This window comes from Artemia franciscana, chromosome 5, assembly GCF_032884065.1.
Source record: "Artemia franciscana chromosome 5, ASM3288406v1, whole genome shotgun sequence".
NCBI classification, from domain to species: Eukaryota; Metazoa; Arthropoda; class Branchiopoda; order Anostraca; family Artemiidae; genus Artemia; species Artemia franciscana.
Window position 1 is genome coordinate 14,035,317 of NC_088867.1, and position 72,089 is coordinate 14,107,405.

Here is a 72,089-nt window from a genome sequence, read left to right on the forward strand (position 1 = left end):
TTACTAATATTTTACCCTATAGGATTATTTTTTAATCAATAAACCAAATTCAATTTTTACTGGCATAATTGGTGAAACTCGAATACTGTTACCTAACCTGGCAGTTCTTTATCCAAGTTCCTTGTTAGTTCTCTTTTATAATAAAAGAATGTAGACTATCGTATTTTAGTCGAGTTTTTGGTTGTCAGACAGAAACCAGCGAGAAAGTTACGTCTGTTGACTAGGGGAACTAGAAAAAAAATGAACTGGTTATATTTTTGGACAGACAGTATACATTTTTGTAATTAAACTAAATCTTCAAAAAATGGCTCTGCTAAAGCTATAAATTATGACAATATTGTTTACATATTTGATTCAGCATAAAAATTTCTACTTGAAAAAATTATATTGACTCTTGAAAACCGAAAATACTTAATTTCTATATAGCACTGTCGCTAATTCTTCCCAACAAAACAAATCTTCCTTCACATCCAAGGTATCAAAAACTTTTTTTCATTTTCCTCTACATCTTTTCCAGCAACTCTGTCTCAATTTAGCACATTCTCAAAATGTTCTGCCCATCTCTCTTTAACTCTTTCCTTATCACTAATTGTGGCTCCGTTCCTGTTTTTAACTGGGAAAAGTCCAGATTGACTACTCCCTCTCAATTTATTAACATGCCACTACAATATTTTACTATTGTGCTGTCTAGCTGCATCTTCCAGATCCCCAGCAATTTTATCCATGGCCTCCACTTCACCAGTCCTTAGTTCATTTTTTAATTCTTTCTCCACTTTCTTTAATTTCTTTTGTTCTCATATGATCTACCACACAGATCATTACCGTACAAGTCCATTTTCCTCTCTGTTAAACATAAAGCTTGTTCACTAATATTGCTAGCTACAGTCCTAACTTTCTTCCCCGGAAGGAAGTTGAGAACTAAATTACCACTGTACAGTTGTATATCTATAAAAAAGAAGCTATTTTCCAAGTCTCATATTTTTTAAACTCTTAGCATATAAAAAGAGTAATCTTTTACGATTTAAATTTTACAAAGATTTTTCTTTGTAAAAAAGAAAGTTAGAATTTCTTTAATTTAATTATAGATAATTTAATTATAAGTTTAATTTCTTTTGTTCTCATATGATCTACCACACTGATCATTACCGTACAAGTCCATTCTCCTCTCTGTTAAACATAAAGCTTGTTCACTAATATTGCTAGCTACAGTCCTAACTTTCTTCCCCGGGACATCATCAGCGACCTCAAAAAATGTTTTTCTACAACTATTCCATCCATCTTTCATATTGTTAAATTTTAAACTCTCAAGTTTAGTATTCAACTGTTCAGGAAAGTTTCTCTCAAATTCCCATCCTGGAGTCTACTAAAATCATAACTTCCTGGGGGGTAGTTTCCCTTCCAATTTTTCAACGTTATATTAACTCTAGACACTACCAAATGGGGATCTTTGCTTTCAACATCAATAACAGCACTCCTATATACCCTAGTATCTTGTATTGATCTTGCTAGCCTTCGGTTTACAATGACAAAATCAATAAGGATTGCTGTCTTACCATCACCTGAATAGCATGTTAAGTTACGGGCCATTTAATGACCAAATACGGTATTGGTTATAACTAGATTGTTATGCCTACAAAATTGCAACAATCTGTAGCCATTGCTGTTTTCTCTTCCTACGCCAAATTTACCTAGGCTAAGATACCATCTATCCGTATTTTTACCGACCCGGTCGTTAAAATCTCCTAATAAAACACCAAATTTCTATCTTGGACCCTGTCTATTTCCTTCTGTAACTGTAAGTAAAATCCATCTTAGTTAAGTCAGTCAGTGTAAAATCCGTCAGTCGGTTTTACAGGGGCATATACTACTATAACTGATACCCTTGATTTATGGGCCATTTTATAACCAAACATCGTATTGGTTATAATCAGATTGTTATACCTACAAAATTGCATTAGTCTGTAGCCATTGCTGTTTTCTTTTCCTGCACCAAATTTACCTAGGCTAGGATACCATCTATCCCTATTTCTACCGACCTGAGGGTTAAAATCTCCTAATAAAAACACCATATTTCTACCGGGGACTCTGTCTATTTGCTTCTGTAACTGTAAGTGAAATCCGTCTGAGTCACTAGTGTCTCCGTCAGTTGGTTTTACAGGGGCATATACTGCTATAACTGATACCCTGAAATTTTTACATAAAATCAACGATTAGTATTCTCTTAATAATGGTTTCCCAGCCTAAGCAAGACTTAGCAGCTTCCTTATTCATCATAAGCCCTACTCCCTGTCAATGTGTCCTATCCTTGCTGCCTAAGTAAACAAATTCTATATCACCTAATTTTATGCTTCCTACCCCTGGGATATGAATTTCTGAAGCCCCTAATAAGTCCAGTTCGAATCGTCTGAACTCATCTGTAAAAATGTCGATACAATAGTTATTTTTTAACGTCGTAACATTCCAAGTTCCAATCTCATTTTTTTTATTAAATTAAAGTTATTTTGTCCTCAGGAAAAGCAACAGTCCCAGAAAAAGTAATAGGCAACAGGACGGGGACCATCACATCTTCTCTAGTCTGCACCGAAGCACTTAAGCTGGTTTAGAAGTGGAAATCAAGCAGTCCCAGGGACCTCAAGCATAAATGGAGGCTTTGTGCAACCCTGGGCCCATCTTAGTCAGAACATGGTTTTCAGCACTTCGTAATGCTCTTCTTTCAACAAGAGTGGGATACTGCACGGATAGTCTCAAGCTTATTATCTCCATATTTTGTAGGCATATATTCATTCCTAAAAAATATTATGCTACTATGGGGAAGCAACCCATAGTAGATAAATTAGCCAGGAAGAGGTTTTTTGTTAGCCCAAAAACGCCTACCAAAATAGATTGAGACCACAAAAATTATCCATTAATCAGAATCCTGTGTAAATACTATGTCGTTTACTAGGCTATAATTTCTTCGAGGGGCGCCACTTCTCAAGTGGGAATAGAGCTGATCTCGAAATTCTCAGTCTTGCTAGTAACCCAAAAGAATCGAAGCAGCCCTTTGCAGAGGCCGTTGTTCATAGATCCGGATCTTACGCCCTGCCGCACTTGTCCTCCTATAGAGGATCCTCCCACGATAGTGTTTTGCATCACCGTGCAATTTAAACCATTACTTGGAGAAGTTTTGTAACTCGCGAGACGTGCGCAAACGCTGGTGGGCCCCATTGAGTGTGCATATGAGGGGTCGTCTTCCTCCTAAAACTGTATTTACGGCCCCAGGCGAGGGTGCCCCAGTTTCTATTATGGACCCCAAAGGATAAGGTCCCCCTTGGTCCATACCCCTATAGAGGTGCCCTTTATATCTGTAGGGTTTCCCCCTGTCGCCACCTGGGGACACGCTGAGGGGCTGCGAAAGGCCCCTACTGTGCAGTATGGGACCACTGTTCTAGATTGTGGGCTTCTTAGAACCAGACATCTGATATCTTTAAGTGGTGGGGAGAAGATTCACTAAAAAAAAGGGTCCTAATCTCATTGAGAATCAAAGGTATTACAGACAGAGCCAAAGCTCGTGATAATCATACCTTTCAACTAGTAAAGTAAATCACTATAAGGAGATAAAAAAAAACTAGTGCCAGGATTTTAACATAGGACAATCCATGATAAACATTTACCTTATACAATACCTTATACATTTGTGAATAACTTCTCGAAATTGTTATTTATGCACAAAGTAGAGGACCAGAGTAAATGACAATGAAAACTGATTTTTTCATTTGCTCATGTGACAATTTGGCTAACCATATATGCTTTAAAAATTAGCAAAAATGAAAAATTTGGATTTGATGAAAAAGATTTCCGTTTTAGTCAAACAGTTCGTGGTAACGAACTGTAGTAAGGAGCGACCCGGCTCAATAGTAACCAAAACTCTAAAAAATTGAATTTTGATATCAATAGCTACATCAAAAGGATCGCATTTTAATGCTGATTTTAAATATATAAGTTTCATCAAGTTTAGTCTTACCCATCAAAAGTTAAGAGCCTGAGAAAATTTGCCTTATTTAGGAAAATAGGGGGAAATACCCCCTAAAAGTCGTAGGATCTTAACAAAAATGACACCATCAGATTCAGCGTATCAGAGAACCCTACTGTAGAAGTTTCAAGCTCCTATCTACAAAAATGTGGAGTTTTGTATTTTTTGCCAGAAGACAAATCACGGGTGCGTGTTTATTTGTTTGTTTTTTTTTTGTTTTTTTTCCCCAGGGGTCATCGTATCGACCAAGTGGTCCTAGAATGTCGCAAGAGGGCTCATTTTGACGGAAATGAAAAGTTCTAGTGCCCTTTTTAAGTGACCAAAAAATTGGAGGGCATCTAGGCCCCCTCCCACGCTCATTTTTTTCTCGAAGTCAACAGATCAAAATTTTGAGATAGCCATTTTGTTCAACATAGTCGAAAACCATAATAACTATGTCTTTGGGGATGACTTACTCCCCCACAATCCCTGGGGGAGGGGCTGCAACTTACAAATTTTGACCAGTGTTTACATATAGTAATGGTTATTGGGAAGTGTACAGACGTTTTCAGGGGGATTTTATTTTGTTTGGGGGTGGGGCTGAGGAGAGGGGGCTATGTTGGAGGATCTTTCCTTGGAGGAATCTGTCATGAGGGAAGAAAAATTCAATGAAAAGGGCGCAGGATTCTCTAGCATTACTATAAGAAAACAATGAAAAATAAACATGAAAACGTTTTTTCAAATGAAAGGAAGAAGTAGCATTGAAACTTAAAACGAACAGAGATTATTACGCATATGAGGGGTTCTAAAAATACTTTAGCATAAAGAGCGAGGTATTTAGGAGGAGATAAATACCTTGCTCTTTATACTAAAGTATTTTTAGTAATTTCATCTATTTATTCTACGGCCTTTCTGATTCAGGGGTCATTCTTAAAGAATTGGGACAAAACTTACGATTTAGTGTAGAGAGCTATTAACGAGGGTACAAACCCCCTCGTATACATAATAAAAATATAAGGCTATGAAAGTTTGTTACGTAAGTTAATTCTTAAGTTACGCATATTTTTTACTAATAAAAACGTTCGTTAAAATTAAAAGTTCTAGTTGCCTTTTTAAGTAACCGAAAAATTACAGGGCAACTAGGCCTCCTTCCTCACCCCTTATTTCTCAAAATCGTCTGATCAAAACTAAGAGAAAGCCATTTAGCCAAAAAAGGAATTAATATGCAAATTTCATTTTAATAATTTATGTGTGGAGAGCCAAAACCAAACATGCATTAATTCAAAAACGTTCAGAAATTAAATAAAAAAAACTAATTTTTTTAGCTGAAAGTAAGGAGCGACATTAAAACTTAAAACGAACAGAAATTACTCCGTATATGAAATGGGTTGTCCCCTCTGCAATCCCTCGCTCTTTACGCTAAAGTTTGACTTTTTGCCACAATTCTACTTTTTAAAACAATTTAAAGCTTTAGCGTAAAGAGCGAGGGATTGCAGAGGGGACAACCCATTTCATATACGGAGTAATTTCTGTTCGTTTTAAGTTTTAATGTCGCTCCTTACTTTCAGCTAAAAAAATTAGTTTTTTTTTATTTAATTAACTTTACAAAGTCAACATCGATTTAATATATTTGTCATTAGCGTTTGAGTTATACCTTTATTCTCGGCTTGGAATAGCATAGTGAACGCTATGTGAATTTGGCAATAGTTTGAACTGATATTACTGTAAGCCTATTTAATACTAAATTAACCAACTGTCAGCTAATATTCAGTTAATTAAATGCTTTTATTACTCTTAAACATTCTTCGACACAAAAAGGTCATTTTTCCTTTTTATAAATGGGACCAATTATCTTTTCAATTTTGTATTTGCTGCTTGAATTTATAATTTCCTCGCCGGTAAAACAACAGATATTTTCTCCAATCATCAAGAGAAGAAAATATGTCAGCATGTTACGTTTTCTGAATCAAACACTAGTCGTGTTGACAAAAATTAAATGACGGCAAAATTCCTTGTCATGTCAACAGACATTCTACTTCTAATGCAGTTGTGCAGTCTTAGGACGTAGCGTGTGCCGAATTCAAAAATAGATACGCGATTAGAAAATCAGCAAAAATAAGTTCAAAACAAATGACAGTAAACATCTTTAAAAAGTCCAATTTTCCTTGACGTCCAACAAAAAACAAAGGAATCAAAAGATAAAAAGAAGCCAAACGATAGCGATTTCCAGCAAGTGAAAGAAAGATATACTAAAAAGTTTTTCGGCTTAGATCTCTAACATGCTGTCCTCGGTCTAAATAAAAAAGAAAGAAGAAAATTTTTTTATATGTAAAAAACCAATATTTTAAAGTGAACTATAAAGAACCAGAGAAGTAATTGTTAAAAAAGAAAAAATCATTTAAAAATTATATTGTGTAGGAATTCATTCCCAAGCAACTATTGCAATCTGTTTAATGATTTGATATGTATTTAATTTGTCCATTTGATCTTGTTTAAAATGAGAAGGAATTTATACTGCCAGTAATACAAAAAAAATTTCCAGTATCTCTTTTTCATGCTGTGTCTTAATGTATGTATTATTGTTATCTAAGCTGACTCTATAAAAGATTATGATAAACGACTTAATATAGATATTTGAGAATATCTCGTCAGAAATACTGCGTGATTTGGATGATCAAAGCTGCGAAGGGCTGAAGCAGGACCACAATCGTCATTTCTATTTTTATAATTTAAAGATTATTCTTTTGTTCGCTTACTCTATTGCTCAACCGTTGACAAGTTAAACCAATTTAAAATTGTTTGCATGAATACAAGAATCTATATATGTTACTTTCAGTAATAAGATCATTTCTATCGTTCTCAGGGTTAGAATTTTTTTTAAGAATAAACTCATTTTTGAAGGAAACAACCACCTAAATAATTATCCGTTTGATCATATTTCTTTGAAACTTTTCCAAGTTTATCGCTGAGCCTGGGGATGTGTGATAATACTGTAATTTTTTTTATTTTCTTTCGTATTATTGATTAGAGAATAAGAGATGGGCTTATTACTTTTTATTAAATTTTCAATCTTACTTATACAATTTGAATAATAAGATTATTGGAATAACCATTACAGAATAAGATTTGCTTTATGTAATTTAGTATAGAGACAAAATGAACATTTGAGCAGATTTTTAGAAACGGAAGAGGACATAATTTTAATTTCAGCCGATTTGAATCTACGTGGCTCATTGGCAAAAATGGTTAGACCTGGCGATGCAGAACATTTAGCAAAAATTATGAAAATAAAAAATAAAGCCAAAATAAGAATTTGAGTGACATCTAATATGACATGAATAGATATGACTTTGTTTTTCTATACATCCTTGTAAGTTCTTCCCTACAAAATAGGTCCAAGATCTAGGCTAGTGATCATAGTATGGAAAAGAAAAAAGACTCTGTAGGCTAAGTGAAGTTCTAGTTAAGGGTCCTTTGGATGTCCTAGAAAGTAACTGAGCCAAGTAAATCAAATTTCAAGAATGAATCCATGGCCCAGGGTACACCTATGACGGTATTTTCAAACTTATATTTCTTTTTTATTCTAAGGTTTAGAAGGGTGACATTCTAGCTTTGAGGCTCCAAAAAAGGCTTGGCTCTCAGTATAGTGATTGGCCACTTGTGAAGGTAGGGAAAGATCTCCAGTCCTTGGCCAGTGCCAAATCATGGTTGAACATTCTGATTTAAAATGTCTTGATAAAATTCTAGTTGATTATTATGACAGCTGTGATTGGCTGATGATTTAGGGTTAGACCAGTTAGAATCAGCTGACTCTGCTATAAACTTGTGAACCATCTGATTTTCTAATATTTGAATTTAAATAAAAGTTACCTCTACATCCTGTCCTATTTAAATATAATTATTCTGCTGCACAATACTTGTCATGGATTAAACCTAACCAAAGTATTTGACAAGATTCAACATGATTGGCTTAGTTCTAAGTTTACAACTACAGGAATCAATCATGAATTTGCCTAGTAGATTGGCTAATGGCCTTCCTGGCTAATAGGTCTAGATCCCAGACAGTACAACTCTTCACAACAGCTGGCAAATGTGTATACTTACAGCCCTGTAAAATCCTAAGTGGTGTTCTCCAGGGAACTATTCTTAGACTCACATTGTTTCTTCTTCATATTAATGATATGATACCCAAAATCAGAAACCACTTCACCCTTTGCACTAATGTTTCTAAACTAGGCTATTAGGTCTAGCCTTCACAACAAATCATCCATTTAATTTGACCTTGATTGCCAAAAGCTGGCTTCTCTCTTTTAATATGTCACCACCAAACATTTTGGTCACAATAATTCTCAGTGCAAAATATACTAAGAATAATAATCAGACATACCCCATTGCTCTCCCAATTTGCACTAGTGGTAAAGACCTGGAAGTCATCATAGATAACCTACTAGAGTTCCACACACACTCTGCACAAACTGTTTTCTAGAGACAGTTTGAGCCTTGGACTTATTAAAGGAACAATTACTAGCAAATCACATGGAATCTTCTTGAAACTATTTAATGCAATTATGAGACCAGTTCTTGACTTTGGTACCTACCTTGCTGTTCCTTTTTTTCAAAAGTGATATACAGCTGATTGAAGATGTGTAAATAATGGCCATTAACTACATCTCTGGACTTGGTGAGAAATCATACAGCAAAAGGCTGTCTACCCTAAAACTCCCTTCTTTGACTTTTCAATACAATCAAAGTGACATGCTACTCATGTACAAATATGTTGAATAACCCCCAAAAAAGTTATTTACTTAAGTACCTGAAGAACAACAAACACAACGTCACTCTAAGAAGCTTTCCAAGCCTTAACTTAATTTTAACCAAAGGGTCATCAATGACTAGAGCTGTATAAGTGAGGAAACCATATCTTTAACATCAGCTAAACTTTAAAAAGGAGACTCAACAAAGATTTGTAAGCCAACCCTTCAAGACATAACTAGAACTACCCATTGTCTGTCCCATAAATAGTGATTAACATATATGCACATATAAAGAAGCTGCTTGTCATGCCTAACCAACTCACATACTGTGTCAAAACTTGAAGTTGTGCAGCAGTATCTACTTTAAACCAAAGAAGAATAATCCTCTTGATCATACCTATTTGTGGTTGCTGTTACCAAGTGGGCTTAAATAACATCTATCCTAATTTTCTCCTAGCTGTAATGTGTTTCACTGGGCTGTAAACACAGCCACAACCCTCCTAATTTTTATATTTTTTTAAACAGACCCAATATTGGAACTCATTTTGTTCTGAGTTGTTAATTAAGATAAGATTGTCTGTGTCTCTGATTCAGATATGTTGTTCTAACTTTAAGACCCTGTGTCAAGGATTAGACACCATTTTCTAGGATTAGGCTCGAGCTTTAAATGTGTGGCCAGGATTAGGCTCCTCTATTGTCTATCAGTATATTTGAATTTGTCAGTATTGTACATGGTTAAAATATTGAAACTAATCACATGTTTTTTAAAGGTTTTGACATATCCAATGATGAAACAATCAGTTTTCTACATGGCATGGTAGAGATTTTATAATGATTTGGGTGTTAAATTGTGGATTAGCAAGCTGACTACTGGGTATCTTACAATAATTTGTTAGGCATCTTAAAATTAAAAGTAGTTACCATGAGATTACTAGTTTTTTGCTCTAAAATTATTAGTAACACTGGAGGAAAGGATACAGTCTAAAAGAGACACTTTAATAAAATCAAATTAGTGCCATTAGATTGCTTGTTTCATGTGCTTCTTCAATGCCTGTTATGGTCCCATATGTCCCATATATACCCTAGCCACAAGAATATATTTCTTTGATGCCTTTTTTCACCACTTGATGCATATAGTGGATGGTTTCTGTCTAGACTCAAAGAAATCTGGTTTTGCCTAAGGGACTGATTACAATATTGAATAAAAACATCACTTAAATGGCATAAAATTGTAGATAACAGGGGACAAAATTTGATAATGTGATTGATAGAAACATGCTGCTTGCTTAAATTCATTATTTCATTGTTTTGGTATTTTCTTTAATTTGGTATATCCATGCCTTAAATTGCATTTACAGCAAGATAAGGTGGACTGCATCCTACTGTAGAACATCTTGCTGTTGAATTGATGAGGTGACACAATTTATAGGAAATAGGACTGTCTGGAGGAGGGGTGCATTGTCAGGATAATGACTTCTTTTTTATATAAAAAAACAACAACATAAAAACAGTAGTCAGATGCTACTACTTTTACTATATTAAGATGTTGTGCAACCCTCCCCCCTTCTAATGGTCCAAGGTATAACCCACTATATATACAACACTAAATGAAAACAATGCTTTATAACGTGCAGCATTTTTCTGTTAATCAGGTATCCACTGTTGTCAACATTTTAAAATCGTTTAAAGCAGTTTTGCATTGTAATCACTTAGACAAAACCAGATTTTGTTGAGTCAAGACAAAAGCTACCTGCTATACATCACATTATGATATGAAAAACAAAAAGAAATATACTATTGGGGCCAGTGCTGTCACTTACTTGAAGTACTACTTAAGTAAAATTTTCCATTACTTGTACTTGTACTTAAGTAAAAACTAGGGTGTACTTATTACTTGATACTTAAGTAAGATTACAAAATACTTATTACTTGACATACTTTTAATGTACTTGTTTTTTAAATACTTTACCTTTGACATGAAAATTTTGTGTGTGTGTTCTTTGGCAATGTACAAGAAAACATCACCTTTATATTTAGAGCAAACTCAGATATAGCTTTTGTGTGTGTGCTTTGGCAATGTACATGAAAATATCACCCTTTAGATTTAGAGTAAACTCAGATATAGCTCCATGCTCTATTTTTGGATATGAAATAAGGTATTTGTTTTTGATGAAAAAAAAATATAGTATGATTAACACTTGGTTCAATTTTTGTTTAAAAGTTACATAACAAAGAAAATTGAAATTATTTCACAGTTCACTGGTCGACAGTGAGCTAAAATCCCTTGTTTTGTGCTAAACGTTGCATACTGTAGTCCATTTGGGCTTATATTTCTGACATTAGTGTTTAAGTTTTGTCATCTTGTCAACTGAACCAGATTTCTACCATTTCATCATCTTCAGGACCATATTATTGGTAAAACTACTGAAGCTATGAATCTTTGCCCATCTAAATTTTGTCTGCAATAAACAAGTCTAGGGAATTCTATCTGGATCCAATGCAGTGGTATTTTGTCAAATTTGTTCCAGCAAATTCAGGTATTCAAAAGAATCTGACTTCAGATTTGTCACTCCATTCATAAGTTATAGGCCCTACTAAATTAAACAAAAACTCAACTTTCTTAAGACTTGAAACCCTATCCCCCTCGCCCTATTTTATATAGGGTTTGTGATACCAAAACTTGAACCAGATCTTAGGCATCTTTGGTCTAGTTTTCATTTGGATCCGTTTCTCCATTTGCCAGTTATACTAAATTAAACAGAAAACTTAAATTTTTCAAGAATTAAAACCAACTCCCCTTTGTTAAATTTGAGCTAGGGTCTTTATCTCAAAACTTGAAATGTGTTATAGTCTTAGGCCTGTTTGGTTCAACTTTCATACAGATCCATTACTTTAGTCGCAAGTTACTCTGAATTAAACTAAAAACTGTTATTAGCAGGTAAAGCCCTCTCCCCCCTGTTTTATTTAAGCTAGGGTCTTCATCTTTCAACTTGATGTGTCTCATGATCCTTTGAACCAAATCTGGTCATCAAAATTTTCATCCAAATCCAACCAGCAGTTCTCCCCCTATACGTGATTACACAGACGGACGGATAGACGGATTTTACAACATCTTAGGTAGCCATGTTGGCTCATTGGATCCAAAAATAGAAAACAATGGCATATCATCATCCAGGCATCATCACCTATTTGGATAATGGACAATATCCACCAAGATAGGTTTTTGAGATCTGTCAGTCTATCCGCCCGTCTGTGCAATCAAGTATAGCAGGAGAACTGCTAGTCAGATTTGTATTAAAATTGAACTATTTCGATTGAAATTAAATAGGGCAATGGGGCTTTAAGTGTTAAATAAATTCGAGTTTTTCATTTAGTTCACTGTAACTTGCAAATGGAGGTACTTGCAAGGGACTGATTACAATATTGAATAAAAACATCACTTAAATGGCTTACTTGAAGTACTAGTTTTTTGTTTGACTCAGTTTAACTTGCAAATGAAGTAATGGATCTCAATGAAAGTCAAGCCAAAGATGCCAAAACCATAAGACACATAATGTTTGGAGTTGAAGACCCTAGCTTAATTGGGGGGAGGGGGCTATAAGTGCTAAAAAAAGTTGAGTTTTTCATTTAATTCAGTGTAACTTGCGAGAGATTGATGGATCTCAGTGAAGAGTGAACCAAAGGTGCCTAAGACCCTGACAGGCATCACGTTTTGAGATGAAAACCCTAGCTCAAATAGAACGAGGGGGAGTGGGTTTTAAGTGCTGAATGCTTTTGGTTTAATTTTGTATAACTTGCAAATGGAGCAACAGATCCAAATGAAAGCTAGACCAAAGATGACTAGGATCAGGGCTCATATCGAGCTCTGATATCACAAGCCCTGTCTAAAATAGGGCGAGGAGAGAGGGTTTCAAGTTTTAAGAAAGTCAAGTTTTCCTTCAGTTTAGTAGGGCCTACAACTACTTCCACCCATGGCTTGCCCAAAGCCTGGAAATAGCCCTTTTCCAAAATAAGTCAAATTGAAGCCAACCATCAACCAAATATTCCATCCCCAGAGAAAAATTATTTTGTATGGCACTTGGTATTTACCAAGTGACATACAGTTATCGCAAATTCTGTCGGTCTGTCAGTCCTGGTCTTGCTAGTTTAGGCACTTCCAGATAAGCTAGGACAGTGAAATTTGGCAGGCGTATCAAGGACCAGACCAGATTAAATTTGAAATACTTGTTTCCCCAATTCGACCATCTGGGGGGGGGGGAGGAGTGGGAGGACAAAAACTAGATCGGATCTTAATTAAATTTGATATTTAGAAGGATATCATGTCTCAGAGCTCTTATTTTAAATTCCTACCGGATCAGGTGACATTGGAGGGGGAAACCTAAAATCTTGGAAAATGCTTAGAGTTGAGGGATTGGGATGAAACTTAGTGGGAAAAATAAGCGCAAGTCCTAGATACATGATTGACATAAACAGAACGAATTCACTCTCTTTTGGGGAGTTGGGGGAAGGGTTAATTCTGAAAAATTGGAAAAAATGAGGTATTTTTAACTTACAAAGGAGTGATCAGATCTTCTTGAATTTCATCGGATGAAATTTTATATTTAGAAGGACCTCGTAACTCAGATCTCATGTTTTAAATGCTGACCGGATCCAATGTCATTTGGGGGGGGGGGACGGAAATCTTGAAAATGCTTAGAGTGGAGTGATCATGATGAAACTTGGTGGGAAGAATAAGCACAAGTCCTAGATACGTGATTGACATAACTGAAATGGATTCGCTCTCTTTGGGGGATTGTAGGGGGAAAAACTATAAAAATTGGGGTATTTTTAATTTAAGAGCTGGTGACCATTTGTGAGGTATTCTTGAATTTGATATTAAGAAGGAGCTCATGTCTCAGATCTCTTATTTTAAAACCCGATCAGTTCTGGTGACATTGGGGGGAGAGTTGGAGGGGAAAACCGGAAATCTTGGAAAACGCTTAGAGTGGAGAGATCGGGATGAAACTTGGTGGGTAGAATAAGCCAATGTCGTAGATACGTGATTGACGAAACCGGACTGGATCCACTCTCTTTGGGGTAGTTAGGGGTTCCAGTGCCTTGGCAAGTTTGCTACTTCTGGACGTGCTAGGACAATGAAAATTGGTAGGCGTGTCAGGGACCTGCACAAATTGACTTGATAAAGTTGATTCCCCGATTCAACCATCTGGGGGAGGGGCTGAAGGGAGAGGAAAAATGAGGTATTTTTAACTTGCGAGTTCAGTGATCGGATCTTAATGAATTTTGATATTTAAAAGGACCTTGTGTCTCAGAACTCTTATTTGAAATGCCGACCGGCATTAAGCCCCTGATTTACCTTTTAAATTAATTTATTGATTCTTATAATTTTACTAGAGCTCATGCCATATGAGCTCTTGGCTCTTCCGACCTCGTCACGTGCCTTAGGAGCTCTTAGCTCTTGTTTTATTCTTTTTTTCTTAGAAGATTTTCGACTTAGTCTCATGGTTTTTGCCACTTCACGATGTGAAAACTGCTGCTAGAAATAGATAGGTTGCAGCTTCTGCCGTATTGTCTTTTAGTATATTTAAATATGTGCTTGCATCGTGCCTGCGTCCCCCTAAAAGTTCTATTTCTTATGGTAATATTGGTTTGTCTTGTGTTGCATATGCAGACGACGTTGTTCTTGCTGCCCGGACTCGCCGTGGATTGCTTTCCAATTTTACTATATTAACCAATGAACAGTCTATAAGTTTGAATTGTCAGTTAATGCGTCTAAATGCGAGTTTATTTGTTTTAATAGCCCTTATGCGGTCGCTCCATTTGTTGTTGGTACTGCAATTCTGCCATGTTCTTCTTTAGTTGGTTGGCTTGGTCTGTGTTTCGGTCCAACACTTTCCACTACCTTTTCATCCCTAGTGAATCAAGCCGTGAAAAACTACGCGCCGCTTACGGAAAAATATCCCCAGACAAAAGCCGTTACTACCGCAATGGTTTGCGCATGATTTATAACGTTTATTACGCCCCTGTGCTTTTGTTTTTATCAGGCATGGCTCATCTGTTTCGTAAGAAAAATCCCCATACTCTACGTGCGACTTATTTCAGATATTGCAAATTCCTCCTCTGGCTTCCTAGATGGCACCAAAACAGAAAAATAATTGCTCGATTTGGTTTAATAAAAATGCCTTCTTGGATTCGGTCTTCCAGTGATGATTTATGTAAAAAGACTATCTACTTTATTCACGCTTACGACCCTCTGCAGCCTTTTTTCTATATTGATATTGCTTAATTAGTCCATGTTGTCTTTTGCTAGTTTGAATTTTTTTCTTGCTGTTTATCGTTTTGTTTTTGCCGTACTTTGTGCTTTTTTTATACTTTTATGGATAATAAAGTTCATTCATTGATTCATTCATTCATTCTGCAGTTTGACCAGCCGTATGGAATGCGTCTGAATCAACAGGCTTGCTGCAGGCCCGTGATTTTATAATGTATGTTTGTAGGGAGTTTTACTGACCATCTGAATTGACTACACAGCATGCGTCTTGCTTGAGTGAAAACCAGCCAAAGGATATAGATGCCATACATTTTCTTAGCATGTCTGAAATTTAACTTGAAAACTTGAGTCAGTTTCATTGTAAAGGTGCCGAGGGCGAGACATGTCATCAAAGTGTGAATCAAGACTTCATTTTCATACTCTTCTTTTTTTTCAGCACGCTGAGAGCCAGCGACCTTCAGCTAGCTGCCAAAAGTGTGGATTTTTGCTGCTCCTTTTTATTGAGCTTTGATTTCTCTTATTAAAAAAGTCAGAATAACCCTGTATTTTGACATGTTTCCGAATAACCCTGTATTTTTTCAAAGGTGTCAGATTTGACAGAACACTAATCGCCAGAAGTTCAACTCTATGTGCCTGACTACTACTGTATTAATCCTGTCATATGATCTGCCTGATCCAATCAGAAGTTTTTTGACTGAACTTAATTGTTTTGAAAGTCTTTTGCTTTCAAGCCGTTGTGTTGAAAATTGGATCAGATTATTTTTTGGACTTCATTGAGTGTGTACCAGCTAAACAATTGTAAATAATACTTTCAATATTTTTTCCATCATTCTCACATGTTTTAGAATAACCCTGTATTTTTTCAAACGTGCCAGATTTGATTGAACACTAATCGCCAGAAGTTCAACTCTACGTGCACTGCGTTAATCCTATCATGTGATATGTCTGATCCAATCAAGAGTTTTTTGACTGCACTTAATTGTTTTGTTAGTCTTTTCCTTTCAATCCGTTTTGTTGAAAATTGGTTAAGATTATTTTCTTGGACTTCATTGGGTGTGTACCAGCCAAACAAGGGAAACGGTTAAAAACGATAAAACGGAAATTCTGGTTCTTGATTAAGATTTCCAAGAGAGGAATGACAGGGGATAATTTATAGGCAAGGGAAGGGGCTAAGAAGCCTTCAGAATGGCTTTAAAAAAGATAGCATATGCTTGATATCAGAAATATATATATACATATATATATATATATATATATATATATATATATATATATATATATATATATATATATATATATATATATATATATATATATATATATACATATAGAATAAATACTTGAAGTAATACTTAAGTACAATTTTGGCAAGTAGTTGATATTTGATACTTATGTAGAATTTGGAAAGTACTTATTACTTGATATTTAAGTAAAGAATTAATGAGTACTTAATACTTGATACTTAAGTAAAAATTCGGAGTACTTGTTGCAGCACTGATTGGGGCTATATATAGGATCGTCAGGGGTATAAAGTGCCTTGAGCCCTGTCAGAAATAAAAGTAGGATGTTTGAAAAGAACAAAATAAGGAATCTAGTGGTATTAATTCTTTTTTTTTTAAAGATGTTTCCTTCCAACTAGAATTGTTCAGGAAGAAAATCTAAAAATAAATGGAAAGCCTATAAGATAGAGGCAATAACTATAGACACAATTTTTGAACTCTCCAATTGCTGAAAGTTGGATTGATATTACAAAAGACATTTTTGCACATAAAACCTTCAAAAATAAAATCTTGTTTTTTTGCATATGCTAGTCAATACTATTTCTTTAGTACATTACAATTCTTTTAAGAAAGCTTCTTTTTTAAAATTTGTATGTACAATCGTTTTTGGAGTACTTTTTAGTATGTTGTTAAACTCAAATCTGTGTTAGCTAGTGCTAATTTTGCCAATTTAAGCTAGAACAGGATATTTCGAAACCCTGAGAGAATTATAAAAAATACTTCTTGTAAACTTACGGATCCCTAATTGAGCACCAACAATATAGTATAGACCAATTTGAGTTCTGATATACTTGATTGCTAAGGAATATACTGTTGCTGATTCGGGCACATTTTCTCCATTTATCAAAATTATTCTGTTTTTAAAATTGGTCCTGTGTCTATATTTATGTTCTGAGTAATATCTTTTTCTTTAAATCATTCTGTATTTCTTTGATTTGTTGAGAGTAATATCTGGTTGTTTTAAGTTTGAAGTATTGGATCTTTTACTGCTTATATTAAGTTTTAATATGGCTCTTTCATTTCTTTAAAGAACTTTTTTTTTAATTTTCTTTAAGATTAATTTATGTTTGTTTTGATTGCTAAAGTTTTATTTTGGGTTGATATTGCTGAAGTCCTGGTTAAACTTCACTGAAGTCCTGATTGAACTTTGCTGAAGTCTTGGTGGAGCTTTTCTAAAGTAAGGATGCTGGGACTGTTTTAAATTTTTCATTTTAGTTTTGAGTTGTGTTTTATTGTAAGTGTCTTTTCTTTTATATATTTATGTTTTGCTGAGGACAGCCCTTGGACACAGGGTTGAAATATTCATTCAAATATAGAATTCTACTGTCTTGCAAAAAAAATTCTCTATTGTTTTTCTTCAGGTTGATATATTGAATTCTCTTGTCTTTATCAGGTTTTCAAGATAAGAATTAAAATATTGGATTCTAATTTAAATTTTTTGTATGCATTATATAACTTGAGTATTTGCTCTTATTCCATTCAATATAATTATTGTTCAAAATGAAATCGAGGTCAATTTGTTCAATTTGAAATCAAGGTCAGTAACTGTTCTTGAACTAAGATTCTATTTTAACAATAATATATGAATAATTTAAAATTCACTTGGAGGAATCCAGGTGACATTCCTGGAGGGATGTCTGCACAAAGCTGAAACATAATTATTCCACAACATGCCTCTCTCCTCCAAAAATTATTGATTATATTAAAATTTCTATTGGAGGCAGCTTTGCCAGGAATGCATTTGTAAAATAATGTATCTTCAGTCATATTACTCTATCAAACATATGCAATTAAATGTGCATCTCTAGCTACATCAGTTTCTTCATATTCTCCTACTTGTAAGGTAAGTTTTATAATACATTGTTAAGTATCTTAAGGTATTTGGCACAACTGCAATAGTTTTAATTTCATTTGATTTTGATCAGCACCTCCCAGGTCAGAAAACATTGGTACAGACAGTTGATATAGACATCCGCTTTAAATCTTCATGTAAGTAAGTTTATTAATTCAAGGGCTGATAAAACTATGTACATCGGTTTATAATTGTGCATAACCCTTTGTCAAGGAGGACTAATGGAAGTTTGTTTAGGTAGGGGGAGTGTGCTTGAAGCATTGAAAAGCATGGTTCTATGCCCAAATTTCATAACTCTCTGTAAGCATTCAGAGAAATATAGAACAAGTTGGGAGAGAGGGAGTAGAAATTAATCTATGATCTCTCTTGGTTCCTGCCAGAATTTCTGGACTACACCTGTTATATTAATACTGGGAGTCTGAGCACCCTTCTTGTTGCACAAAATGTTTTCCTTTGTAACATGAAAGATTAAATTCATATGCCTACTGGCGCAAAGGTAGCCTATCTAATCAAGATCCTCATTAGCAAAAACCTGTATTCCACAACTTGCTGTCTTAGATCCTATATAATCCTGTGCGAATTGTTCAAAATAAGGCTATCAGAGTAATCAGAAAGAGAATCTGTTCAAGAAGTTTATGGGGGTCTTAGGATATTGCTGGCAGTGGGTCTTCATCATTATTTATATTAGTGTTTATGTATAGGTATGATGTGAACCAGCTGCTGTAAAGTTTTAAGCTGGAAATTATACATAACAAAAATACTAGGGAGTAAGAATTATTATTATGCGCCACCTACAGTGTCTGTCAGGTCCATTTTTTTTTTTTTATTATAAAGGGTATAAAATTATAGAATGACTTGGATAATGATATGAAGAAGATAGAAAATTTTAGTGATTTTATAGGAAAATTGAAAGAAAAATTATTAAGCAAGTATGAATTTTAGCTTTGTTTGTTTTGGAGGAGATATGATTATCAATAGGAGTTTCAAAACGCAATTTGTTTGTTGACAGATCGGTTGATTCTAAGCTTTTAGAGAATGACATTCTCATTCAATAGTTGTGTAGTGACTATGGATTCTTAATTGCTTTGGAATACTTGCTATGCATTGCAGCTGAAAAATTACTCTAACAAATTTTAGGGGACTGAGCTTGGCTCTGTGATTGTTGTTTACTTGTTTTCCAATGTGAAATAATGATCTAGATAGGTCATGACTTTGGGAAATTTGTGTAGGTCTTTAACTAAATTTGGAAAAAGAAAAAATATTTTTCATTTGAATAACATCACAAATACTCAGACATCCAATACCCTAATGGTTTTACTTTCTAAAGCAGATAAAATGAAATTATGGCCGTTTTGTGAAAGAGATTAAGAAATGGTTGTTATCTTCACCAAGTGAAGCTTGTTCCTCTTTTGCACATCAATAAGAGTGTCAGACTGTCAGTCTGAAAGGGTAGTATCCTTGGAGCTACTATGTTACCTTGTAATTGCCTGAAGTACAGGAGCTAGTAAAGCCAAAATGAAAATATACATGGAAGAACCAATGGTCCAAACTACTTCCCTATGCCTGTGGTATAAGCTCCAGCCTAAATGTCAACTCTCCAAAAAGAGTTTTGTCTTGATGGAAATTATGCAACAAAATTTGATATTTACAAGTGCACTAATGCCACTATCTATCACTGAATATCAACTTCTGTGATATCTAAAGCCTGAATGTCAAGGAGAGTCACTGCATTTTTTTACATAGTTAGGAGAGTGGCAGGATGAGGATATTTTCCACTAGAGTTGTAAACACAACCTTGTACAATTATAGGCCATTTTCCTTATATGTGTAGGTATGGATACTACCATTTCTGTCTAAGCCTATTTTTGTATCAAAGGTTTTTTATGGTGACTATCCTATTTAGAAAGTTTAAGACCTAAAATGCAATTGCACATGAAATAGTCCATTGCCTGAGAGTAAATATTTAAGTACCTTCTTCATTCAACTTCAATCGGAAAATTTTGACTTCGGATAAATAGGCCTGCATGGGAAGATATAGGGCTGATACCCAAGATTGATCTAAAAGATCTACTCCTCCCTACTAGTAAAATTGAAAAGAATCACTACAAAAATGTAACCTTTCGGTTTTTCACACCCCTCCCCCTTAAGAAATACTCTCCCGCCCTATTCACAGCAGAAGCTTTTGTGCAAATATTGCATTAAAGAAAAATTATATAGGTCCTTACAATTAGTTTAAATATAATGAATAATTTGGTATTCACCTATTACTTTCTATTCTAACATTGCTATCATGAATTATAAATAACTCTGTTTAATTTCAGATTGTCTGTCATTTGACCGGTTTGGAAGCTAAGAGAAAGCTGAACAGAATACAGTGTCAGAGACCAAAGGTAAGTTCTCTAATATATCAATTCTAAAAGACAAAAAAACAAAAAACAATTCATTGTCTGTGCTAAAGAATACATTACATTAAAGTTCAGTCACTTTTTAGCTTCTGTTAAGGTCATTGCTGAAGGCTAGTTTTGTCTTTTAAAACATATATTTATGTATTTTACTTTTTGGCATTGAGGACAGCTTAGAAGTGGTCTTGGCCGACATATCTGCTTTGAACAAAAAACAATTCATTGTATGTGTTAAAGAATACATTGCATTAAAGTTCAGTCACTTTTTAGCTTCTGTTAAGGTCATTGCTGAAGGCTAGTTATGTCCTTTGAAACATGTATTTATGTATTTTACTTTTTGGCATTGAGGATGACTTAGCAGTGATCTTTGCTGAAATATCTGCTTTGAAAAAAAAACAAAAACAATTCAATGTCTGTGCTAAAGAATACATTGCATTAAAGTTCAGTCACTTTTTAGCTTCTGTTAAGGTCAATGCTGAAGGCTAGTTTTGTCTTTTAAAACATATATTTATGTATTTTACTTTTTGGCATTGAGGACGACTTAGCAGTGGTCTTTGCCAAAATATCTGCTTTGTTTTTCATTTATTCATTGACTGAAAATTATCCGTGTTTGGTTTTGTCTTTTTGTTTTCTCTATTTCTTTCATATTTTTTTTTGTTAGTCATCTAGAGGCGTTATTATTATTATTATTTTTCACCATGCATTGCAATAGTATAAAAAAATGACAAGGAGATACAAAAAGGAACAAAAAATAACTCACAACTCCAAAAGCCTGATAAGGCGGTAAAGGTAAAAAGAAAAGAATATAGCAGTAGACTACACAGTTCCTACCCATGGGGCTGATCTCTGTTTCATGGCCCTTCAGCCAGGAAGTGCAATGGGGGGCTGGGGGCCAGCCATCATGTGCTTATGGACACTTCCTGTTAACCTTCCCCAGATTTCCCCAAGTAACCATTTAGAGCTGGGTCAACTCCAACTGATAAGGTGGTGATGCAGAGAAATATAGACACCTATTGTGTTTGAGAGCTTTCTGTGCAGTACTTTCAGTTTTACTGTAACATTAGAAACTGGAAAATACACTGGTTTTTTGTCCAAGGTGGAAGAAACAACAGAAATTCACGAAATCTAAGTTCCACCTTTGTGGTCTCATTTTAGAGTAAACAGTGAGTAGGCAAATATCTTCGGGGACACCGTCAAACCTTGATATTTCCGGGGAGGAGTATGATGGCTCGAAGGCTAGTATCTGTGTGTGTCTGCTTCACATGAGTAGTACCCAACTAATATCTTTTCTATGATTTGAAAGGAGGTAATCTTCCCATTTTCAGTAGCCTAAATTAGGTAATTGATGTCTTCTGCATTGGCCTTAGATTTATAAATTGTGTTTATTGCTGCTAATTTTTAGTTTCTTTTAACTTTTTTCTATTTGAGTTCTACTGGAAATCAATATTGGTTAGCCTATTATTTACAGTTTATTTATAAATGTAATTGGTTTGCTTAACCTATTCTCGTAATGCTGAGACAATGTAATACGTATTGCTTTGTTTGCTTGTCCTTCTAACATTTGAAACAGTAGCGGAAGATCTGTCTAAAAAATGACCTACAAAAAAGTAAAGCAGGGGGGACACCTTACTGTATAATTTTCAGTGCTTTCTCTATAATTTTATGCAATTCTTGTTTAAATTCCATGTTCTTCACAGTTTTGTGAATTCAACTCGCCTGATTTTATTTTTGAACAACATATTGTTTTTTATGCAAGATATTTGGTCCGTAACCCCTCCCTGCTTCACAAAAAAAAAAAATATCTGCAGATGCTGATGGTTTAGGAGCATCTCTGATTCTCAATAATGCGACTTTATGTGTTTCAGTGATATATTAGTTCTTTTTCTCTCTTTTCTATCTCAACATTCAAATACTCCTTTTTACAAAAAATAAATACAAACTAAGAAAATAAAAAAATTTTGAGCAACTAATGCACAGATTAAAATTCTACCCTAAAATTACAGCTAGGTAAAAAGTTAGAGGTAAATAACATTGTTTCTATTCAACTGGAGAAATAGCGAAAATCGGAATGTTGTATCTTAGATGGCAAACCTAGTCCTCATTAAGTATGGCTTGTGCTCTTTAAATTTGAGTCCATAATTCCAATTGATTTGACGTGTCATTTCTAGCTCTTTGATCTAGGCATATATGCTTGGCTAAAACTGTAAAATGACGAGATCATTACAATTCATCCTTTAATACCAAATATCCGAAAAAATCATCCTATTTGTGTGCGATTTCTGGCCACAGTCTTCAAAAATCAACTCCTATATACATACTTAGACATGTCAACTTTCATTTATTTATTATTGAATTGAATTTATTTATAACCCCTTGTAAATACAACAACGAACGAAGTATAAGAGGAAAAAAGAAGAAAAAGGCTAAAGAAAAAGACAGAAAATGACAAATAAAACAAAATTAAAATTCATAGAGTAAGCACACAAGCATAGTAATTAACCAAATAATCACAGAGTATACATAACAAGCACAAGAAGACATAGTACAAGCACGTAGGCAAGCACAAATAAAACAAAATTAAAATCCATAGAATGAGCACACAAGCACAATAATTAAACAAATAATCACACAGTATACATAACAAACACAGAAACAATAAACGTGATACATTTATTGCTCTAAAAGGGAACACCATGGGTGTCCATTAATTCCGTTATTGGAAGTTTCAATGCATCTGATGATGGCAGCATTAGGGTTAATGATACCATATCTCCTATTGATCTAAGAATTACTTGCCCAGGGGGAGGCCTAGAAGGTATTTAACATACCGGTAATGAACTCGTCGGAGTTGCTTTAATTCCGTTGGCGAAAAGGTATGCCAAAAGGGTGCAAGGGGTAAAAAGTTTGGGAGCGCATACGAGTTATATAATTTAGCTTGTAGCTGATGATTCAAACGAAGTTTATTAGAAACTATGCTACCATAGGCACTGGACGTCCATCGCTGGAAATGGCGAATGAGGAGCTTTTTAGTTGCTTTAAGGGAGTCACCAATTGGGAGGCCAAGATATCTCATTTCGTATTTAGGAGCAATCGATACTCCATTAAGATAAACTTTAAATCCATCAGGAACGGGGCCCCATTTGAATAGTACCGCTTCTGACTTTTCAACGTTAAGCTTAAGATTTATTTTTGAATGCTCTCAACTCAGAATGGAATTTTTTTTTTTGAAACGCCAGTACCTTTCGGCTGGGGTTGAAGACATCGTCCGCATAAGCAAGAAGACATAAATCTATCCCTTCTAAAATACAGAAGAAAACAACTTAGGACTGTGCGTCCAGAATACAGTTGTTAAACCCGATTGGGGATGTAAGGGCGCCTTGCCTTACTCCGCGACGAACAGGTATGATTATTCGCAGAAGGACGCCGAGGAGCTACACTCTCTGTAGCTTCTTTTTTTTTACAACTAGTACCAACAGACACATATGCTATTGTAAACTTTTAACCTTTTTTTTCTTTTCGGAACATTTATCCAAAGCCATCAAAAGAAATTACCATTAGAACAAAACTACTGCCGCGGAAAATTTACTGAGTGATAAAATCAATAGAATTGTTATTTATAATAACAATAAAAACAAAAAACAAAAAGTCCTTTTAGGATAACATCATGATTCTAGCCCTCTTACTTCTTAGGTATCAGTTTGACGGGTTCAAGTTGATTTTGGATAACTAAATAGTCTAAGTCTCTGGAAAGTGATAACTTTATAAGCAAAGTCAGGGACCTATTTGAGGGGACCAATGAGTCAAGTTCCTACCTGGGCAAAGCAAGGGCACATTTTCTAGGGCGAAATAAGAGCTATACAAGCAAGGGACAAAAGAAAGCAAGGCACCATGACTGGCAAGGCAGGACAGTCTCCAAAAGCCTATAATGCATGGTAGACTTACTGCTGCCAAAGCCAGTTCTTTTGCTAGTGTTTAATAAGAAATATAATAGGAAAAAATTGCATGCTCCATATCTTATTCTTCCTAGTGTGTCTAATGATAAGGGAAGAAAAAAAATTGGGTTGAAAAAAAAATTTCAGGAAGGAAGAAAAAAATTGGGTTGAAAATATAAACATTTTAGAACATGATTTTTTAGAAAAGAACATACCGTTCTCCCTGGTATGCTGCCCAGCAAGTTTCATAGCTTTTTTTTCTCACAAGGCTGGTTCTACTTCGTCCTTTTTATGGAAGACAAGAACACAACCTCCGTCATACTTTTTTGGTACCATTCATGTGCCTTATACAAGGGTTTGGGACTTCATACCAGAAGCTGCAAAGGAAGCATTTCATCTGTCAGATGCTGTCTATTTTGAGCTGGATTTGACTGACCCTTACACTGTTGCAGCGTTGACGAAGTGTCAGCTGCTACCCAAAGGGAAAACACTTAGTGATGTTTTACCAGAACGGATCTATGAAAGACTTAAGAGGCATCTATTGAAAATAAAGGTAAGAAAAACCTATAATAGAGAGTTCCTAGAAAACTATTTTTAATTTCAGTAACAAATTTGCATTAAGAAATTATTGCCAAAAACATGAAAATATTTAATTTAGACTGCTGGTATTCTTTTGTTGGCAATTTTGTTGTTTTATCGTGGAATTTAGTTAGTAAAAGCAAGATCAATGGTTGGGTTCTGTTTCTAGTCGCTCATAGATAATGCAGATAATTAGACAAAGAGGGAGCTAGGGAGTTGTTTATAATTTGAAGGAAATTAAGGACCAATTGTTATGGGGGAAAGAAAGAAAATAAATAATTGGAAAAACTAAGTCAGGGAACAGAACAAAATCTTAACCAATCAATTAGGAAATATAGATTAACATTTTCGTTACATTTCCTTTATTGAATAGAGATATATGGTTGAAAGAAAGAAAATAAAAAGGAAAAGGTCTGAATACAAGTTTAGAAGGAGCTAATAACTATAGTTACAAACCAACTTTAATATATATGTTCAATTAGCTCAAATAATGTTTGTATGCTTATCAAGCACAAAAATGTAGTTGGAATAGAAATAAGAAACAGAGACCGTCTTCCTGGACCTACTGCTTGTTGTGGGATGTTGCCCTGTTTGCAAATAATGAAAATTGAAAAACACTGTGAAGAAGAAAAGTAACAATATGAGTTAAATTTACACTATATTTCAGATTTAACTCAAGTTTAGTGGTTTAATGTTTTTTCACGAATTTTTTTTATCCGAGATGGGGCAAACATTTCGCTGTCACTGCGAAAAGGTGACTGACATTCTTTTTACTAGCTTAATTTGTAATATGGTAGATTTTGAATATTTCTATGCCTCAAGTGTTCTGTTGCTACTTCACATGTTGAACAATGACTTTACCGAATTCTATAATTTTTTGTCCTATTCATATGTGATCTGCTGGTAATACTAGATTATTGTGCTTTTTCTACCCAGATTTTTGTCAAGTTTTTATATCTTTTTAAAAATTTAGTTTTTGCTATGTCAAAACCATTAAAAGTTGCTACTGTAAGTAAATTCGGATAGTTTTAAAATAGTGGTGCTTTCACACTACGTCGTAGAACCTTTAACACTAGAATAATTTAAGGTTTTATATTACTTTGCGTTACAGAGCGTCCATTACGTTACGTTTCGTCCATAATGTAGGCAGTTCCGTGTAAACTTGAGTTTTACATAAATTTATGTTATATTGTGGAAATATGTGCGTAGTAGCAAAAAAATAAAAAAAAATGGAATTATGAATTTCTAGATGAACTTGATTTTGAAAACAAATTAATAAACTTTCTTAGAAAGCCGTTAATGCTTGATCAGAGCTTGACTCTCCATCTCCATTCCTTAGTGCAATTTCCGAATGGTTTACTATTGTGATGATTATAGACGATGATTGTGATGAAGGTTAGCTTTGTGTGAAAGGACTTGTTTAAGTGTGAAAGGTAATGCTTAACGTAACTTAACCACTTAGCAAATAAAATTTTGAAAATTGCGTGTTCTAGTTCTCTTTCTAAGAACTGAAAGTAATCCGAGGGCTGCTAGCCCTCGCTAAGGCCCTTTACGACCAAACGTGGTGTCACGTTAAAATTTCAAGGTTGTTATTTTGATTATAAGGACAAAATATGAAAAAAAAACGTCTATGAGACAGTAGTACTATTCATGTGTCCTTACCCAGTGTAAGGGGCAAAAGTTGTGAGAAGCAATTCATTTTATAGATAAGTGCAAATTAACAAATCTTTCGAGAAAAATATAATTTTTTATACAGTGTTTAACTTGGGATCTTGCGCATATTTTGATCAAGGGTATTTAGGAAAAACACCCCAACTTTTGTGACTAACTATAAATGAAAACTTTCACCATATAAAGGTGAGAATGTTTGAAGGTTGTATCTTGTGTGAATTTGAATTGAATAATAATTTTATCTAAGGAATTTAAGGATTCTAACCTAATTGAAAAATTTCAGGAGAGACATGAGCATATTGTACTATGGTGAATTAAGTATTGAGATTAGATGTAGTCCTTCATGTTTGATGTGCTCTATGCCGTCGATTTCTCTATATCTGGATCGAAGCGACAGTAGCTGGAAATTTGAAGATGGAATATTTGAGTTCTATCGCCATTGAAAGAAAATTCTGAGTTCTAACGCTCTTTATATGAGTACGAAATGATTGTGGGGCAGCAAGGCCCTTTCCGTGCTTTTTTCACTATAGAACCCATTATCGCTAAATATGATATGTGATTGCAAGTCAAAATAGTTATTTCAATGAAAAAGAATGAAACTTATAAAATTATATTTCTGGAGGCAAACCCCCTGAAAAACCCACAATATTAAAAAAAAAACAAACTTAAATATATTTTTCTCTAAGTAAAGAGCGACTTACAAACTCAAAATTAACTTTAATCATTCTGTATATTAGGAGAGCTGTCAACCCTCACTATCCTCTATTTTTATCCTAAAGTTTCACTTTTTCCCACCTATGCTTCAAGAACCAGTTGTCTTATAGAAGAGCTAATAGAAGTTTCGCAACTTTGTCACACCTTCAAATCGTGTCTTTGTCATTTTAAACTAGAATACTCGCGCTTTGATAATTCTGCACCCTGAAATAGGTTGCGACAACATGTCCTGAAAGCTTTAACTTAATGTTCTTATAAAAAAGTACCAGTTTTTTAAATTATGCTATCTGTAGTAAAAAGTACTGTAAATGTACTACTGTTTTGGATGGACTGACGAGTCACTAGTTTTGATAAAATCTGCTCAAAATACCGCAAATGTACTGTAGGTGGTAACATGACTTTAGTGGTTTTCTTTTATCCTAAGGCTGCATAAGAAGCACGCTTCAAGAATAATCTTCCTATGTAGGCCTAACAAGGTAAGATAAGGGTTCAATTGCCCAGGATAAGGTGGATTAAACGAAGGAAAGACAATATGTTTCTGCCTTTTTTTGGGAGCTTGGCAAAGTAGACGTTTCCAACAGTCTGGGATGGAAAAGGGGTTTTCGCTACTGCACTGCCCACAAGTGGCCTACCCCTGTAAGAAATAAAGAGCAATAATAATAGTTCCTATTAATGTTTTATTTAAAGTAAGCTTGTAATTGTCTCTCTTTTCAAGACAGTTATGTCTGACTGGTTGTCAGATACACCACGGGCAGCCGAAAGTCGAGCACAGCAGGCTGACCTTCTCTTCCGCCAAATAACACTTGACTGGGAACGTAAACGACCCGTTTGGGTCCTACTAATGTTGAACTCCCTCACTGAGAGTGATGTTAAAACAAGAGGAATTCCTGTCCTGGACCTATATTTGGCCCAAGAAGCAGAAAGAAAGAACAAGTATACAGGAGCTGTAGAAAGTGTGAATGAACAATGTGCACCGCTAAATAGGCTCAATCTGAACCAGGTAAGTTTGTTGGGTACTGAAAGTTGATGATTTGTTTTTTATATTTTTTATTTGATGTTAAATTACTTAAGAAAAATGTGGAATCAATCAAATGTGTTTTACCTTGAACGAAAAGGAAACAGTTTAGATTTTCTTAAATCAGGTTTATATTGCAATAGCTACATACTAAAATGATTGCATTGCGGAAGTAACTGTATGCTTTAAATTACACCCTTTTTTCTATATAATATGAAAAAAACTTCGTTTTCTTAAAGAGTTAAAGAGGCTGCGTCCCAAAGTCGAACCTTAAAACGTACAGGAATTAGAAGAGGCAGTTGGAGGGCTGCCGCCCCCCAAACCCCCAGCTTTTAAAGACTCTTTTGTACAGGTTTTTTTTGTGGGGGGACTTCATTGTTACTAATTACTAGTTTCGGCGCAATGGTTCTCCTGTCCTCTTGTGTTTAACATTTTTCGAAGTTATTCCATTATTCATTCATTTCAATTTTTTGTTAATTAAAAGAGGGCCTTTCCGAAGCCAAGAGCGGGGGGTTAGCAAAAAAACAAAAAACCTGTACAAAAGAGTCTTTAAAAGCTGGGGGTTTGGGGGGCGGCAGCCCCCCATCTGCCTCTTCTAATTCCTGTACGTTTTAAGGTTCGACTTTGGGACGCAGCCTCTTTAACTCTTTAAGAAAACGAAGTTTTTTTCATATTATTTCTGTACGTTTTTCTACAATCCATGGTGGATGTAATTTAATAATTCCTGTACTCCTCGTACAGGAATTAGGAGAGGAACTTGGGTGGCTGCCGCCCCCCCCCCGCTTTTAAATCATTGTATAAAATAGAAAAAAAAATAGATAGAATGACCGAAATGTTTCTTTTGCTCATAAGAAGCTAATATTCTGTTATCTCTCAATTGATAAGCTGTCCAGGTGTTATCAAAATTATACACTTTTATTTTGATGTTGTTAAAAAAATCCGCCCGTAAGGGACTTGAACCCTTGACCCGAGGATTAAAAGTCTCACGCTCTACCAACTGAGCTAATAACTTGCATGTGTGTAAATATAACTTCTCAATAACTTTTAAAAATTTCAAATTAACATGGGCTCTTATGGACAGAAATCCGTTAATTAAATAGCTAATGCGTGGTTTCTGGAAAACAGGGAAGGAGTTATCGGATCGAGCTGAAATTTCGCGGATAAGCTCCTGGGCCGTAGGGGACCTTAACTTGTGAATTTCAGCCCGATCGGACAACGTTAAAAGGGGAGGGGGGGTTGGAGGGTCGAAACTTTCGGGGGGTTAAAATTTTCCTACGAAACTTTCCAGGAAAATTACTCGGAGAATTCCGCATCGAATGAGTCTTCGTACACCCAGATCCGATGTCGGATGTGACCTGTAGGCGTCTAGGAAAAAAAAGTAAATGAATTTTAAGTGACTATGCGTGGTTTCTGGAAAACAGGGAAGGAGTTATCGGATCAAGCTGAAATTTCGCGGATAAGCTCCTGGGCCCTAGGGGACCTTAACTTGTGAATTTCAGCCCGATCGGACAACGTTAAAGGAGGGCTGGGGTTGACGGGTCGAAACTTTCGGCCAGATTTTCCCCATGAAGGAAAAGTTGGAGGGGGATGAAATTTTGCAGGTTTCTTAGTTGGAGCTCGGGCTACGAAATGCATCCCTCCCCATCCCTCTGCGACCACTGGAACCGAAGATCGCTTAACATTGTCGTGTGTCGCCTCTTTATAGAGGCACGAGTGTGCCTCCTTGATTACACATAAGAGAAAGAGATAAAAAAGAGAAAACATTAAAATGTTCATGCTAATAAGCTTTTTGAAAAAAAAAAATCCCAAAAATATTAGATCTTGGCTGATCGATATATTTTCCAGCATTTTATTCTAATTGGTATTGTAAAAAAAGTACACGTTTAAAGATATATATAAAGTTAGAAATTTTTAAAAACTCATTAAGCCTCCAGTTGGATTTATGTTCTGCCATTCAGGGTTGCCAGCTAGGGGAAGAGATGGTGGAGTAATCCTACACTGTATTTTTCTACATCCTCTCTGTCCTCTCTAAATTTTTAAAAATACTTTGTTTTGGAATTTTTACTGAAAAATACCTTTTCTTGGTATATTCATTAAAATGACCGAAAAAACAGCAAAATTGCCCTCCCTCCTAGATGGGAAGATTACTTTATATTTTAAAAATAGAATCTGCTCCCCTCCCCTGTATTCTCAGTCCTAGATAGTAATGCTAGTAGCTACGAGATTTCAATATGAAAATCGAAATCTTAAATAGTTTGAGGACTCTCGTTAAGCTCGAACTCTCCTGAGTTGGGTCGAACTAGAATCACTTTACTTTTTGATTGCTTTTATAATGCATCAGTAATGTGCATCTATAGCAGCACAAATAAATCTAAATATTTGACAAAGTAACTACTGGAAAAAATGGTGATAGTTAATCAAAGGAAGTTTTGGTCTAGTTTGTCAAAAGAATGAACAAAAGAGCGCTTGGAGCGGCGTTAGAAACTTCATCTGACAATAGATATTCCAGATTCTATTTCTTGAGAGATAAAAAAAATAATTAAAAGTTCATGAGCCCAGAAGCATTAGATACCTCGTTTTTGTAACAGATTGCAAGACCAGAGATCCTTTTTAAGCCATGTCTGTAACTTAGTTTTGTTTAAAAATGCATGGATACACACCTGTTTTACAGCTGGTCTTCACCTCATAAAAATAAAAAAGAAATTGTTTTAACGGTTTTTTATAACAGAAAAAAGAGTGGGTCCGACATTTTAAAGATATATTTTTTTTACACAAGGATAAAAGAAATTCACCTCTTTTTACATTTGCTGATTTAGGAAATTAGCAAAGGTGTAAAGAACCTTGAACATTAATCCCACCACTGCCTAGGATTTCTAGGTTCTATCCCCCATTTCTCCATATTTAGTTTCTGGATGTGGTTATGTTTACACATATTTCTAATTTTAATAAGAATCGTCAATTCTGTTGTTGTTACTTTTTGGAAATCAAAATGAATTAGTCGGTTTGATTTATGTATGGCTAAACTACAACGACATGCTATTTATCACCTGGGAAATATCAACATTTAAACTATTTCTTCAAAAACTTATTCTTATGTTGGTATAATTGAATAGTTTTGCCGTTTGCAGACGAATCAGTCCATTTCTCCGCCCAAAATAAAACCAATTCGTACGTGCCTGTGCAATAATATCGTTTTTCTGCTGTTAACAAGAAGCTGTTAACAAGAAGTGATGTTAATACGAGTTTTGATTGTAACAAACTACCTTATCGACTCACAAAAGACTTCTCCGTTCACGTAAAATGAATTTTTCATTAGAAAACTCGTAAGTTGTATTTTAAGAATCAAAAGCTGGATGGAAACTCCAAGGAAATGACAACTCTTAAGACCTTGTTATGCAGTTAAGTCGTACAATAGACTCGGGCTCGCTAAAATGAGAAATGCTCTCTTATTGATTGATTATATCAATCTGGATTCCTATTAGTTAACATTGCTTTTATAAACCTTAAGACGGAGATTTTATGATGAGATGCTTTGAGTAATCCACTTATTCATTCAGAATTCAGAGTTTTATTTACCAATTAATAAAATGTGGAAACACAATACTCTTATTCCCCCTCGAAAGGCTCCATGGCCAGGGATACAAGGGGGATTAAAAAAAACAACCATATAAGCAACAACCAAAACAAGAGAACAATAGGTAAACAAAATATAAATTCTCCCTTGGAAAATTCCCCAGTCGGTGGAGAATTACCCTTTGAAAATTTTCTTCGGATAATCCCCCTCCCCCGTCCACCCCCAGCAGAAATTTACTCCGCAACAATTCCTCCTGGAAAATTCCCCTACCTGTTAAATAACGATCGTATCTTTAGTAATAATTAATATCCAAATAATGTGAATGTCAAAGGAAGGAACTGTCAAGTATTTGTGTTCAAGGGTTTCTAATTTCAGTCAGCACGAAAAACATTAAGAGCGCCTTTGAATGGAATTTTGTACATAAAACATTCGCAAGAGTTTACTCAGCAACTTTTTAAAGTGCATTGGTAATCGAATGAACAGTGTAGCAGTGTATCTATGACACACATATGCAGACATGAACTCGATTTTTTATTTATAGATTTTGAGGTAAAAACTGTGACAAAATAAATGTTCAAATCTTCAAATGTTCATATCACTGATGTTGATATTGCCTAAAATAATGTTTACATAAATCAACTACCTGGCAAGACGCTGGTAAGATGTTGCTAACGTCATTGATTATCAAGCGTGGGTCAAAGGTCAATATTTTATAATTGCAACTGTGGACAGTCCGTCCAAAAATTTACCGAAAGAGAAATTAGGATTGTGGGGCACAAAGCTTTAGATACAACATAAAAATTGTTTAAGAAGAAATAGTTATGACCTGAATTTCTCAAGGTTTTATTTTCAGGTTATATTTGTGTTGAATCAAACACTAAAAGCGAAAGAAGCACATTTTTCAGATACGAGGCCACGATCATCTATTGCAACAGAAGAGCTAATCAAACACTACCAGTGTGGCAATTTGGATTCAGTTATATTTAATCAAGATACTTTGATATCCCTGGACCATACTCCTGAAGCTGAATCTCGAGAAAAAATTGTTGGAAGGAGGATTGATCAGTATTTTAGAAACGAACTTATTTTGAAAAGGAATGAAAGAATGGGACAAAGAGTAGCTCATTTGATCAAAAGCTACCCACAAAAAAGTTTCTTTTTCGCCTTTGGTGCTGGTAAGGCGTATAAATTTTCTGTTTTGTATTGGTGCCTAAATTTTGTGTATAATATCGATCAAAATTGTACCTAATTATTATCCTGAAATTTTATAACCTATTCTAAGTTTCGTTGCAAGATCTGTGATGTCACCAACTTCTGGATAATACGACTCTAGTTTTGTAATTAGATAAATAATAGCTTTTGGGATTGTTGACCAATGCCACATACAGGAATAATCCAAAATACCATTGCCTCACCTTTTGATCAGTAACCTTGTGTTCAACCTCCCACAAGGGTGGCCCGAATCGGATTAATCTGGAGTCAATACCCTTACAGCACTTAGAACACTTAAACTCTTCAGGCAGGCTAGTCAATCCTGTTTAAGTAATCAAACCCGCCACGACAATTATTATTATTTTATTTATTTATTTTTTTTAGCAGGCCTCAAGCTCGTTGTGTAGTGCCTACCAGTAAAACAGAAAATATGAAATCATAATAAAGTAAAAGGGAGGCTGGAGACTAAAGTTGTTTTCCAAATGAAGCCTTTTGATCGGTTAACATAATCACACCGCAAAGATTTAAATAAAAGTAACCATTATGATAAAAATGATTCTAGGAACGAACAATAAGTAATATAAACGAACACATGCATGAAATTGTCGACATCTACCCAAAAGGGGTAAGACTTAAAGTTAATGCGGCAACTAATTTAGAATTATTATTAGTAGAATTCAAGTAGAGCCGAGTAAAGGGTGAACCGGAACCAGTAGTTTTTGTGGTCGTCCTTACCCAACGAATAGTGAGAACTGTGAACAATTGGTCTAAAGATTCGGTCTAAATGTGAATTTTGCTTTAAGTAATTTTGTAGTTAAAAAGCTAATGATTCGTTGTTCTTTGGTAATAGGTAAATTATCCAGTTTGTGTAGTTTGTTCATGTTTTTTTTTAGATGGCCTGCATTTTTAGGGATAGTACCAGAACTAGTTTTCCCTTAATCTAGTAAACCTTTCGATTTTTTTCATCAGGATCATTTATGTCATCAACTCTTGTTCTCATAGCTATCGGTTCTGTTTCATGACCCTTTGACTAGATACCACTTTGATTATCAGCTAATTCTCAACCGTGCCTCTTTTCGAGCTCATAAAAATCCACTTTCCAAAATGTCTCTTCATCCTAGTTGTTTGAAAAGTGGCTACGAGAGGGTTGACGAATTCTTTGCTACTACAAGTGTTGCCTTCTGGAGTAAATGCTGCAAGTTTGCTAAATCCTTTGGTTTAAGGTGCAACTGGGACATGAAATACCCGCTCAATGATTTCTGATAAGGCTGCCTTATCAGTACAAGTGTTGCCTTCAGGAGTAAATACTACAAGTTCGCTAAATCCCTTGGTTTGAGGTGTAACTGGGACATGAAATTTCCGCTCAATGATTCCTGATAAGGATGCCTTATCAGTACAAGTGTTGCCTTCAGGAGTAAATACTACAAGTTCGCTAAATCCCTTGGTTTGAGGTGTAACTGGGACATGAAATTTCCGCTCAATGATTCCTGATAAGGATGCCTTATCAGTACAAGTGTTGCCTTCAGGAGTAAATACTACAAGTTCGCTAAATCCTTTGGTTTAAGGTGCAACTGGGGCATGAAATTTCCGCTCAATGATTCCTGATAAGGATGCCTTATCAGTACAAGTGTTGCCTTCAGGAGTAAATACTACAAGTTCGCTAAATCCCTTGGTTTGAGGTGTAACTGGGACATGAAATTTCCGCTCAATGATTCCTGATAAGGATGCCTTATCAGTACAAGTGTTGCCTTCAGGAGTCAATACTACAAGTTCGCTAAATCCCTTGGTTTGAGGTGTAACTGGGACATGAAATTTCCGCTCAATGATTCCTGATAAGGCTGCCTTATCAGTACAAGTGTTGCCTTCAGGAGTAAATACTACAAGTTCGCTAAATCCTTTGGTTTAAGGTGCAACTGGGACATGAAATTTCCGCTCAATGATTCCTGATAAGGGTGCCTTATCAGTACAAGTGTTGCCTTCAGGAGTAAATACTACAAGTTCGCTAAATCCCTTGGTTTGAGGTGTAACTGGGACATGAAATTTCCGCTCAATGATTCCTGATAAGGATGCCTTATCAGTACAAGTGTTGCCTTCAGGAGTAAATACTACAAGTTCGCTAAATCCTTTGGTTTAAGGTGCAACTGGGACATGAAATTTCCGCTCAATGATTCCTGATAAGGATGCCTTATCAGTACAAGTGTTGCCTTCAGGAGTAAATACTACAAGTTCGCTAAATCCCTTGGTTTGAGGTGCAATTAGGACATGGAATATCTGCTTAGAATACATGGAATACATGGAATATCATGATTTCTGATAAGGCGATTTCAATTGTGTTTTTTTTAATTTGATTCATTCTGGGTTTTCTGGATTTTCATACTTTTGTCGAAATTCCCAAAAATTTATATTTGTAACTAAAATTACTGTTCAGCTGAATTTCATTAGAAATTACCATTTTCCAAATAATGTTACTAGAAATATTTGTCACTTGACAGTTTTTTAAAAATATGTTTTTAAAGTTACGGCTATTATGGGCCTTGGTTTGTTCGTTACTATGTTGCAGGTATCATAATTATGTAAGAATTTAGTTCAATGATATATAGCGTCTTAAAAGGTATTTTTTTTTCCTTTTATATTTTGTATTCATTTTTCCAGGCCATTTCATAGGGAATCATTCCATTTTGGATTATGTCACAGCTGATGGACTAGGTATTGATCCTGTTCCCATGAAATTTGTCTCTGTTCCGTAAGTTCTTATCTTTCAAGTTTCGTGTACCATTTATGCTTGTGTATCACTTTCGTTTACTGCAAGCCCTACTTATACCATTTCTTCAAAACTGACAAATGTCAATATTTAATGAGGGGGCATCCTTTTTTTCTGAAATTATGCTGAAAGCCAACTGAGAGATATTACAAAAAAGAGGGGTATGTCAGTTTCCCAAAGTGCTACAATTGCCCAAATTTGCGTGCTACACAGTGATTTTCAGTGCTAAAGTTAACAAAATTTTGCACATGTCGTGGCGCAAAGGAACAAAAATGGATCCTGAGCTGATCAGAGCGCTGAATGGGAAAATGTACGCGCACGCATATATCTCGTATTTAAATGTATTTAAATTGTATCATGCATAAAAAATGTTCTGACATATATGTTGATATGGGACACAACATTTAGTTGCATTTTATATGTCTATATTTTCAATTTGGTCATCTAAGAAATAAGTGCCACATTCAATGTAGTGCGTACTGCAGTACTGCACATGATCAAGTCGTGCTAAAATAGCACTTTCGTGCTACAGGTGGCAACCCTAGTCAGAGCTTTCTAAGTTAAGTAACTAACTATCTCGGTGGGATTACAGGCCGTCTTAGCTTTTGTAAGTAGATTGTAGTTTTCCTTTTCTTAGATTTTGTTCTTAAAACAAACAAGCACTAGTCAGAATTACTGCACGTGATACAGGGTCAATTCGTGGGTTGTTCCTCCACGTGTCCTTCTGATAGGTATGTAACAAAGGAGAGAACGCAGTGTTTATGGGTTGCTGGCGCATTAGCTGAAACAGCAAAAAGGCTTGTTTTACAGTGATTTTCTTTTGGTAATTGATGGTGTACGCAGAAATTTCCATTGTGGGGGGGGGGCATTGGAAACTTTCCAAAAGTTGTTGCATTATAAGGAAAATAGCCAAAAGTAAGCTATTAAGGAAATTTTCTACTTCACTTATAGTTGTGCTATATTTTAGGTGGCTGTTGTCTTCTCGACCTCTTGCTTTTGGCACTATAATTAAGTTCTTTTTACGAACTTAATTATGTACGTCTCTGCCACAAACTGTTTGACTAAGATTATTTGTTTGATCTTTTCATAATCACGCGAGTAACCATGGTATGGCAAGTTCTTTCAGAACCTGTGAGTTTTTTTTTCAAAATTAATCCCTTGTTATTCTCATATTTTGTATCGTGCTATCTTCAGATACATATGTTTTTTGCATTTCAACCTTATATTCCACATGTATTAGAACCTTATTTTCAGATTAATCTTTGAAATGGTTACCTGAAAAGTTTGACGCATCGTAGCGGTGGGATCGCGAGCCGAAAAACGGTACAAGATGGGAGAAGCCTACTGATCAACTAGTGCTCTTGATTTTCATTCAAATGACTTACAAAATGTCACGATCACCCCCTGTAAAAAAAAAAAAAAAAAAAAAAAAAAAAAAAAAAAAAAAAAAAAAAAAAAAAAAAAGAACAACCGCAACTATAACATAAAGTTTTGTATTTTTAGCAAAGGGCGTGAACGTTTTATAAGAGGTTCTTATTTGTACAGAATATAATGACATAGTTTTCGCCAAGATCGGATAGTTTTTGTTTTTGGGGTATTTCTCCCCTCTTTCTGGAATTACATAAATCCGCTAATGACAATAGTTTTTAATATGCAAGTTCAGATTTTGGTATTTGGAACCAGCATATAACGTAGATTCTTCTAATTTATATCTTTGTTTTACCCTATTCTTTGCTAGTATTTTGGTTACTATTTCCATGGGCTTGACTTTACTTACAGCTCTTTGTCACTAACTGTTTAATAAGTCCTGATATTCCAATTAATTTCTACTTTTAAACTTATAGAAAAAATACGACATAGAAGTGAGTATTTGAGACATATTCGACATAGAAGTAATGTTTGTACAAAAAATTCTTCATTTTTTGTTTTTTTAATCATTTCAAAAATTGAATTTCTGATGTCCTTGATTTTAATATCCATCTTATATTATTTTTATCTTCTTCTTATGTGTAAAAAGATATACGGACCTCCATGAAGGTCTTTTCACCGTTAGCGGTGGACTCTTTTTATAGGAAAAATGGTGGTTAATAGCAGGTCAAAAATTTTCTTTGATTTTGCACCCCGGCAATATGGCTTCAAAATCCTTGTTGAGACTTATTGCTTACCAAGGATGTGACTAAGAGTATGTTATTAACATCAGCATATAGTCACACATCAAATGAAGATTTTATTTTCTTTTGCTAAGAATGCCTTAAAACTTATCCAATCAAAGGAGGAAAAAGAATTTTCAAGTGAAATATTTATATGAGCTTCTTGAAAAGAAAGAATTTACTCGCAATAGTTATTAAAGAGATAGTGAAATTTATTGTAACAAACAGACAACAACTATACTTTAAATACCACCCCAAGAAGTAAAAAGCTTATCTGGGGTGGTGGCTAAAATACACTGAAAAACAAGAAGAAATAAAACAATTCCACTACAAATTTCCTAATTGGCATCACAAACCTTACAACTAAACAATTTCAATAAGCATATCATACTCTGAGGGGCCACAATTAACAATTTCTATCTTTAATTTACACCGTCTCCACACTAAAAAAGATTCATACTTACTAAAAGTCATTTCTTTAATTGCTCACTTAATTGGAGAAATATCACTGATACTTTTTAGGTTCTGATCAAGATGACTCTAACTCGAAATTCCCTTAGGAAGCGTCTCGAACAACGGGTTCGAAACTACCGGTAGAGTATCTCAGTAGGAGATCGAGTTTCATAATCGTTGAACGAAGATCTTAAATTTACTAAACTACCAAAATATGAAAGATTTTCCTCGTATTGTAGCATAAAAAAGAAAATAAAAGTATGTATAGCTCTTAATCCAGAAGCTGGCAGTATCCTTACTCGCTCATAGCGATCCGTACTAAAAATGGATATAGATATCTGTCATCAAGTCAGTTCGGGGGAAAAGGTAGTAAAAAGAGTTCGAATATATTGCAGGTCGGAACCGTGCGTTTAACTCCATCTAATTTAAAACATTTACTTATACTGAGTTCATATCTTTTTTTTCTTTGGGGGGGGGGGTGGACTATCTTGGTACTCGTGTGACAAATGAATTTGGGCGTTAAGAATTGGGGATTTGGATGTTGAGCAATGCCTACTCCAGGCAGCTGTGTGCTTCTGTTAGCACACAAATCTCTTTATCAAGGCTTATCGCCTTCCAAGGACGTGATTAAGATTAGTCCTTTATCAATAAATATTAATCTATGATCAAATATGGAATTGGATTTTTTTTTAGTCAAGAGTTCCCTATAAATACTATAATCGAATGACGAAAATAATTTGAAGAAAATTGCGCTAAAAACAACATAATATTTCCATAAATAAAATTTTATGATATGTTGCTGTAAAGTTGTACTCGGCAACTATGCCTGAAATCCTTATGTACTATACTCACTGTAAAGAAAAAAACTGCTGATTTAAGAGTTGTAAGTTTAATAACATTGTTTTTTAATGGCTGCATAAATTAATTATGGGTATTTAAATCAAGCAATTTTAGAGCTATGTTTTTGATTGACATTTATTGAATTTGCATTTCATTATCTTGTAATTATTATTTTTATAAAAGTCAATGGTAGTTTAGTCTAAACATCATTCATCTTGCTAATACGCGACAATGCTAAAATGTGACAATGATCAATGCATGTACATAGTCAAACTGCATAAAAATCTTCTATATATGAACGCTTTGGCAGGGGAGGGGGCCCGAAGACCTTCCCCTAAGAGAAAATGGAAGAATTATTGTTTAGAATTATCTTTTCAGATTCAGACCCGACACCCATTTCCTGTAGGAAAATGGTGTGACCACCTCCCCTTCCCCTAAGAGTCAGACCCATATTTCACCTGTGGATCTTATAATCTATCAGTAAATTATTACCTATTTACTACGCCTGCTAAATACGAAAAAAGCTGAAAGTCTAGAACTGTTAGTCTAAAGCTCTAAAAGCTGAATGAGAAAATCTGCACTATTAGAACTAAATTAAGAGTTTGTTGCTTTTGAACCTTTTTATCTAGAGGTCACGAGCAACGTATTCCAATTTCCGGCTTTGCTGCTGAAATAGAATATCGTTATAACCTAAAATCATATATTGTAGCAAAACATTTTTTTTTTTTTTTTTTTTTTTTTTTTTTTTTTTTTTTTTTTTTTTTTTTTTTTGTAAAACTACTCTCAATGCAGGAGTTAGTCTAAAATAAAAATCCAGTTTAGCTTGATTCCTTTTATTTCGAAGAATTCTATTTTGAGAATAATTCTGTCATTGCATGTTTTTTCTTGTAAGTTACCGTCAATGTCAGCTGTAAGTCTGAGCTATGAAAAAGATCCAGCGTTTAATATGAATCTTCTCCTGCAGAAAGCTACCAGTCAAAACTCGAAAACCTATCAGATCCCGTCCATCTTTAGTGCCGTCTTTAAGTACAATACAAGACTTCAGCAACGTCCATTCAGCTACTGTGGACTCCAACGACGAATTCTTCAAGCACTATTTTAGTAGACTACAAAAGCACCAAGAACCCCCAAATGTTTGGCTGGAATTTTTGAACAGTGGTGGAAAGAGATCAAGCTCTCACAATGACAGCTCCCTTTCTGTGCCAATAAGTGCTACAAGGGAACAAAGGCATTGGTTTCACTCAAAGCGCAAAAATTTCAATGACCTTTGGGTCAAATTAGAGCCGATGGAGGAGCCGAGCAAACTTTCTAGCAGGTGAGGAAATAGTAAACTATTCCATCAAAACAACATGTTCATCGGATTTATTTTTCCAGCTACAATTGTATATAAAAGAGGGAAAGATTTTAAATCTTCTGCCAGCAAACTTAACCACGATTGGTCTTCTCTGTTCCTGTGATTTTTCATTTTTATTTTTTTGTTGATATTTTTTCTTTTTTCTCTAGAATTTTTTCATTATTTTGTACTCTATTATTTACGGCCCCTCTGCCTTTTTTCGATCTTACAGGTTATTAATAAGTGAACTGAATTGAATTAGAACCTTAGGAGTAAGGTTTTATCTTTTTATGCTTCGGAATATGGTTGCTTGCATGAGGGTGGGCCTTTAGGAAATGAAGCCCTAATCCTTCAAATAAAAGTAGTATGACATTGACGGTTTTAAAGGCTCATTGAAGGCATAATTCACTCCTGAGAAATTCTTGTACGCGTAGGTACATATATGATACGCAGTGCCATAGTATGCACAAGTGAGCCATTAGTGGCCCCAGGAAACATACTCTAATAGAAATTTCTAAGGAATGATTGAGCAGAAACTTTATATACTACTACTATTACTTGTAACAACTCAATGCAGTACCAAGCCGCCTGAGGCCAACACGGCTACACATGCTCCTCATTCATCCCAATTTATCCAAAACTTCCGTTTTTACACCTTCCCAAAGAGTTCCAATTCCTCTTAAATCTTTGCTTACAACATCCTCCCACCCCATTTGGGAACGACCTGCTTTCCGTTTGACCCTAGATGGTTTGTCCACTTGGATGATCTTTGGCAATTTTTTCCTCCTTCATCTGATGAAAGTATCTTAGCCACCTCAAACTATCTGTCATTACAATCGTAGAAAGCAGGATTGAACCATATTTTTCATACAGCTTACTATTTGAATTATGGTCAGTCAGACAGGTACCCAAAACAATGAGTGTCAAAAAACTTTATGTATTAGGTTTTTTGTGCCTTTTGACATAAAAAATACAGCTTAATGATTGGAATTTTGTTTAGCTGATGTATTTTTTCCCCATGCCGTCTGTGCTCTGTTAATGTAATGATTTGGGATGTTTTTCAGCTGCTGATGCTTATTTCCAAACTCAGGTTTAGGAATTGTTTGACAACATTTCCGCACGCCAAACCCCCCATTCACCCACAATGCTAAAATTTCAGGGTCTCCTGACAACATTTTGAAAAAAATTATGATGGCTATATAAAAAAGATGTTAAGCTTGCTGTTTGAATTTCTTTAATGCAGTAAAAAAAAGACTATTTTCCATAAATAACGCAATTTCTTTTTTTATTTTTAAAATTCGTTCATTTTCAGAAATGAACTAAAGTATGCACGGTTTCCGAAATTCCAGTGTTGACACGCTATTTCAAGATCCCGCTAATAACATATCTTGAAGCATACGCTCACTATTTTGAAAACCTCTCTTTTTGTCCACTGTTTTTCAAAAAAGTTCTTATTAAAGTCATTTTGGCTCTAGATGGTAACTCAGTATTAGAGCAAGTCCTTTAATTAAAAATAACTTTTGTGATATTGAATATTGAAAAATGTATTGATATTGAAAATTTGAGCCACTTACATTGGGTGAAAATTCCGTAAGACTTATAAGAGACAGTTAAAAGGCCAGTTTTTTATAATGAGAAGTATTATTCTCTGTTGAGGCATAAACCAAAGCAAATATTTTCACCGTTACTGTGGAAGTCTTACTCATTTTAGAGGACTTGACCAACTGCTGAAACATCTGAGTCAATGTTTGATTTGGAACTTCCCTTAAAAGAATAATTAAAAAAATGAGTTTCAAGTCTGTTGTGTATTACCAATCTAAAATGTTCACAGTTTTATAAGAATTACAGATTTTAAGCTAAAATTAAGTACAATAATCCAAAGCAGAGTAAATTATCTTCACTGTTGTAGTAATATTTTTCATTTCTTTTTTTACATTAAATTTTTTTTATTGACAATAATTTGCACTAAAGAATGAAAACCTGATAATTCAGATAGAAATGAGGGGGTAACAAGAATAATGATAGAGAAAATAATAATGACTAAAAAAACCCTGCAAAACAATAAATTAATAAAAAGAAAATCTAGAAAAATTAAATACAAATCGAAATAAAAAAAAGAAAAATAAATGAAATAGAAATCAGTACATAATAAAAACTTATCAAGCCTTTAACATTGTCTAAGTCTTAATTTTTTTTTTGATTGGATTCCTAATTAGGCACATTCATAAAAAAAAAAGTTAAAACTTTTTCGCATGCTGACCAATGGTGGGCTCTACGCAGGTACAGATCTCTTGACTCACTGCCTTCGGCCGACGCTTCCTGTGTTTCCTACCCATATATCTCCAGACACCCATTTAGAGCTGGGTAGACTCTGCCTGAGCTTACAGTCACACCATTGACCCCGTTCCAACCAAAATAAACAGCGATTTTAATGGACTCAAACCCTGTTCACAGGATTTCAAGTCCGGTGTGCAATTGAGGTGAGGTAATATTCATATGGAGAAGAAATGAGCAATAACGGACAAAATGAAAATAAAGATAACTTATTCGGCAGAATCGAACACGACCCAAACATGAGCATAAAAAAGTAGACCAGAAAAAGAGAAGTTGAAATTAGGTAAACACCAGAAATGCACACTATTTTTCTTGCTCATGATTATCAATTCTTTACTTCTAGTTTTGCTATTTGGTTCTTTATAGATTCGAGCTCAAGCTTGTATGACATTTGTTGGCCACATACAAGTATATTTCGCTCATAATATTCTCAATGGTAGTGGTGATATCCTTGCCACACTCATCCTGAACTATTTTCAAAATTGTGCACGTCATTGACTCTTTTATTTTTTAATTTCGTTATCAGTTATGACGAATTTTGGGAGTAAATATCGGGTAGACGGTTCAGATGAAACTGCTTTAGCAACACGTAGGTTTTGGAAGCTTTCTGATAAATATCAAAGGTTTTGGAACAACTTATTTAAATCTCCACATTCTTACCAGCTTTATTTTCAAAAGGGTGAAGGTTGCCATCCTCGTACGAAATAGAGACTTTTCTTATTTTGTTCGAAAAAATTAAGTATTTAAGAATCCCTTTTTATCCTTTGATACTCACGTAATCCGCACTGGCGGTAACGGAAAGTCATTGAAAATCATAAGCCAAAACTTCAGTTTTGATACAGCGTAAGCTACGACGTCAAAAAAAAAAAATCCAATTTCTCATTAGGTGGGAAGGCCCACCGCAGCAGTGGCAATCAGGAATTGAAGCATTTAACCGTGACACATTTAACCGTTTTATGTAAAATTTGGATTGAAAAAAGAATATGGAATTTCTGTTTTTCATATTGCTTAAAATTATAATATATAAGAAGTGACACTTCTATTTGATGACAAACTGGATAAAAAATAGAGCATGGATCATAGAATGCTTAACCAATCAAACAGTTCGTGGTAGCAGAACTGTAAATAAAGCACATTCGAATGGTAACCACAACTAAAAAAACGGAATTTTAAAAACAATATATTTACCTATTAATCTCTCCGTTTTATAGTGATTCCAAATATATAACATATGTTTGGCTTAAAGGTACTCATCATAAGGTACTATATTAAAGGTACTCTCCTTATTAACGTAAGGAGATTGGCATAATTTCAGAAAAAGTCGGGAAACACTACCAAAAGTGGTTTGATCATGATTAAATTTGCAACATCAAATTTCGGATGCGTTAAAACTCCTAACAAAATTTTCAAGCCCTGAAATGCGAATGGATTATCTGTGAATTCCAATTGGACACCAAGAGTTTCTTACCTTCTTTCAATATGGATCGTAGAAGGGTGTTGTCCAGCAGCAATTTAGGAATTTAAGAACCTTGATTTTTTGTAGATGTGTTGTATTCTAGCTCTAAAAGCCTATTGATAAACTTAACAAGAAGCATGGCCGTATTGTAAGATTTTAAATTGCACATTAAGAGCAGATATAGTCTAGCAAGTGTAATCCTGCATTGCTGACTGACTCTGTGTCCTTGCCTTTTCATCACGGTTAGGTGCTTTTTATATGGTTCTACAGTGAATAGGTGATAAAAAAAGCCCCATCTTGCCTTTTTGGTATGAGTGCCCGTCATGGTGAAACATAATGTAAGGTTATATTTTCTTCTTCTTTTTTCGGTAGGTTTTTTTTTGCTCAGTTAAATTAAAATGTATTTTTTTTTGTGGATTGATTTCTGCTTTGCATATTTTTGCTCTCTGCTGAAATTGGGGAGCTACAAACTTGAGGAATCCTCCTCTTCCGGGTATAATTTTCAGTAGTCGCCCTTTTGATCCCTTCTTATGCCAAGATATGAAATCTGCTTATGCTCTGACATACTTTCAAACCTTAAAAATTTACATGGAAATTAACTGACCTTTTCCTGCAAAAAAAGAAAGAAGTTTTCAATCTAGGATAACAAGATTATCAATGGATTGGATTGTTCTCTTCTAAGCTATTGCTTTCTTTTAAAATATAAGATGCTTTTCTTTTGGATTGACTTTAACTCAGTTTTTTGTTCTCTATGATAATGTTGAGAGGTAAATTTTCTGAGCTGTAGAAACAGTGGTATAGTCAAAGGGGGTATTCAAGAGCTCTTTACTACTCAGCTTAGTCCGAAATATACACATAGCAATGTGGGTATTTATGCTCTTTTGCAAATTGTCAATATCGAATCAATTTAATAGAAACTATCCTGTTTCTAATCCCTCCCCTTCCCAATAAATTACCCACTCCAAAATAATATTCTGTGCTAGTGGAAAAAAACCTACCCCAAAACAATATTGTTGAAGTCGTAAACTACGAATATGGAGTTGATATTTGAAATTTAGTTTCTAGCATTTTTCTGTTTGTCTTCACTTTCTTGTTGTTGTTTTTGATATTTATTACTCTTGTTATATTTCATTATAAAATGCTATCAATTTACTTAAAGACGATTCGAAATAACTAACCAATTGTACCGCATCATAAATGGATGCTGTACTTTTTTTAGGTATGTAAATAAATTTCTGTTACAAAAAAGCACGAATTTTTAAAATATCCTTCTCAGGCGTAGTAGGGATTCAGCTTAACAGCTTCTTGAACAGCATCAATCTTATCATGGTTGCAGCAATAGCTGCAATCTAGTGAAGAGCGAACCACGGCTCATATTAGCCGAAAGTTTAAAACCGGTCTAAACAAAAAACCGTCAAGTGAGAAGAATTTATCGTTTAATTTCTTAAAAGAAACGCCAAAACTCACTCTGTTATAATTCAAATTGGTACCTGAAAGTATCTTGGTCAAATGTGATAAGCATACGAGATTTCTTAATTAAAATGCTGCCTATCCGGAAATAATAAAAGTTATGTATTTGTAAGATTGGCTGTTTATCTCTTTATTGTGGATTATTAAATATTTTGTATGTTTTACTATCATTTATCCTTTCTTGTCCTCTATTTATCTTCTTTTAAGAATTTATTTATTTATTTTGATTTGTTTTGTTATTTCTTTTTCAGTTTTTAATTTTTGATTTATAAGGGAACATGAATGTATCGCATTAGCATGCCAAAAGGATGGAAACAACCATCTGAAATAAATAACAAAATAAAAGAAAATAAATATTTAATACCAAATTTAATAACATAAATCAATAAGTTATTTATGAGAGATAAATAACCCAACGGGTTTACCTGATGGTTGTTTAAAGGTGTTGCAAGTATTGTTTTTGTTTGTAAATTTGCTTATCTCTCTGGTAACTTTATTGTTTGGTTTTAGGGTGATACAAATCCACTGTGCCTCGCAAAAAATCTTTTAATCCAAGTTCTGGTAAACAGAGTCACCTTTGGACTTAAATTAAGACCAAGCTTTGTTGCAGTTGGCTATAATTCTACAAGTAATAGCTCATATTTTGACTTTTTTTACGTACTTAAATAAGAGCCACCCATATTACGAAACTAAAATCAAAGCTAATTCTTTTTGTTGAATCCTTAACTAAGAAATTCTGGGAATAATGTGAGAAATGGTACTAGGTCTAGCAACCGAACAGTTGGGAAAGTGAAACTCAAATTCTAATGCACCGATCATCAGGTAACAAAAATAAATTGATAAATTACCTAAGTGTTTTGAGAAGCTGTGCTTTTTGAAGAAATTGTACCAAAATTTTAAAAACCGTTTTTTTCTTCATATTTTTTAATACAGTTTGCTTGAGTATGAAAATATGATTTCATTATAGAGCTTTGTTTACCTTTATGATTACTATTTCATCTTTTATTTCAGTTCCAATCCATGGGATCGTCCTCGGGCGGACATTATTACTATCCATCAGACTTTCCAATCCTTCAGCATGTCCAACTCCAACTCAATGAAAAAGCAATCTCTGTTGATAATGATCTGTCTTTACTACGCTCTATGAAAGAGTAATTGCAGTTATTCCCTTTAGATAGTCTTTTAGGTCTGGTGTGTACTAATACGGCCGTGCTTAATGTAAAAGGCGTATTGCAATTATTTTTTTCCGGTTTTTGATTTGAAAATTGCCAAGGAGTCAATTTGTGTAGAGACTTGTCGAGGTTCTTAAAGGTGAAATCGATTTAGGGTTCTTTACGTAGACCATTTTGCAAAACCATTTTGCTGCTTCAGAAAATTTACAATATTACGTTACACTTCGCACATAATCTTACCGCTTATTAACGTACTTCTTCTAAAATGCTAATATAACAACTGTTTGGAATTCGGTTCAATGAAAAAATTGTTGGGTCCACTTTTGAGGTTCTGTGAGCCAAGATAGCAATTTTTAAAAATTCCTTATTGAGTATTTTAAGAATAAAAAAAAGTGGAAACACACTATTCTTACAACTTTACTCCTGATCAAGAAACCAAACCTTGCTTGGATTTAATCCAAATAAGAATGTTCTTTAGTGGCCACGGTGCACATACTCCTAAAAATAATTACTAGGAAAATCTCGGGTTTCTTAAACTGTGTTGTTAGGCTTAAGCGAGTATTCAAGGAGTCATTCAAACTTGTACCTTCATAGAAAAACATCATACTTAAGAATAATTTAAACTAATTAACAAACTGTATCTTAAGTAGCTACTTTAAGGGAAATAATAAAATGTTTACAACCCAAAAGATGGGTCGATTGTCGTAGGTCTTTTATGGTACGCACTTATTTCTAGGTTTATGTTTATGTATAGAGGTCTTTAAGTTTTCAAAGAAGTTCTGATATACTTCATACCCAAAAATTCGGCTTTGCATATGGTCGTAATATACTTACCCCAAAGACATCATATTACCGATCTCCAACTCTGGGTAAAATCGTATGGAGAAAACATTGATAATGTAGATTCCTCATAGGTAGAATGTGCTTTACCGGATATGATGAAATTTTGTTTTATTCTTCTCTAATCCTCCACCTTCTAAGATGTGTTCTGCCAACCAGGAAACAACGTGTTAAGACTTCTAGAATTAGTGTTATTTGCGGCATAAGGTACTCTGGCGTCTTCACATACGCCACGGTGCTGGCAACCATTGTTAGTTTTGTTACCTCAACGTCACTATTTTTTGATCGCTTGCAATGTTTTATTATGCATGAAAACTTGTGGCTCATCCTGTAATTTTAATCGATCGAAGTTATTTGTACGCGAAATAAATATTTAGATATACGGGACGTGTTTTTTAAGTAAGGTCTGTTTCAACATAAGTACACAACGAAAGGCTATTTCAAAAAAGTGAACTTATTTTCAGAAAGTACTTCACTCTATTTTTCGATATAGTTGCCAAGTTTGTTCAAACACTTATTTTACCTCCCAACCAATTTTAAAACACCCTCTTCATAAAGACTTGCCGCCTGCTCCAATAACCAGGGGTTCACTGCCGTTTTCACATCGTCGTCATCATCGTTACGGTTGCCAATGGGGTGTTTTCTGAGGTGGAGAAACAGGTGATAATCATTCGGTACAAGACCAGGACTGTAGGGTGGGCGGTTTAAAACTTCTAAACCAAAACTGTCCAACAAATTGTGGATCTGACCTGCAATGGGAGGTCTGGCATTTTCATGGAGAAGGACCATTCCCTTTGCCAGCATGCCATGTCTGTTGTTTTGTATCGCTGTGAGTAACTTTCTCAGCGTTTGGCAGTATGCCTTGGCACTTATAGTGGCTCCTCGTTGCATGATGTTGACGAACAAAACATAAAGCCTATCCGAAAACACCGAGGCCATGATTTTGCTCTGAGACACAGTCTGTTTGGCCTTCACCTTTTCAGGTAAGTGAATGTGTCTCTATTCCGTGCTCTGTTGCTTCGATTCCGGCGTGATATGCAAAACCCGTGTTTCGTCTTCAGTTACGATCTGACTCAAGAACCCGTCGCTTTCTTCGTGATAACGAGTCAAGAACATCATCACATAGTCAAATTTTTGGTTTTTGTGGTCCTCTAATAGTTGTTTCGGTGCCCAACGGGTGCACTAGTTCCCTAAACTGGAGGTGTTCAGAAACAAATTTATAAAGTGCTGACCTCGACACCTCAGGAAATTCGTTTGATGGATCTGTTATGATGAAGTGCCAGCTCTCACGAATCCTTGCTTCAAGTGAAGCCACCAAATCATCTGTAATCAAATAAGGGTGACTGGAGCGGTCCTCATCGTTGACATTTTCACGGCCGTTTCTGTATTCTCACGCCCACTTATGTACTTTGCCTTCACTCATAACAGTATTACTGTACACTTAGCAAATCTGTCGATGAATATCTGCACCAGAAAGGTACCTTGCTGTCCAAACTGTATCATTGAGTGAACCCCACAGGCGGCGGGCGAGTTGATAGTCTTGAACATTTTGAAAGCACAATGGAGAGCTATTCAGGCTAGGTATACTCCTGAAACTGAGCACAGTTATTCCTGAGTGGTACGTGACGCACGCGCTCGTTGTGGTATGCGCGCGAACTACTATTGTCAACAATAAAACAGGCCTTAATTAGGACACACTCCTCGTATTTAGTGTCTTCCCCAAGATTTATGATGTCTTAGTCAAGATTATTAGCGAAGATGTTTAGATGTATGATGTGTTTTGAATAGTTGATGTTCAGAAGATTCTTTCATAGTCCAGGCAATCTCAAGACTTTGACAGAAAAATGCCTGTTAGTTAAAACTATAAATTTATCTGAAACGTAAAGCCTGGAAGTGGAAGGCTTAATCCAGAAATACTGATTAACTTTTATCATTTTCCTGACGCTATAAACCCTACTCTCAGATGTCTGTTGACTCTGATTGTATTCCCCATTTACTGGAAAAACGTTTGCTAGAGAATTGACATCTAGGGATTAAATAATATTAAACTCTATTTTGGCATAGCTTGTTGTGAGGAACCTGCAAGCAAAAAGGAAGCAAAAAATTAAAATTAGGAAAAAAAAGAAAAGAAATCCATGTTATACCTCGTTAGTTATGCTGAATAGTTACGCTGTTGTTATGCTCCTTGTAATGTTGATCATTTTTAATGGTGTGCCATCAAACTATGCGATTGAACTTCTGTTTTGTTAGAAGTCCTAACGCTAAGTCTTGGGAAAATGCCACTACAGATATGACCGGGCGCTGCATACACTGCATTCTCTTATGGACAGTGCACTTTTGCCAACTTATCGTGAATTGTTCTGAGTTATCCTGTAAAATTATTTGATGAGTTTTTTCTTCTTGCCTGACATATTTGGAAGTTTGTTGTAGTACTCGACGCGAACAAACTATTTTTTGTTGGTTTTTAGACTTCTGCAAAGGTTCGCTGACCTTTTCCTCCTCTCCTCTAACTCTTATGCTGTGATTGTCTTTTTCTAAAATACATATTCTTATATAAATTTATTATTTAAAAAAATCATGGCATCCTTCAGAGAGAGTTAATTTTATTGAGGTCTTTGGAAGGGCGGGATGTTTTTTTGGGTAGGTATGAAATCAGAGTGGTAGGGTGATGGTGAATTCAGTAAGACAGTGAAAACTGAAATTGTGGAATTTGGAATCTATTGTCGGGAGTCAAATTTATTGCAGGAAATAACAGTGAAATCGTAAAGTATTTAGAATGCTTAATCACAATACAAGTATTTTTCCGGGAGGGGAGGGGGCAACGCAGATGCCCTGGTGCTCGTTCATGCTTGGAATATCTACTCTGTAACAAATGTTACATCCGTCCGCTTGGGATCTCTTTCCGTCGCCTTCATAGTTACTTCAACCGAGAGGATTTCAATAACATACTAGTGCCTATTTAAATGCTACCTCTGCCTGCTTTTCTCGTATATTTTTTTTCTGTGACGTGCCAAATTTGTTTATCTTTTAGCTTTTGTTTGTGTTTTACTTATTGTTTTTTTTTATCGTTTTTCAACTGAATATGCAAATAAGTTTTGTCCTGTTTTAAATAAATCAATCCTTTAGATGATTTCTTTAGTTGTTATTTGTTTGCAATGCCCTTATAGTGTTAAATATTTCCAGGACTCCTGTAAATATGACAAGCTTAAACATCATGCCCTATAAGTTGTGGGACAAGGGAAGGTAAACGTCACTTAGAACCTCGATTGATTTCAATTTCACAATAAATGCTTTACATTCCTAGGAGCACAAATAAGGAGGAGGAATATAGGTGACCATACTTAGTTCTTATTTTCATATGAGTGGTTATTTAGGTTGTTTCTGCTCTCTCCCTCAATCCACTTTCTCTGTTCTTTGTTTCTACTGTTTGTCCCAACGCCTCTTGAATGTCTCTCAGGGAAGGATAGGTACAATCTCTTTTGTTATGTCATTCAAATAATTGTAGATGTGCCTTAAAAATCAAGAGCTAAGAGCTTATATGGCATTTGTGACGAGGTCGGAAGAGCCAAGAGCTCATATGGTATGAGCTCTAGCAAAATTCTAACAACAAATAGATTGCTTTAAAAGGAAAATCAGATGCTTAATGCCGGTCGGGATTTAAGATAAGAGCTCTGAGTCACGAGTTCCTTCTAAATATCAAAATTCATTAAGATCCGATCAACCACTCGTAAGTTAAAAATACCTCAATTTTTCTAATTTTTCCTCTCCCTTCAGCCCCCCAGATAGTCGAATCGGGGAAAACGATTTTATCAAGTCAATTTTTGCAGCTCCCTGACACGCCTACCAATTTTCATCGTCCTTGCACGTCCAGAAGCACCAAACTCGCCAAAGCACTGAACCCACCCCCTAACTCCCCCGAAGAGAACGGATCCAATCCAACTACGTCAATCACGAATCTACGACATTTACAAGCGTTTCCTAAGATTTGCGGTTTCCCTCTCCAACTCCCCCCATGTCAACAGACCTGGTCGGGATTTTGAAATAAGAGCTCTGAGACATGAGCTCCTTCAAGTTATCAAATTCAATTAAGACTCGGTCACTCGTTCTTAAGTTAAAAATACCTCAATTTTTCTAATTTTTCCAAATTAACAACCTCCAGCTCCCCCAAAAAGAATGAATTCGTTCCAATTATGTCAATCACGTATCTATAGCTTGTGCTTATTCTTCCCATCAAGTTTCATCCCGATCTCTCCACTCAAAGTGTTTCCCAAGATTTCCGGTTTCCCCCTCCAACTCCCCCCAAAGTCACTGGATCTGGTTGGGATTTTAAATGAGAGTTCTAAAGCACAAGATCCTTCTAGATATCAAATTTCATTAAGATCTGATCACCCGTTCCTAAGTTACAAATACTTCTTTTTTTCGAATTACACCCCCCCCCCCAACTCCACCAAAGAGAGTGGATATGGTCCGGTTATGTCAGTCACTTATGTTGGACTTGTGATTATTCTTCCCACCAAGTTTCATCCTGATCTCTCCGCTTTAAGCGTCTTCCAAGATTTCCGGTCCCCCCCCCCAATGGCAGTGGATCCCGTCGGGATTTAAAATAAGAGATCTGATTTACGAAGTCCTTCTAAATATGAAATTTCATTAAGATCCGATCACTTCTTCGTAAGTTAAAAATACCTCATTATTTTAATTTTTTAGAATTAACCCTTCCCCCCAACTCCCCCAAGGAGAGCGGATCCGTTCCGGTTATGTCAATCACGTATCTAGGACTTGTGTATATTTTTCTCACCAAGTTTCATCCCGATCCTTCCACTCCAAGCGTTTTCGAAGATTTCAGGCTCCCCCCAATTTCACCGGATCCAGTCGGAATTTAAAATGAGAGCTCTGAGACACGATATCCTTCCAAATATCAAATTTCATTAAGATCCGATCACTCCTTCGTAAGTTAAAAATACCTCATTTTTTCTAAATTTTCAGAATTAACCCTCCCTTCCCAACTCCACCAAAGAGAGGGGATCCGTTCTGGTTATGTCAATCACGTGTCTAGAACTTGCGGTTATTTTTCCCATCAAGTCTCGCCCCGATCCCTACCCTCTAAGTTTTTTCCAAGATTTTAGGCTCCCCCCAACTACCCCCAATGTCACCAGATCCGGTCGGGATTTAAAAAAAAGAGCTCTGAGACACGACATTTTTCGAAACATCAAGTTTCAATAAGATCCGATGCCTCCTTCATAAGTTAAAGATACCTCATTTTTTCTAATTTTTCAGAATTAACCCTCCCCCAACTACCCCAAAGAGAGTGGATCCATTCGGTTATGTCAATCACGTATCTAGGACTTGTGTTTATTTTTACCACCAAGTTTCATCCCGATCCCTCAACTCTAAGCGTTTTCCAAGATTTTAGTTTTTTTGCAGAATTTGCGATCGCTATGTCACTTAGTAGATACCAAGTGCCATAAAAATTGTTTTGCTCGTTTGGCTCTATGAAGCTTGTGGACTTTAAAAAAAATATTCCTTGGTACAGTCATTTCTGTCAACCTTTTGAAATTTGCTAAACATATGAGCTAAAAGAATTTCATAGCTCTTGGTCAGGTCATCCCTTTTGTTCTTCGCTCGAGTTATTTTAGCTGACTGACTTGGGGCAATCTTCGTTTGTTCAAAGCATGACGCAAGTTAGATCATTTCCATTGAAAAACTATTGAAAAGTATAAAATCTGGTTTTTACTTTAAACAATAAAACCTAATGAAGACGCAACTTAATACAACGCGTTCCCTGTTATTTGAATTTTTCATTTCCACGCATAGGAATCTTCAAAAAATTTACACTGGGCAAATGCTTGTTGACTCATTTCTCATTGTATTTTTATGTATGAATTTAAGCCAAACTTTCAGTGTTGTGTTATACTTGGAACATTGTACCTCAATGTTTCAATAAAGCAACGAAATAGACAATGAAAAATTCAATAATAACTCATTAAAACATGAATTACACGAAAAAAATGACTGAAGCTCATAGATATCTAATATAGAAAATATTTTAGCTTTTGAAAAGACAAAATTTTTGTCTTCAAAGGTCTCTTGTCCCTTTTTATATGTATGCATAAAACTGATCAAGTTTTGCAAATTTGCTTCCGAAAGTTTTTTTTCTGCCTGACACATTTGACACATTTTTTCTTGGCCCAAGGGCTTCAAGCTGAAAGTTTTAAATTAATCTAGAAAAAAAGCTTTCGACCAATTTCCGGGCCCCTTGACTTTCTCGCCCTCCCAACAAAATGGATGGTCGCTTTATCTCAATAAAAATCATTGGTGAAACTTCAAGCCAATCGAAAAAGGCAATTGTGTTCTTTTTTGTCGGTTGCAGCATTTGCATCGGTGAACAGACCTATTTTTTTATTGCTGATTTTGAGAATTAAATCCATCACCAGATGAGGAGTTGATAAATAATACCCAACCCAAATTCCTCGTAAATTTATCCGTGTTTGAACAGACAATATCTAATAACATCAATATATCATTTGCCTGTTACATTTAACATTAATTTCCCCATTTTTACACCCTCCCTTAACCCAAACTTTTTTAGCATATTCATAGTCGGCAGTTGTTCATTGACAATCGTGAAGTGACACTTTTTCCTCACAAGGTTTCGAGGCTGAGCTGTAGTACTGATACGGGTGTGTTCCCTTTTTTTTACTAAAACATACATTTCTTCATCTGGAAAGTGCTATTTAAGGAGTGGGGAGCTATTAATATTGTCGTGTTTTTTACTTGAATGAGTTGACTTAAAGATTTTGTCAAAAAGTATAGGAATCTAAAAGTGGATTTTATACAAGAACGTATTACCATTTTCAATCATTCTCCATTTGAATTCTAAGGACAGTAACTCTCAAATGATATTATTATGGGTATGATATTATAAGAAAAAGTTCTTCCAGTGCACCATCTACAACTTCACCTTTCCTCCAACGTGCCATCGCCATTCATTTGAATTTCAAATCATTGTTTGGAATTTTGCATGTAAACCGATATAAAGTATTATTACCTACCATTTAAATTACATGATTTATATGCCAGTCCACGAAAGCTGCTCCCTCCTGATAAAATTAGATTACTCAAATGGTCTTGGTTGCGGACTGCCACATTCCCACTACCCTCAACAAATCTCTTCTTACATACCCAACACCTATCTTTATTTTTAATTGCCAACCCGTCCTCTGGTGATAATGTCATTGGATAATTTACGTTGTGCAGTTGAGAAAATGACTACTTAGCTGTTTTAGTAAGTGCAACCATAGTTGCGCCTACATAGTCTTCCCCACCCAACGTCTCAAATACATCTATAATTTGCATGGTATTACTCGAGTCTCTTTGAGTGTGGGCATAAGAGACTGCATTGGCTTCATGTTCTTTAACACGATTGAAATTTGATGGATCGTACGTATCCATGAGTTTGGCTTCGATATCTAATCCCACCTTGTCGCTCTGAAAGAGGGAATTTTGGAAATCCTGAAACGCAAGATGGCACTGTAACCCAAAACAGTCTCCAAGGACTGGTGTCCATGACGCTTACAGTGTCTCAAGTGGTGTTTCATTAGGGAATTCAATTCAGAATTTATAATTCAGTACCGAAGGTAGAACGACATATCGGACAACAGTAGCAAATACCCCATTTGTTCTGTTTATCCTCATTTAAAACCTAACTAATATTAGTAATAGGAAAGAAATGTCCAATTGGATCTGGCTCTGTGGTAGACTCGTTAAGAAGCCATATCCAGTGTTTCACTGATTCAATGGACGGAGCTCCTTACTGAATATAAAATCCCCTTTTTTCTTCAAGTTATCCCTCCTCAAATTCTGTATCGTACTGTAACACTGAAACCCCCATCTTTAAATATTCGTTGGCTCTCTCAGAAATGTCTATTCCATCAAATTTTACAGAATGTTGCCTCTAAAATATCCTTTAGGAAACTCTGCTCTCTACCCACACACATAAACTGCCAAACTATCCAAATTTGCCTTACTGGCAACCTTTTGCGGGGATTTATGTCCTACGACAAGGACTGCCTACTTGAAGCACTTTAAGCCCGTATCGAAACAAAAATGTTGTACACCTCTACAACCTTTTAAATCTGCATTTTATTTTTTAAAATTCTTGTTCCACTCCCACCTCTTAAAACATGTTCATTTTAAATTTTGTAACATTTAAATTTAAATTTTTGTATGTAAATCTACTGACCTGCTCCCATTTTCATTATGACTTCCTAAACTGTTAGAAATAGTTCTCAAACACTGAAAAAAAGCCTCAAAATTATATGGCTGATGTGTCTGCATTTCCGTTTGCAGGTGATGCAAGTACACCTCACCCGAATTTTCATTAAAAAAAATATTTTTGAGTGATGGATTTTTTTTGTCTTGCCCTCGCACCTTCCGAATCCATTTTTCAAGAAGTGCCAGAATCTTGCTGACATAAGAGTGTACTAAGTTTACTGGATCCACATGGATACTACGACTTGTAAAAGTGCTGGAAGGGTCTCCAAAAATAGCTCTAAAACCATAAATATTGCACAAATCAGAGTTTGCTAGATAAAATTTACGTAAAACAGGGGATGAGCCGGCACCATACTGTTCTGATTCCATCATATCACTGTTAGGTGTGGGCGCCTGTTTGTTTAGCACCCTCTCGACCTTGCTAGGTGGCACATGATTTAACTGAACGTGATTTAACACGAAACTATCTACATCAAAATTGGAGAAAGTATACCAGTAGGGCTCAACCCAAACTATAATCACACCCCCACTTTGACTTTTCTGTGGTGGTATATGAATTCACAGGAATTCCACTTGTAATACCGGTTTTTGAGCCTAGAAAACAATAAGAGCTTATTAGCTCATTGAAACACTCTTGATTTCATCCTTTGAAAGAATTTATATTAGTGTGAATGAGAGTACATTATACTTAAGGGTTACCTTTCGGATATATTGAGACTACACTACCAGCTAAGAATTTAATGATTAGAAAGTATATCATGCACGGTCCCCCAAAGTGACCCTTTGCACCCATAGTCTCCATACTACGAGCTATAAATTTAAGACGAGAAATTACCACATAAATGTGGGTAAGTTGTTTCTTTACGTTTGAGCTGTTATAATGCTCTAAAAAGTCTCAAAAACATACGGAGGGAGAGTTTGTGTCTATTGTCGGGAGTTTTTCACCAAAGAAGTCCGTCAGCAGATCCTCGATCCAAGCTGGCATATCTGGCACATCCCCTGGTGCCTATTTGCTTTTCCTCTTCTTTATCATTGTCAGAAATCATTGTCTTTATCACTTCCCTCTCCAACTTAAATTTTTAACTTTCTATACAGGTATTTAAGTTTATAATTAGTTTTCATGAGAATAAAAGAAACTTTTTAAAGAAAAGTAAGCTTTAAAAATTACCATCATTCAGCTCTCACATTGATTTACAGTCATTTCCTCAAAAAGCGATAAAATAGGCTTGGTACATGCGTCAAAATACCTTCCTAGGACAAGTCTGTAGACCCCGTCTCATTTTGCTAACATAACCCCCTTTTCCAAAATAGTTAGAAGTAGCTAAACTAGATGAGAAATACTTATAATAGAATACACTTTAAGAACAAGTCATAGAAATAGTAAACTTCAAGTTTTCATCTGATCCTATTCCGGCGGGGGGAGAAGGCTTTCGAATAACTCTATATTATTGTCAGAGAGAAGCTTGTTTGCTATTTTTTAGTAAAATGAAACAATATTATCCACCCCTTTCATTTAATGCCTAGGTAAGTTACATTTTTCCGAGCATTTCACACTAAAATGAAGAATTATGTTTACCCACAACATCCCCAATTTGTGATTCACACGTATTATCATAAAGTTCAAATTTACCGGCTGATAAGAATCCCCTTCGCGCAATAATCACAAAATTAGCTGTCCGTTAGAAACTACGCCTTTACATCATTACTGGCCTAACACATGCAGGTGCTCTAGTCTTTTCTAACAACCTGCATCGAATAGCGGTTTAATAGAAGAAAAGAATTTTCCAGGAAAATCAGGTTATTTTATCACTGAGAGAACCACGCAATTGAAGGAGAGAGTTTTTTGGGTATTTATCCAATATAAAGAATCATAGTAGATTAAATTTGGGTATGCACAGTTAATTTTTTGGTGGGGGATGGTATAGAAAGAGAGGCTTATCAACATACAGGCACAAGTTCAATCCTTTTTTAAATTTCTATGGGAATCAGTTTTTAGAAATATTTTTTACGTTCAAGATGGTATGTAAGACTGATGAAATTTTGATTCTAATACCTGTTTTTATAACCCTCGGAGACAATGGAAAATTACTGAGTTCCTGCTAGAATAAAAGGGGTCGGAGCTTCTGTTTTCCTGAAAATAGCGGGATACCAACAAGCCTTTGTTCATAGGAAAATCAATAGTCTACCTGTTCTGGTTATAAGAATTGCCGCGAAAAACCCTTGTTTGCTGACACGAATTCCGGAAAAGTATGAAAATATTAGGTGATGTGAGGAAGGGCCATGCTCTTACTTTGGGGACCCTTAAATTTTTAAAAGGAAAAAGCTTGATTTGGCAGGGTCTCACAGGTTTTTTGAAAGACTATTAGGTAACAACCAAATTTAATTGCTTAGCAATCATGGTAATCGTGATTTGGCGGTGTCTAATAGTTTTTTTTTTTTTAGCCTTTGTAGGTTTTTAAAAACTCCCTATTATGTAACAAGCAAACCCTATTACGTAACAGACATCTGAATCTCTTCAGAAAATATTTCCTATGACGTAAGATGAACCGGATGGCTGTCATCGGAATGGCGGGATAGGGATGTCTTTGAAACCAGGGATAGGGATGTGTTTAAAATCATTATGCTGTTACCACTCCTATTTTCGAAGGTCCGTGCCTAATTTTTTTTTTACTTTCGTTGCGTCTTGCACCTAGGACTTATGGGTGTAAGTTTCAAATGACCAGGGACAAGTTTTTGGGTCATATTTTGGGCCCTTAACATCCCCACAAATAAATTTACTATCCTCACGGCCTGGAGAACGATCCTTAAAAGTTTCGTATCCATAATCAATTATTCACCCTTTTTCCACTTTAAACATGTCTGTAAGCTATTGGCGAACAATCAATTTACGGCCCTTGTCTCAGGGGCTGTAGATGCCCTGTCATCACAGAGATATATTCATTTGATCTTTTAACTATCCTGAACAAAAGTATATCGCAAAATTCTGATCCAATATTATGGAGGGAGGGTTGCAAAATAGGGACATAAGGGGTTCTGGCTGCCTTCTATTTTCTTTCCACCCCTTAGCACGACAACTTTAAATTTCTAATTGAATGGGTCCTCTACAAATTTCTAGAAACACTTCTTCCATGCGAAAAGGCGGAGGAAAAAGAAAGAAAGAAAAATATGATTTGGAAGGCCATTTTACAACGACGGAGCGTTGCCTCTGATGTAGGGAGTGGTTTTATTTGATTGAATGACTGACTCAAATAAAATTATGGACATATTTGACTTCCATCAAACTTAATATCCCAGTGTTTTTGAAGTCTATTTAAGATGGGGTTAGAATTACTTGTTGTCAAACAAAGATAATATCTATTTATCTTTGTAAATAGATACATTGTTATATTATTATATATATATATATATATATATATATATATATATATATATATATATATATATATATATATATATATATATATATATATATATATATATATATATATATATATATATATATATATATATATATATATATATATATATATATATATATATATATATATATATATATATATATATATATATATATATATAAGCGAGCAACAATTATGCATATATGCCTGTATGTTTTTCTCGAAAAGGGATCCGTATTTTTTGGAAAATTGGCATCCTGGGATTTTCTGTTCTAAAAGTTTTCGCCAGGAGTGATCGGATTGTTTTTAGCATCTATGAAGAAGGCAACATTAAAGACGGAACACAGCTAAATATAAAATACCAAGTGTAATGAGTCCTATTTACAAAAGACGTTTTAAGCAGTTTAGTAATAACTAGAGGGCAAATGACTAACCTAGACCATCAAATGTGACAAAACCAATCTACGCAGCTAAGATAAAGGGTATTGAAAATGACGAACAAAGAAATATGCGGTTAGAAAACTTGCAATAACGACCATTACAGCGAGTCAAAATTGAAAGTGAAGAACAAAAAAAATATTTGGTTAGAAGATAAGCGACAGCAAGAATTAAAAAGAGCCAAAAATAAAAGTGAAGAAAAAAGAACTATACGGTTACAAGAGATGCGACAACAAGGAGTAGAACTAATTAAAATGAAAGTGAAGAATAAAATAATGTATGGTTAAAAATATGCTACAGCAAGAACAGAGAAATATGCAGTTAGAAAATACACGGCAGCGAGGATTACAAGCGATAGCGAGAATAAGAACGTTTCAAATGAAATTACAAGTCATCGGGACCCTTCAACATTATATGAATACCCTATTGAGTCCTCCATTTTCCCGAGGAAAGAGTAGCAACCAAAGGCGATTCATTTGGAGGTTGCTATTAACAACGAAAATCAATATATACAAGCTCTGTTAGTGCTGAGGCACGGCCTCAAAGTTGGCTACACACTTTTTTCTTAAAAATGGCATGTTGACATATCTGGCCACAAAAACGATCTACATAGGTCAGAACTTTAAGGAAGAATTTTTAATTTTTCCCAGGGAGGTTGTATCAAACCTGTGGTGACGCCATAACATCAAGAAGCGGCTCACATTTTCCGTGGTAAGAAGACAAACAACAATAAGAATCAACATATACGCTAGATTCGCGGAGGCGAGAATTATAAGTGACAGCAAGAAGAAGAACGTGTCAAAAATGAAAGTGATAAGACACTGGGAGCCTTAAACGTTGTATATATTCCTTTTGGAGCCCTCCATTTTCCCAACGAAAGTGTAGTAAACAATGGTGATTCATTTGGAGGTTGCTACTAACAGTGAGAATCAATATATGAAAGCCCTCTGATTACCGGGGCTCAGGCTAAAAATTTACAAAATAGTTTTTTTTTCCCTTAAAACTGGTATATTGATGTTTCTGGCGACAAAAACAATCTAAAGAGGTCACGACTTTAAGGAAGGATTTATATTTTTCCTAGGGCGGTTGTATCGCACCCATGATGATGCCATGACATCAAGAAGAGGCTCGTATTTCCATTAGTTAGAAGACAAGTGACAATGAGAATTAATATATACAAGCCTGCCGCTTTGTCGAGCTTGGGCCTTCGCCCATCACATCAAGAAGAGGCGTGACATTGAAAATCGAACATGAAAATCAATGCATACAAGCCTGCCACGTAGCCATGCCAGTATCAGGTGGCCTAGCCGTGGTTCTTCAGTATCATCTGTGTAACCCCCCAGCATCGCTATTTCGGCTGTGTCTCGAGATTTGAACTGTTGGTCTCAAATTTGAAACATCAGTGGTGTGGAAGTCTGATATTACTCGAGAGAGGGTGGTTTTCATTGGCTGTGAGTAACGCTTTGACTAAAGGCAGAAAATTCAACTTTCCCTCTCATATCTTTAAGTTAGTAGAAAACGTTTCTAGATTGTCATAAATGCGCAGTATAAAAAGGAAGACTGGGGAGCTAAGTTCTTAAAATGGACCTGATACATATGGATTTCGTTCGCAAACCTGTAATTTAGACAAATCCCTTGGTAATGCTCTTCCTAAGATGAGCGTGCTCTAAAGGGTATTGCTTCCGGCTGAAATATATAATTTCAGATTTTACAGCATTAAATTCAGGACCAAGTCATGCATACTCAGATCGTAGTGAGGCACAGACCTTGGTATACGCGGGATAGTACGACTCAATTTCAAAATAACATAGGCATAACAAACTAACGGCAGACTAAGACCAAAAAAAATGAAAGGCGTGGAACACCTGACTTAACATCAGGGATACCATTACTCAAAGTAAGAGAGAAGAAACGACAACTTGGCTGATACCTTTCGCTATATTAACAAGAATGTTGGGAGGGAGTTCATGGCTAAAGGTAAGGCCAGAAACTTAAGGAAGCTGAAGCCTTGGCTTGGGTGATGTATCAAGTACTAGGCTAGCTGAAACCTGAGATGAGAATATATATCGCAGAAGAATTTAATACAATATTAACTGCATAAAGTACCATGCGGACAGTTTGCTTAAGTCGAGGGTATACTTGAACCATGGCTTGTAAGTACAAGAATTTTGCTTGACGTATCAACGCAAATCGATTGTTAGTGGTAGTGGCTGTGCATTGCCACAGCCAACATATTGATCAGAATTCATTTGGTGGAACACACGGTTTTCAATTTGGATGACCATTAGAAAGAAGTTCGATAAGGTTGTAAAAAGAAGTAGCAACCGTTGAAGGACACAGCAATGAGTATTGGATACTGAATGTCAATTTTCACCTTTCATTGGAAATAGAGTTGGATTTTTCATTAAGAAAAAAGAAGCTGCAGCTGGTTCGACGCCAATCATTTGCATCAGAAGAGAAACATTTTGATGACTGCTCAAATACCACGGAAAATATGAGGCGCTGCTGGGTTATTAATACCATAGGATTTTGCATTTTAACGTAGAATAGTTGGCATAATACATTCCATCGAAAAAAAATATTGCCATAAGTACAACTTTATTAAAAAACATTAAGCTTTTTTCGTATTTAACTAAAAGATGGGATCCAGTCAGAGGCGTATCCAGGATTTTTTTCAGGGGGGGAGGGGGTAAACAATAATTTTTCCGGAGGGGGAACTACACAAAAACCTCAAAAAAAGCATATCGGGGAGGGGGGGGGGGTTTAGACCCTCTAGCTCTATATACAACCTTGGATCCAGTTACAAATTCAGATGCAAAATACGAATTCCACTCTTAATTGAAATTTTTTGAACTTCCAGTCATGCGCAAGGACGGTCTCTTATGACATTTCTCCAAATGGAAGCTCAATAATATAAGCTCGCTAAGATGTTTCTTCAACTATCTTGGAGAGATGAGGATTTTGCTAACTTCCTTTTAGTAGAAAGGTGGTTATCATATTTCCAATAAATCAGGGATGGCCATACAAATTTTCTCTGGCTTTTAAATTTAGATGCGTAACTGCTCACCAGATTAACTTCATCTATTTCGAATAAGAATAAAAAGCTGATTCTGTTTATGTATTAAATACAAAAACTAGTGTTTTTACTAAAAGTAAGGAGCAACATTAACACTTTAAATGAACAGAAATTATTCCGTATATGAAGCGTTGCCATCTTCCCAATACTTTGCTCTTTACGCTAAAGCTGTTAGCACTTATGAAAAAGCTTCCTATTTTAATTAAACAGCCCCTATGTTTCAGTAGCTGTTCTTAAAAAATTGGACAAGCAGTCAAACTTTAGCGTAAAGAGAAAAGTACAAGTATGGGGCAACCCTTGATATACAGAACACTTTCTGAACATTTTGATTTTAATATTACTCCTTACTTTCAGTATAAAAGAAAATGTCTTTTTATTTAATTTCTGTTCGTTTTCAAATAATGCAATTAAGCCTGAATCACCCTCCATGAAATATACCCCCTTCGTAGGAAACTCTCCCATAAAACTTTTATCCAACGTAAAGTGCATCCTCCTCGTCAAGTTCCCTCCAGATAGTTCTACCCTTGCTGAATATCCCCATCCCTGTAAAATTTCTTGAGGACTATTTGAACAAGACTTTAATCTCTGACGGGGTTCTCGATCACTCTGAAAATGCCCCCTCTGTAGAAATGTTGTCCAGAAATGAGAACACATGGAAAACAGCCCCTGGATATTCCCTCCGGAACATCTCTACATTCAAAATTGAGTTGGCAAAGAGAATGTAAGACAATTAAAAAGAGTTTCGTATGGGAATTCTGTCAAATCCCCCTAGTGTAAAATATTCCCTCGAAAACCTCTCCCAGAAATTTCCCTCCCAAAGGAAGATTCTTCCAATGCAAATCCACCCCAAGCACAAAATCTCCTCCTCCCCTGCCCCAAAAAAGTCTGTATAACTCCCAATAACAAATACTATACGTAAACAATGGGCAAATTTCATAACTTACAGGCCTCTCATCACGGACTGTTGGGGGTCGTTTTACCCATAAGAATAGTGAAGACAATGGTTATCTCTATATTTTTATCAAATAACTTTTGGAAATAAATGGGCATGGGTGGGGGCCAGTTGCCCTCCAATCCTTTTTGTCATTTTATGACACTAGAGTTTTCAATTTCCATTTGAATGTGCCCTCTCCCGATCTTCTAGAACCATTATTTCAATACGATCACCCCTGAGAAAAACAAAACAAAGAAAAGCAAACAAACAAACGTGCACCCGTGATCACATTTCTGTATATAGGAGTTTGAAACTTTTACAGCAGGGTTCTCCGGTACGCTGGATCTGATGGTGTAATTTCTATTAAGGTTCCTTGAGGTTTACAGGGGTCCAACTATTTCAAAAATCAGGAAAAGTTTCTCAGGCTCGCAACTTTTCATGGGTAACACTAAACTTGATTCATCTTATATATTTGATTATTTTGACTTACGGATAAATTAACACAGTACTTTACCTTAATTAATAACACCCTTAAAAAGCGACTAAAACCAGAAATTTTGATTCTGCCCTCTCAGAACACATATTTAATAGTCCAGACCATACTGTTTTATTTAACCAAGCTAGTCTCATTTCGCATGACGATGGCATTGTTCTAGATCTAGCTTTGAACAGACATTCAGGTGATTTAAGAATAAATGAGTCGTATTTCGGTTTTATCAAAAGAGAAGCCGATACTTTAGTAATCCTTAAAATAAACATTGAACCACTTCCCAAATCATATAATCAAATACGTCATCAACCCCTTTGGTTTCAAAGGGTATCCACAAGAAATGCAATGGTCAAAATGAGAAATCAGGTGACCTAGTTCTCAAATTTATTCAACTGCTGCTTCGTTTTTTTGAGTGAATGATTTTTTCTTTTATTTCTCAGTTGTTTGTTACTATATGTCGATGGCAGTTCATATTTATTTAGATTTTGTGCAAATCGCGGATATTGGCGAATAACTCACTTTATTTTTGTTAGGCATTTTATTTTAATTCTTTAATTTTTTGGCAGTTTTTTTTTGGTTCTGTTGTACTTTCCCTGTTTGTTTTTGCCTTTTGCTTGGTCATATTGTTCTGTTCGCGCTGAAGAAGAGAGGCGGTTGTTTTCTCGAAATATTCGCTTTCTGTGTTTTCTTAAGTATTTTCATTTGGCCTTTAAGAACCCCATTTTTGATCGTTTTCTTTCTTTGAGCTGATTCTTTGATGGTACCTATTGATATCAAATTCTGTTTTTTATAGTTGCGGTTACTGCTGCTCTGAGTCGCTCCTTACTTACAGTTCGTTACCACGAACTGTTTAATTAATTGTTACCAAATGCCTTTTCTTAGAGTTTTGGTTATAATTGGCCCGAGTTTGTGTTTGACAACAAACTATTTAATAGATTAAAAAATGAACGCAAATTTATGTCATCATGATCCAGCTCGAACTCCTTTACCATTTATATTCTGGGATATTTCATCCGTAATCTTATCCTAAATTATCCGTATTTTATCCGTAAATTTTGTTCGTAAATTAAACGCGTCAGTAGATTTTAGTTTTGTTTTTAGGAAACCAAATTCAGTATTTTTAGACCTTCCAAAAGGCCAGATGAGTATATTTTACCAACATTAATTACACAGTTCTAAATCTGAAGTCCCTGGAAACTTAACATTTCCTCTTCAAAATAAATGTCTGCCCCCTTACATGGACAAATCAATTATTGCTACTTCGTCAGTTCGGTACGTTAAAAGTGTTTGATTCGATTTGCTGTAACTAATCTGAAAAGCTATTGAGTGTCCCAGCACGCCACAATTAAGAAACTCGATTATCGAGTTAATTCTCCGCTAATTTTGATGCCATAATGAACACTAGTTGAGAGTGATATTTCCTGAATATTATTATATGCCAACAACAGAGTCCATGGGCTCCACAATCCGGGAAGGGAGCAAATACCCTTTCACACTTTCAAAAATATGAACCTTAAGAAATACTAAAAATTTTGTTCGAAACACCTTACTGGAAAAAAATAACTTATCTCCAACTTTTTTACTGGGTTTAAGCCCAGCATACTAACCCTGATTAGAACAAGATTTTTGAGGCTGCTCGGAGCCTTCACCGGCCATAAATGAAAAAGAACAACACACTTAAATTGGAAAAGTGAACTTGAAAAAACAAAATTGAGTATAAATTCATTGAAAAATCTTTTTCGATAATTTTTTTGAATTTAGTGTTTAACAGTCTCATTAATTTGGTTTTCGACCTAGTTTTTCAAATGCTTTTCAACTTAAAAAATACTATCGTTATTTTATTTGTGGTGAAAATTTTCTAGGGGGTTGTTGGGGGGGAGAGAATTTTTCGAATGAGAGATTGCTGGAGGGAGAGGGGATTTCATACTAAAATGAATTTGATTTGCTTATGTTTTTGACTATTTGCATACGTAGTCAAAATAAATTAATTGGGTAATTTATGTAAATGTCGGATAAAGGACATTTTTATTCAGTCTGGGTTAACTCTATTATAGAGAGTATGACGTTTGAAAAAGAAATCGACGTTGTGTTTATCGATTCAGTACATTATCTTATTTATCGGTTAATGGACTTTTTGACTGGCAATTCCCCAATGAAGGGGAATTGTCGGGGGGGGGGGAATTTTTTCGACGGGTGGAGATTTTCCACTGAGGAATTTTTTATATGCTTATAATTTGGAAAACATGATCGTTATCTATAAGTGGAGAGAATTTTCCGCGGAGGAGGAGTAATCCAGAGAGAAGTTTTCTTGAATTTCCTCTCTTTTGAGATCGCAGCGACGCAAGATTTTTAAACTGGTATATTATATATATTTATGTGTATGTGTGTGCGTGTTTGTGGGTGTATTACGGTGAATATCCGAAATTGTTGAATGTCGACATTCACCAGTGAATGTATGAAATACTTTTTTTCCCCTTGGACTTAGTCAGCGTTACCAGTAGCTTTTTCAGTTTCATACAAGGTTTAATGGTAATAGATTAGGTTGGGTAAGGTTAGGTCCTTAACCAATTTCTAATATTTACAACCTAGTTTAACCTAACCTAACTTTAAATTTTACCATCAAAGCTTGCACAAGACCGAAAAAGCTAATTCGCAAAGCTAATTGAATCTGCGCAGAGAAAAAGAAATTTCGAACATTCACCGTTGAATTTTGGCATTAACTAGATTTTAGACATTCACAGTAACGGGAATCCGGCAGCTTTGCCGCCAGGCCCCGGCACTTGGTACGCGACAGACGTCTATATAGACTCTCCTGAGAATTTCCATGAGGGGGCTGCAGGATTTTCTAGCATTATTAAAAAAACCATAAGAACATATGGTTTAATAAACCATAAAAACATATGGAAGTAAGGAGCAGCATTAAAACCTAAAACTATCAAGTATATCCGAAATTATTCGAAGTATATCCGATTCACTATCTGAAATTATCAAGTATATAAGGGGGTTCATCTCCTCCACAATACGCCACGATATTGAGGGCAACTAGGCCTCCTCCCGACGCCTTTTTTTTTATCAAAATCATCCAATCGAAACTATGAGAAAGCCATATAGCCAAAAAAAAGAACTTTGTTAATTTTGTTTTAATTATTCATGTCGATGAGCGAAAAACAAAACATGCATTAATTCGAAAACATTCAGAAATCAAATAAAAAAAAAGTATTTTTAGCTGCAGGCAAGGAGCGACATTAAAACATAAAACGAGCAAAAATCATTCCGTATATGCAAGGGTTTTTCCCCTCCTCAATGCCTCTCTCTTTACGCTAAAGTTTTTTTATTGTTTTAAAAAGTAGAGTCGTGAAAAAGAGTCAAACTTTAGCGTAAAGAACGGGGTGTTGAGGAGGAAATAACCCCTTTCATATATGGAATAATGTCTGTTCGTTTTAAGTGTTAATGTCGCTCCTTACTTGTAGTTAAAAAAACTTGTTTTTTTTAATTAATTTCGTTAGAAGAACAATGCCATTACAATATTCGATACCAACAAAATTTGGCGCAAAACCCATCACAGACCTAAAAAGATGCTATAAACTACGCAACTGTAGATGTTTTTATATAAACACGTGCTTTAATTGTATGCTGACTATAAAAGAACATTTCCCTTAGTAATACGCGGGACATTTTGCCAATTCTATTCATGTTTAGAACTGGTATGTCCAGCCTAGATAAAGCAGGAACTGCCACGTTTGTGTGTTAATTAAATGAAATAACAGGTTTTTTCAACTGATTGTAAGAAGCAACATCAAAAATTAAAAAGAACATAAATTATAACGTATATGTGGGGGTCTGCCGCCTCTTCAATGCCTCACTCTTTACGCTAAAGTTTTTTATAACATTTGAAACAGCTTATTATTCTAATCAAACGACCCTTGTGTTTCAGGAATCGTTCCTAAAGAATTGGGACAAAAGGTCAAACTTTAGCTTCAAAAACAAGATATTGAGTAGGAGGTAGCCCCCCGCATATACGTAATAATTTCTGTTTGTTTTAAGTTTTGAAGTTACTCCTTACTTCCAGTTGAAAAAAAATTGTTTTTTTTTATTTTTTGACCCTTTTTAAATAATTCCAGGGAATCAGGCTCTTCCTCCATGGAAAATTTCCTTCTTCCCACGGGAAATTCCCACATGGAAAGCTATCCCCACAGAAAATATCCCTCCACCAGGAAAATTCTTCCTAGACGGTTCCATTCTAGCTGAAATTTCCCTCTGAAAATTTTATTGCGGACAGTTACGGGGGAAAAATATTTCTTAGAGCACTTTCATTTGAAAAGATTGTTTTTAAAAACATGCCGGAAATCTCATCCTCCGTAGACAAGCTTTGCTGCAAATACCCCGCCCCCTAGTAGAAACTTGCACCCGAAGAAAATTCCCCCTGGAGAGTTTATTCCGTTGGAAAGTCGCCCACGATGCCCCCCTTACAGAAGAATACTTTATGCCGCTTCAACCCGGTAAAAATTTTCCCCTGTACATTTCCCCTTGACATCTCCGAATTCTAATATTGAGCCGGCGAAGAGAAAGTAGGCTAAAATAATAAAAAGAAATTTGTACATGAATTATGCCGGAAATTTCCCTCTCCATGACAAACTATCCCCGTTGAAAATCCTCCCAGCAGGAAATTCACCCTCCCCTCCGTCCGAAAATGTGTGCTTACTTTCCAATAACAAATTCTATACGAAAACAATAGGCAAATCTTGTAACTTGAAGACCTTTCTCTGAGGGGCTTTAGAGGGGGTCATATTATCTGTAGAGGAATAATTATTGGGTTTTTTAACTATGCTGAACAAAATGGCAACCTCCAAACTTTGAGCTGACGACTTTAAGGAAAAAGGGGGTGGGAAGGGGCGTATTTGCCCACCAATCTTTCGGATCGCTTAAAAAGGGCACTAGGACTTCTAATTCTTGTTCATATTTGCCCTTTTTCGATATTCTAGGACCATTGGCTCGATGTGATCACCCCTGGAGAAAAAAAAAACTACAAAAATCAAAGCTTTTTTAATAAGATTCTTTAATGAACTTAATCTGATTATGAGATTTTCGTTAAAATATCTTGACTTTTAGAGGATTTTTTCATCTTTTTCTCAGGCTCTCAGAATTTGATGGGTAACACTAACCTTAATCAATCGTATATATTCGGAGTCAGCATAACAAGTCAACTCTTTTGATATATCTATTGATATTAAAAATCCGATTTTTAGAGTTTCGGTTACTATTGAGCCCCGTCACTTCCTACTTACAGTTCGTTACCAAGAACTGTTCGACAAGCTTGTTTCAATGCCACATTAGAATACCATTGTGAGAAGATAAAGTTTGAATAAAAATCAAACAGTTCGTGGTAACAAACTGTAGTAAGGAGCGACCCGGTTCAATAGTGACTGAAACTCTAAAAAACAGAATTTTAATGCCAATAGTTACATCAAAAGAATCATATTTTAATGCTGATTTAAAACATATGAGTTTCATCAAGTTTAGTCTTTCCCATCAAAAGTTACGAGCCTGACAAAATTTGCCTGGTTTTAGAAAATAGGGGGAAATACCCCCTAAAAGTCATTGAATCTTAACAAAAATCACACCATCAGATTCAAGTATAAGAGAACCCTACTGTCAAATATTCAAGCTCCTATCTACAAAAGTGTGGAATTTTGTATTTTTTGCTAGAAGCCAGATCACGGCGGCGTGTTTATTTTTATTTTATTTTTTTTTTTTTTTCACAGGGGTGATCGTATCGACCCAGTGGTCCTGGAATGTCGCAAGTGGGCTCGCTCTAACGGAAAATAAAGTTATAGTGTCCTTTTTAAATGACCGAAAAATTCGAGGGCAACTAGGCCCCCTCCTACGCTCATTTTTTCCAAAGTCCCCAGATGAAAATTTTAAGATGGCCATTTCGTTCAACATAGTCGAAAACTAATAACTATATCTTTGGAGACGACTTAATCCCCCATAGTTCCCAGGGGAGGGGCTGCAAGTTACAAACTTTGACCATTGTTTACATATAGTGATGGTTATTGGGAAGTGTGAAGACGTTTTGAGGGGGACTTTTTTAAGATGGGGGGAGAACAGAGTGACAGAGGGAGGGGGTTACGTGGGAAGATCTTTCCATTAATGAATTTATCATGAGGGAAAAGAATTTCCATGCTTTTAAACAAAAGCATTATTTAAACAAAAAAAAATAGAAAATAAATAAAAAAGTTTTTTCAGCTGGAAGTAAGGAGCAGCATTAAAAATTAAAAAGAACAGAAATTAATACGTGTTCGTCTCCTCGCTCTTGACGTTAAAGCATTTTTAGTAAATTCAACTATTTATTCTACGGCCTTTGTAATTCAGGGGTCATTGTTAAAGAATTGGGACATAATTCAAGCTTTAGTGTAAAGAGCAAGGTATTGAAAAGGGGGAGAAACCCCTCATACACGTAATAAAAATATACAAATATAAAAGTTTGCTACGTAAGCTAATTCGTAAGTTAAGTATATTTATTACTAATAAAAAGGTTCGTAAAAAAATAAAAAGTTCTAGTTGCCTTTTTAAGTAGCCAAAAATTGAAGGGCAGCTAGGCCTCCTCCCATACCCCTTTTTTATCAAAATCGTCCAATCAGAACTATGAGAAAGCCATTTAGCCAAAAAAAAATTAATATGCAAATTTCGTTTTAATTAATCATGTACGGTGAGCTAAAATCAAAACATGCATTAATTCAAAAACACTCAGAAATTGAATAAAAAACAAGTTTTTTCAACTGAAAGTAAAGAGCGACGTTAAACCTTAAACCGAACAAAAATTATTCCGCATTTGAAACGGGTTGTCCCTTCCTCGACGCCTCAGTCTTTACGCTAAAGTTTTTTATTGTATAAAAAGTAGAGTTGTGAGAAAGAGTCAGACTTTAACGTAAAGAGTGGGGCACTGAAGAGGGGACAACCCCTTTTATATGCGGAATAATTTCTGTTCGTTTTAAGTTTTAATGTCGCTTCTTACTTTCCGTTGAAAAAACTTATTTTTGTATTTAATTGCAAAAAGGCTCAGGCCTTCTAGCTCCAAAAGTATGTCCTTTAAACTTCGTATTCTCGAAAAGTTTTAATGCATTTTTATTTTTATAGACAAACTAAAGTACCCCATTAGTTGTTAGCCGCTTTAAGGAAAAGCCCATAATGAAGAGTAAAAAATGAAGGCTTGGTGAACAAAATCTTGTTGTAACTTGGGAATCTCTGTTTAACTTATCTTTTTTACAGTGCAAGAAAAGCGTGCAATTTGACATTTTTTCTACTTTCCTCAATTTTTCTTGGGGATTTTAAATCCCGGTTTCTACGTCTTCTCTTAAGTTTGTTATGGGGTTCAGCGCAATTCAATTTGATTATAAAATATCAACTTTGGTTATGCTTGAAGGCTAAT

General features: G+C 35.3%; 1 protein-coding gene across 2 annotated transcripts; it reads left to right on the top strand.

Moving 5' to 3' along the window:
• The first annotated feature begins 7,252 nt into the window (after positions 1 to 7,252).
• LOC136027005 (metalloprotease TIKI1-like) lies at positions 7,253 to 51,183 on the top strand. Of its 2 annotated transcripts, none has more exons than XM_065703896.1 (8): positions 7,253 to 7,361; positions 20,467 to 20,535; positions 24,748 to 25,032; positions 28,159 to 28,443; positions 32,886 to 33,207; positions 35,897 to 35,987; positions 40,413 to 40,763; positions 47,053 to 51,183. In XM_065703896.1, exons 1-8 carry the CDS (start codon positions 7,326 to 7,328, stop codon positions 47,186 to 47,188), a joined length of 1,575 nt encoding a protein of 524 aa, XP_065559968.1. In that variant the 5' UTR covers positions 7,253 to 7,325; the 3' UTR covers positions 47,189 to 51,183. The 2 variants fall into 2 exon arrangements, with proteins under 2 accessions (XP_065559968.1, XP_065559969.1); XM_065703897.1 differs by lacking the exon at positions 7,253 to 7,361 and adding an exon at positions 7,393 to 7,544.
• The last annotated feature ends 20,906 nt before the right edge of the window (positions 51,184 to 72,089 follow it).

Excerpts from the sequence above, each read along its gene's own strand:
- LOC136027005 (XM_065703896.1), top strand. The coding sequence starts at position 7,326 with ATGAATAGATATGACTTTGTTTTTCTATACATCCTT. Across the intron at positions 20,536-24,747 it reads TACAGTGTCAGAGACCAAAG|GCTGGTTCTACTTCGTCCTT; the intron begins GTAAGTTCTCTA and ends TTTTCTCACAAG. Across the intron at positions 25,033-28,158 it reads GGCATCTATTGAAAATAAAG|ACAGTTATGTCTGACTGGTT; the intron begins GTAAGAAAAACC and ends TCTCTTTTCAAG.